At 45.0% G+C, this 70,800-nt stretch overlaps 3 protein-coding genes and 2 non-coding genes across 6 annotated transcripts; 4 read left to right on the top strand and 1 right to left on the bottom strand.

The window, feature by feature from the left end:
* Nucleotides 1–1,238: 1,238 nt before the first annotated feature.
* On the bottom strand, nt 1,239–6,827 carry LOC131923773 (uncharacterized). The gene is given in 4 exon segments (XM_059278938.1): nt 1,239–1,814; nt 1,817–6,236; nt 6,312–6,605; nt 6,607–6,827. Coding segments are annotated over 4 exon segments (5,178 nt in total). The 5' UTR covers nt 6,703–6,827; the 3' UTR covers nt 1,239–1,446.
* A 4,294-nt stretch (nt 6,828–11,121) lies between these two features.
* Nucleotides 11,122–11,228, top strand: LOC131902827 (U6 spliceosomal RNA). The gene has a single exon (XR_009377113.1). It is a non-coding gene; the product is annotated as a U6 spliceosomal RNA (small nuclear RNA).
* A 1,026-nt stretch (nt 11,229–12,254) lies between these two features.
* Nucleotides 12,255–42,936, top strand: Zfp82 (ZFP82 zinc finger protein). Of its 2 annotated transcripts, XM_059275642.1 has the most exons (6): nt 26,758–27,026; nt 27,450–27,565; nt 29,630–29,705; nt 32,332–32,458; nt 38,600–38,689; nt 41,448–42,936. In XM_059275642.1, the coding sequence occupies exons 3-6, from the start codon at nt 29,697–29,699 to the stop codon at nt 42,815–42,817; spliced, it is 1,596 nt and encodes a 531-aa protein (XP_059131625.1). In that variant the 5' UTR covers nt 26,758–27,026; nt 27,450–27,565; nt 29,630–29,696; the 3' UTR covers nt 42,818–42,936. The 2 variants fall into 2 exon arrangements, with proteins under 2 accessions (XP_059131634.1, XP_059131625.1); XM_059275651.1 differs by lacking the exons at nt 26,758–27,026; nt 27,450–27,565; nt 29,630–29,705; ... (1 more) ...; nt 38,600–38,689; nt 41,448–42,936 and adding exons at nt 12,255–12,416; nt 13,626–13,685; nt 15,711–15,837; nt 21,083–22,379.
* Nucleotides 17,510–17,643, top strand: LOC131903207 (small nucleolar RNA SNORA5). The gene has a single exon (XR_009377452.1). It is a non-coding gene; the product is annotated as a small nucleolar RNA SNORA5 (small nucleolar RNA).
* Nucleotides 42,937–52,344: 9,408 nt separating the features above from the next.
* Nucleotides 52,345–66,747, top strand: LOC131923827 (zinc finger protein 14). Its single transcript, XM_059279052.1, has 4 exons — nt 52,345–52,645; nt 59,586–60,002; nt 61,594–61,689; nt 64,854–66,747. Exons 1-4 carry the CDS (start codon nt 52,345–52,347, stop codon nt 66,215–66,217), a joined length of 2,178 nt encoding a protein of 725 aa, XP_059135035.1. The 3' UTR covers nt 66,218–66,747.
* The last annotated feature ends 4,053 nt before the right edge of the window (nt 66,748–70,800 follow it).

Genomic DNA, 70,800 nt, shown 5'->3' on the forward strand with positions numbered 1-70,800 from the left:
TAAGGGCGGCACATAACCCCCCCCTCTTGTAAGAATAGAATGTCGAGTCCCCTTCTGTTCTGGAGCACTACTTCAGAGAGGGAGGTCAGGGATTTTTCTAAGGCGCTTATTGATTCCTCTAGGTCCCGAATGTCCTGATTCATGGCCGCTTGGAGCTGTCTGAATTGTTGGGTTTCCATTAGGGCAGTGGTGCCTGTCCCTACCCCTGCTGCTATTCCTCCCATAGTCAGCCCCCCCAATAATAGGGCCAGAGTGAGAGGCGCCGGCTCTCTCTTATACCGATAGGGTCTCATCTCAAAGTGTGGGTAAATCTCCTCTGGTGTATGGTAAACAATCTTTGGATACAACTCGATGAGCACACAAAAATCAGAGGTAGCATCGAGGGCTGAGGCTGAAACGCAGGGGGTGAGCCCAGTATTACATGCCCAATAGGTACCATTAGGGCCGGTGACATAACCAGAGACAGCGCTTATGGATAGGGTGCGGTTACACAGGTGTTGGTGGGTGCGGGGGACGCTCCCTAGACATAGTCCTTGTCCTGACACCTCTGAGATTGTGAGCTTATGTTGGGCTGTCCCTAGACATTGGCTCGAAGGGGGACTGTGAGTGTTAGTATACATTTAAGGCCTGGTAAGCCCCTGCTAGCAGACCCAAGAGCCGGTCTCCGGTTCCTGGCCGGGGCGGTTTGGTAGTGGCCGGAGTTATACCTGGGCTGGTAATCGAACCGGGTCGAGGGGTAATCTTCGGGGGTGCTGGAACAGGTAAGGAGGGGCGCTTCTGGTCAGAGAGAACCTGATTGGGGCCTATATGGGCGGAGGCCTCCTCAATCTTAAGTTTGATAGTGAATCTTACGCCCCGATCATATCCGGTTTCATATAACCTGAGCCCCCAAGTGTGCCCCCGTTGCCAGTTTATATCAGCCTTCCCCGGGCCAGTGAAAGTTATATTTAGGGGGAGTGAGAGCCCCGGCTCGAATCGGCTAACCTCGGTGGACCCAGCTGAGCAAGACCCCCCGCCTGTAGCCTTCCTGAAACCTCTATTGGTCTGGATCAGGTCCCAGCTGGAGCTAGGACTCCAATATGCTGCGCCAGTGGTCTCTCAGCCCCATTGGGCGCAGAAGAAATCTCCTTCCCCCCCGCATTTCTTGGCGAGGGCCCAGCCCCTCCCATCCCCCCGGACAGACATAAAAGTCCGACTGGGCGAATCTACATCTTGCTTGAGGGTGATGGCATCCCGGATCCGGCCAATGCACCCCCCCCCCCGGGTGGGTGGAGGAGTTTAAGGCATCAAGCTTAATGCCCTCAACCCCCCAGAGTCCCGAACTCAATGCCAACTGACAGAAGTCAGGGGTTAGGGGGGGCCACCATGTAAAGGGGGTATGAAGGGCGGTCGTCTGCCAGACCGTTTCCCCAGTTTGTGAGATGACCTGCCAAGTGAGTTTCTTGACTAGGTGCGGGCTCTCTGCCGCCCTAGTCCCCTGGGGGTAGACAGAGAGCAAGAAGAGGGGGAGGAAGAGGAGCCGCGGACCAACCTTATTTTTAGGGGGTTCTGTGTGCGGTACACTGTCCATGTTGATTCTCTGGATCCTGCTGGGTCGGTCTCCCTGGCAGCCTTCACATGAGAGGCGTGGATCCATGCAGCAATCCCGTCGACCTTGAGTGCAGTGGGGGTGGTCAGCAAGACAGTGTAGGGCCCCTTCCACCGTGACTCTAGATTCTTAGTCTGGTGGCGCCGGACCCAAACGGAGTCCCCAACCTGGAAAGGGTGGGGGACCACCGGCTTGTCCAGCTGCTCTCGGTAGGCTTTAGCCAGGGTTTCCAGATCTCCTTCTGCACCAGCTGGAGGGCCTGTAGATGTGCCTCTAAAGTGGGGCTGGTGGCAAAAGATGAGATATCAGGATGGAGAAATTTCACGACTGGAGGTGGGGCCCCATATAGAATTTCAAAAGGGGTTAGGCCGTGCGGCCCAGGAGTATTCCGGGTTCGGTAAAGAGCCAAGGGAAGTAGGAGCACCCAATCTCTAGTGCCAGTTGCAAGCGTTAATTTGGTTAAAGTCTCCTTAATTGTCCTATTAGCTCGCTCTACCTGTCCTGAACTCTGGGGGCGGTATGCGCAATGGAGTTTCCAATTAACCCCCAATAATTTGGCCACTTTCTGACTTACCAGAGAGACGAAGGCAGGCCCGTTGTCCGACCCCAATATATGAGGCATCCCATACCTGGGGAAGATCTCTTCCAACAGTTTCTTTGTTACCACGTTAGCCGTTTCATTCTTGGTTGGAAATGCCTCAATCCATCCTGAAAAGGTGTCCACGAAGACCAGGAGGTACCGGTACCCGTAGAGTCCGGGTTTTATTTCTGTAAAGTCTATTTCCCAATGTACACCAGGACGATGGCCTCTTTGGCGGGCCCCTTTGTTTAGATGAATTTTTCCTGCGTTGACCTGGGCACAGGCTGGGCAGGTAGAAGTTACCTGCTGAAGCACCCGGTCCTGGTTCAGTAGTACTGTCCCGGTGTTTTCTCTGTCTAATAGGGCCTTTATTTTGTTTCTGCTCAAATGGGTCAACGCATGGAGGAATCTCAGCATATATCGGGTATGGGAGGTTGGCATGACCACCCGGTCCCCTAATATATAGGCTTGCCTCCGTTGTTCCCAGCCCGCCCCCATTTTCTTTGCTAGCTCATGGTCTTCTGGGCTATAGGGCATGGGGTCTCTCTCAGACTGTGGTTCTTGGATAGCCATCAACTGGCTGCTCTCTACTGGCTGGGAAGCTACTGTTCGGGCAGTCAGGTCCGCCAATTGATTCCCTCTGGCCGCCGCGGAGTCGTTCTTCTGATGCCCTGGGCAGTGGATAATACTGAGTTGGAGCGGAAGGAACAGGGCCTTTAAGAGGTCTAGGATCTCTTTTTTGTTCTTGATCTCCTTACCCGCAGATGTCAGCAGACCCCTCCGTCTGTAGATTTCCCCGTGGACATGTGCAGTGGCGAAGGCGTATCTGCTGTCAGTATAAACTGTGAGCTTCTTACCTTCTGCCATCCGGAGGGCTTGCGTAAGCGCAATCAGTTCTGCACGTTGGGCCGATGTCCCAGGCGGGAGCGACGATGCCCATATCACTTCTGATTCGGTGGTAACAGCTGCCCCGGCTCTGCGTTCCCCCTCTTCCAGAAAACTGCTCCCATCTGTGTACCAGACAACGTCGGGGTCCTTAAGCGGCTGATCTGTCAGGTCAGGGCGGGTGCCATGTACTTCGGCTAGAATCTGGAGGCAGTCATGTTCCTTGGAGGGGCTAGGTAGCGGTAGCAAGGTGGCAGGGTTAAGGGAGACTATCGGTCCAAATTTTATCCGGTCTGAGTCCAGTAGTAAGGCCTGGTAGTAAGTCATTCTGGCGTTGGAAAGCCATCTGTCCGGAGGTTGGCGGACCACGGCCTCCACTGCATGGGAAGCCAGCACAGTCAACGGCTGTCCCAAAGTTAGTTTCCCAGCATCCTTGAGTAATATGGCAATGGCTGCCACCATGCGGAGGCATGGAGGCCATCCTGTAGCCACCGAGTCCAACTTCTTGGACAAGTACGCCACAGGTCTCCTCCAAGGTCCCAGTCTTTGCACCAGCACCCCTTTAGCAAAGCCCGAGTTCTCATCTATAAACAGTTCAAAGGGTTTGGTAAGATCTGGCAGACCCAGAGCCGGGGCCTCAAGTAAGGCCTTCTTGATCTGTTGGAATGCTTTCTGATGCTCCTCTTCCCATTGGAACATGGCCCCTGGTTTAGTGAGGGGGTATAATGGGGCTGCCAGTTCGGCAAAGCCAGGAATCCAAAGGTGGCAGTACCCAGCCGTACCCAGGAACTCTCGAACTTGGCGGGGGTTCTGAGGAGGGGGGATGGAGATTATCGTCTCCTTCCTTGCTTCTGTTAGCCACCTTTGCCCCCCGCTCAGGGTGTAGCCCAGGTAGGTAACCTTGTCTCGGCATATTTGAGCCTTCTTGGCCGAGGCTCTATATCCCTTCTGTCCAAGTCTGGCCAGTAAGGCCCGAGTGCCCTCCAGGCACTCGGTTCGACTCCTGGCTGCCAGGAGTAGGTCATCCACGTACTGGAGCAGGGTCAGGGTTGGGTGCTCGACCCGGAACCCGGCCAAATCTGCATGTAGGGCCTCATCAAAGAGGGTTGGGCTATTTTTGAAGCCCTGAGGGAGCCGGGTCCAGGTTAGTTGTCCCGAGAGCCCTTGTTCTGGGTCCCTCCATTCAAAGGCGAACAGTAGTTGACTTTGAGGGTGTAGTCTCAAACAAAATAAGGCATCTTTCAGGTCTAGTACCGTGTACCAGACGTGGGTCGGTGGGAGGGTGCTCAGAAGGTTATAGGGGTTAGGCACCGTGGGGTGTATGTCCTCTACCCGCTTATTGACCTCTCTCAAATCCTGGACTGGCCTGTAGTCCCCTGTCCCCGGTTTCCTAACAGGCAAGAGAGGGGTGTTCCATGGGGACTGACAGGGCTTCAGCACCCCTTGGTCCAGGAGCCTCCGGATATGGGGTTTGATTCCCTCATGAGCTTCCCGTGACATTGGGTATTGTCTAATTGAAACGGGAGTCGCGGAGGCCTTTAATGAGATCATCAGCGGTGGCTGATCGCGTGCCAACCCCAGGCCCCCAGTCTCTGCCCAGGCACGAGGAAACTCTCTCAACCAGTTCTGTAGCTCCTCAGGTGATTTCTCCGGGGGTTCTGACTCAAACAAACGGTATTCTTCCTCTAAATTGAGGGCAAGGATTTGTAGAGGGTCTCCTTTAGGACCCGTGACCCTCGGTCCCTTCTCATCAAAATAGATTTGCGCTTTTAATTTGGTTAGTAGGTCCCGTCCTAACAGCGGATGGGGGCATTCAGGTATGTGCAGAAAGGAGTGAGTTACTTGCCCTGAAGCCAGTTGGACTTTTCTCTCGATAGTCCAATAATATCTCTTGTTTCCAGTTGCCCCCTGCACCAGTGCAGAATGCCGGCTAAGAGGCACTCCGGCATGAGTTAGGACTGAATGTTCGGCACCAGTATCAACCAGGAAGGTCACGGGCTGCCCCCCGATCTTGAGGGTTATCCTAGGCTCAGGGGGGGGCTCCTGGCCTCGACCCCCCTAGTCCTCCAGACTAAGGAGGTCCACGGTCTTGGGCTTGGGCCGGCGGGGTCCTTGTGGCTTCTTGGGGCATTCTCGGGCCCAGTGTCCCTTCTCCTTGCAGTAAGCACATTGATCTTTATCTAGGGGTGGCCTCCTTCGTTCTCCCGACCTGTCTCCCTCTCTCCGCTGTCCCTGAGATACAACGGCGGCCAGAACTTTCTTTATCTCCCTATGCTGTTTCCTATCCCTTTCCTCTTGTTTCTGCCATCTCTTTTCCTCACGCTCTTCAGGAGTTTCTCTCTTATTGAATACTTTCTCTGCTTCCTTCACTAGGTCTGGCAACCCTAACGCCTGTAAACCTTCCAACCGCTGCAATTTGGCTCTGATGTCTGAACTAGACTGATAGATAAATGATAGGATAATACCTGGAGCCTGACCTGGATCTTCCGGATCATACGGAGTATACATCCTATAAGCTTCCTTCAATCTTTCTAGAAATGCAGCGGGTGTCTCTTCCTTTCCCTGTATCACATTCCTTACCTGAGCCAAATTGGTAGGCCTTCTAGCGGCCGCTCGGAGACCCGCTAAGAGCAACTGGCGATAGAGACGTAGATGCTCCCTCCCTTCAGGCGTATTGAAATCCCAGTTAGGGCGAGTCAAGGGAAAAGCCGCATCGATGACATTCGGGAGTTGGGATGGCCTCCCGTCATCGCCCGGAACCTGCTTCCGGGCCTCCAGGAAAACTCTCTGCTTTTCCTCTACTGTTAAGAGGGTCTGCAGGAGCTGCTGACAATCGTCCCAAGTCGGCCTGTGAGTCACCAGGATGGATTCAATCAGGTTAGTCAATGCCACAGGATCCCTGGAAAAAGGGGGGTTATGTTGTTTCCAGTTGTAAAGGTCTGAAGCAGAGAAAGGCCAATATTGGAGTTGTTGGTTCGGCCCTTCTCTGAGTGGGAAAGCTTGGGACTCAGTAGGGGGTCCCTCCTGGCGGCCGCGGAGGCGGCCGGCAATGGGGGACGACACCTCATCTTCCTTGTCTTCATCTGAGGTCCTGCTGGTTGAGGAAACCTTAGCATCTGCCAACGGCCAGATCGCGGCCGCTAATGCGGCCGCCGCTCCGCCGGGTCGCCAAACGGGTCCAGCCTGATAGGGAGGGGGCTCCTCTGCCAGGAGATCTATGAGAGGGGAGTTAGGGTCCGGGGAGAGGACAGGGGGCTTGGGAGTCTCCTTGTGAGGGAGCACAGGGTAAAGGGAAGAGTCCGGGTTGAGGGGTGCAGAGGGCCCAGAGACTGGAGGGGGCTGTGGAAGGAAAGGCTTGACCCATGGAAATGGATTTTCGACCAGAGATCTCCAGATGGCGATGTATGGGACCTGGTCGGGGTGTCCATAAGGATTAGGGGCAAAAACCTTGCCCTCCACCTGTGAAATAAGAGAGAGGTTAAAGGATCCTTCTCGCGGCCAGCCAACATTCATCATGACCCATTCGGCCTCGCAGAGGGTGATCCATTTTTTTCTTTTTGACAATGACACCTTCATTGTTTCCTCGGGCCTTAACATCGGACCAGTGGTCCGTGGTTAGGCTCAGTGGGGTGGTGACGGTCTGTCCCATGGTGGTCTCTAGATAAAGAAGTGTTAGACAAGTAACGATAAACAAAAAGACAAGACAGACGACAGAAATTCGCGCTGCGCGGCTTCGGCGTAAAACCGAAAGCAGAAACTCAGACGGGGATGTGGAGGAACCTCAATCTCCGTCCCCTGCCAATACCACGTATCCTTCTGACACGGGAGAGGCCCCGAAAAACCGTGCCCCAGAGGGGACTTCAGTGACCCGTGGAACGTCTTCCAGGGTTTCGGTGGGCGAAGTCCGAGCTCGTCAGCTCCTTCAGCCCCCACCGACTCAGACCTGAATTAGGGCGCCCGACGAAAACGGAAGACAAGTAGACAGACTGGGACAAGACAGATAGTGGCCGGCCAACTTACCTCCTGACAGTGGGTCGGTGGTCCCGAGGCAGAGGGTCTCTAATCCCAGACGAGCCCCCAAATGAAAGACCCCCTGAAGGCAGTCTTCCCTCAGGAGAGACCCTCGCCCAAGGATCACACCGAGACCACGAATCAGATGCAAACAGCAAGAGGCTTTATTCGGGAACACGGGTACCCGGGGCGACACAGTCTCTCAAGAAGCTCAAGGGACTGGCGCGCCCACGGGCTGGAGCAGAGGGTTTTTATAGGGTCGGGCAGCCGAAGCTCGGGTACAGAAGCAAGAAGCCTGGTTACAGGGTTTTGATTGGATGATTCAAATGAGGCCAGGTTCAAACCCAGGTCAGCTCGTGGTTTCTCCCCGAGCTCGCCACGCCTAGCTTTTGTCTAGGGTACAGGGTGTTTTTCTGACCTTTTAGTTCCTCGCTCTGGGGCCAGGTGGCTAACCACAAATGTTCTGTTTATTCCATGTCCGTTAACTGAACTCCTCAGTGCCTCTCAGGCTTTATTCAAAAACAGCTGAGCTAAGCTATGTTAGGCGGGGAGGCTGGGGGTCTTTCATCACAACCATCTGTAATGAGATCTGGTGCCCTCTTCTGGCATGCAGGCAGAACACTGTATACATAATACATAAATAAATAAATCTTTAAAAAAGAAAAGGATTGTTCCACAGCAACTTCTCTGACAACATGTCTGCCTGCATGTCGCCACACTCCCCACCATGATGAGAATGGACTTACCCTCTGAAACTGTAAGCAAGCCCCAGTTAAATGTTTTCTTTTATGAGTTGCCATGGTCACGGTGTCTCTTGAAAGCAATAGAAAACTGACTAAGAAACCCTGTCTCAAAAAAAAAATGTATAAATAGAATATGTTCCTCTAGTATAAAAGCTGTGAAGTCCCAAACATAGGCACATGCCTATAAATCCTGCATTCAGGAGGCTGAGGCAGAATGGTGAAAAGTTCAAGTCACAGAGGCTAGAGGGATGGCTCAGTGGTCAAGAGCAAGTACTTCTCTTGTCCAGGACAGTAGTTCTGTCCCCAGTACCCACGTCAGGCGGCTCACAACTACCTGTGACTCCAGTTCCCAGGTATCTAGTACCCATTCCTGGCCTCTGTGGCTATTTACACTCACACATGCATATATCTAAATATGGACACACACATATATACAGGTAACTAAAAAGAAAATCAACCTTCAATTTTTTTCATTATTTTAATTGAATGTTATGAGTGTTTTTCTGCATGCATGTGTATAGTATGTGTGCAGTGTTTGAGGAGGCCATAAGAGGGCATCATATCCTCCTGGGATTTGGGAATTGAACCAGGGTCCTCTGGATGAACAGCCAGTGCTCTTAACTGATGAGCCATCTCTCCAGCCTATAAAAATAAGATAAATATTTTTTAAAAATGTTTGGGCTGAGTGTTGGTGTCACATGCCTTTAATCCCAGCACTCAGGAGATAGAGGCATGTGGATATATATGAGTTTGAGGCCAGCCTGGTCTGTGGATCAAGTTCCAGGAGAGTCAGGACTATTTAGAGAGACCCTGTTTTAACCACCCCATCCCAGAAAATAGAAAAATAAGCTCCTTTAATTCCAGCATTCAGGAAACAGAGACAGGTAGATCTCTCTAAATTTGAGGCCTACCTGGTCTACAGGGGATTTCTAGGCTAGCTAAAGTAAAGTGAGATAGTATTGTGGGAGGCCCAAAACAGCTTGACCACACAGTTGCTATGACAGGCTTAGGGACCCAGACACTGCTGCCATGACAGACTTACTTAACAGTATCTTAAACAAAAATATAATAAAAGAAGAAACAACCCCCTCAGCAAAGACACTGCCAGAGACTCATTTTGTTCTCTTCAAATAATTGTTGCCTAGGGTCATCCTGCCCACTGGCAGAATTACGCTTCTCTTAAGCTGAGAATGGGGTGGGGGCCTTATGGCAGCCCGGGACTTAACAATGGCTGTTGCCCTGTGTTGTCCCCTGGAGCTGCCAGTTAGTGGAATCTTCTCTGATACAGAAGTGGGCCTAATGGCTGGCTGTAAGTCAGGTTGTCTCTGTTTGCTGGGTAATGGAGCCTAATGGCTAGTCAATACTGCTGAACAAATATTTACAGAAGCATTATCCTAGTGTCTTAGTTACCGTTCTATGGCTGTGAAGAGACACCATGACCAAGGCAACCCTTATAAAAGAAAGTTTTTAGTTGGGGGCTTGCTCACAGTTTCAGAGGGTGAGTCCATTGTCATCATGGTGGGGAGCATGGTGGCAGGCAGGAAGGTGTGGCTTTAAATCCTGATCCACGGGTGGGGGTGGTGGGGTTGGGTGGTGGGGGTGGGAGGTAGGGGTAGTGGTGGGTGTGGGGTGTGGGTGGGGGTGGGAGACTGAGACTGACTGGGCCTGGTATGGGCTTTTGAAACCTCAAAGCCCACCCCCAGTGACACACCTCCTCCACCAAGGCCACACCTTGTTGTATTCTGGGTGAGTGTGTGGATCCGTGTAGATTCACATTCATGTGGATCCGTGAAAAGAAGTACAGAGGCACCTCAAGGATGAACTTTTAGCCTTTTCCAGCTGCAGGGTGGATTTGCCTCTTCAGACTGACACCCTTGCTGAGCAAAAGGCCCCTTTATTGTTATACACATCACACATTTAACAAGTCAATTCCATATACCATAGTCTTTGATCTAAGTCTGCAGACAGACAATGCCAAATGCAAATTCTCAGTAATAATACCACAGTTTTCTGGGCTGTTGTTACTAAGTTTGCACAGGCTTTGATCCCCTAGGAAAACGCTCAGCTAAGACTTCAAACAGAAGGCACAGAGACGGGGTAACAATCACAAAAGGCAGATCAAAGCCAGGTGCTAACACTCCAGAGTCAAACCGGCTAGAGCTTTGTGGGAATTCTCCCTCCTTACCTTTCCCAAGCCGGTCCACTAACTGGTGGAACTCCAATATATGAGGCTACGGGAGCCATTCTCTTTCAAACCACCACACCTAGCAATCCCAAATGTCACTTATCTCTAACAGACCTGGTTACTGTAATACTTATCTTTGGGATATTTTGGAGGCAGTGCTTCCTTAGCTCAGTTCTATTTCGTGTGACTTCGTTGTTGTGCCCTGGGCGCGAGACCCCCAAAGAGACCACCAGAGACACAAACTCACCGAAATGCAAAAGTAAGGTTTATTGAAGTAGGTCAAGCTGCGCTGCAGGGACCTCGTCAAACCACCCAATGCAGTAGAGGCTGGAGCAGGTGCCCACCCCTCTGCAAGCTCAGGTTTTAAAGGCAAAAAACATAAAGTTACATCATTTAGAGGCGCTAGTACTGGTACAATTCTGATTGGCTCAAGTTTTAGGGGCTTTTCAGAATTTCTGTGTTATCTTACTTTGTAGTTTTAACCGGTTGTTTGTCAAACTTTATAGACTACCTCCGGCATTGGGGCATTCTGTGGTTAGTCAATTGTTACCAGATAGTGCTTCAAACATCCTGACTTTGTACTTTGACCATCTCCAGCATTGGGGTATTCTATGGTTAATCAGTTGCTACCAGATGGCTCTTCAAACATCCTGACTTTGTTGACCATCTCCAGCATTGGGGCATTCTATGGTTAATCAGTTACTACCAGATGGCTCTTCAAACATCCTGACTTTGTCCTGGGACCTATGTCAACAGCTCTGAGAATTTTGAAACTCAGGCCTGTTTCAAGCTGGGGTGAGGGGCTTGCTTGAAATGGGGTTGCTTTGGTTTTCCCTTCATGTCTCCCAGTAAGTTTATTAGTAAATAGTTTATAACATCCATTTCTTTCTTCAGATTCCTTCTCCATCAGTAGGACTACTGTGGCTGATTTGGGAAGCACTGGACGAAGAATGCTCTCAGCTGACCATTGTGGTTAATAGAGAAGTGTGTTAAGCTGTGTTATTCCTATTTTCTGAAGAGAAAAACTTGATTACACAGAGATTTAGAGTTTTAACTTTAATGTCATTTAAACCATCTATTTCAGATCAACTGATTTGTAGACAAGATATATTTATTAGTTATGAAAATAGTGCTTGCTTTAGCAGCACATATACTAAAATTGGAACGATACAGAGAAGATTAGCATGACCCCTGCGCAAGGATGACACCAAAATTCGTGAAGCGCTCCATATTTAAAAAGAGAAAGAAAAGAACTTCTAACAAAGATACTTTCTCCAAGCGTTTCATTGTTCTTGCTTTTAACCTAACTATCCCTATGTAGACAAGGATGACCTTGAGCTTCTGATCCTGCTGCATCACCTGAGTGCTAGGATTACAGCATATGGAGATCCAAGCCTGGTTCCTGATATTCACCCTTTCAACCTAGAGGACCTGCTTTGGGTCTCACAACATCTAAGTCTTCAGCACTAAAGAATACCAAGCCAAATTTATTCCCAGAACAAGCCATATGTCCGCCCAGGAAATTTGCTCCTGCACACTTCTTGGGCCACTAGCACCCCAGAGGTGACCACGCCAAGGCTTAGCTCTCTGAGGAATTGAGATCACTTTTGAATAGTCCATCCGTCTTTTTTTGTTTTTTTCTTCTATTGCGCTAACTACATTTCCCAGAAACCTCAGCGGCGCGAATACTCTTGTTATGCAAATCACACTCCGCCCCTACCGCTCCCCCGCCCTTTTCCTGATGCTGTCCATGACTTCAGATAATACAGAAGGACTGGGAAATAAAAAAAATTTCTAGCTTTTTGGAGTTGGTCTTTGAGGCAATGATGGATAATTATTCAGGGTTCTATGAATCCTCCAGGTTGCGTTTTGGCCACGCCTCAGCCGAACGTGCATAGAAATCCCGCTCTTCGGGAGCCATCTTGTCCGTGGCGGTGTCTCCGACTACGTTTCCCAGAAGCCTCCTCGGCTTCTCGCGGGAAAGTCATGCGCCGGCGGGACTTCAGAGCTTAGTTGGCAATTGCTGAGGTGCAGTGAAGGGTGCAGGGTTTGGGAAGCTTGGAAGGCCGGAGTTGGGGAACCCGAGAGGAGGGCGGGGCAAGCAGCGAGCCCGGGCTTTGTGCGGCAGAGGAGTTGAGGTCGGAATTGCGCGGTTAGTTTGTGAGCAGTGATGGCGCGGTGCTAAGGGGCTGCGTTTGTGATGAGCATCTGTTTCTGATAACACCGTGGTGGGCACCATCCCTTGGTGAGTGAGAGCGGGCGAGCTGGGGACCACGTGCGGTATTGTGTGGATATTGTGTGGATGTGGGGAGCTTGTGACTGGTTGAGTGTTCTGTCCCTGTGGTGGCGTGCGATCTGTGATGTTGTGACTATGTGCAGCACAGTACAGGCAGAAAACCTTTGAATCCTGTGCTCGTGGTAAAAGTACGGTTGTGTTTGTTACCTTCTGAGTCCCCGAGAGTGGAGTTCTCTTGGCTTCGCGTAGGCTGGTTGCCTATAGTTGAATGTCGCTACTGTGGGTCTGTGGGGTGTGGGTGTGTGAAGTTTCGGATGTATATCTCTGCGTGCGTTGTATTTTAGCTTTTCCTCGTTTTAGAACTTCACGTGAGTGCTAGCACGCTCTCCTTTGTGTTTTATTATGTTTATTTGTACACCTGTGTGGAACTCATCCCTGTTAAGTAGGATAGCGGCTTACCAAGTTGTTTTGCCGTTTGGTATTCCGGGATCTGAAGTATACTGCACGTATTCATCTCGTCATTAATAGTAGACATTTGAGTATTTCTCATTTTTAATCCTATAAACATACTGCCGTGACTGTTTTAATTTTTTAATTTATTTTTTGGAGACTGTATAACCCTGGCTGGCCTGGAACTTGCTATGTAGACCAGGCTGGCCTCAAACTCACAGATCCACCTGCCTCTGCCTCCCGAGTACCACCACTACCCCAGACTTATTATAATTCCTTTTACAATAGGATATAGGAACTTCAGTTTCTACTAGTGCAAGTACTGAGTCATGTATTCCACTTTACTAACTGATGCAAAATATACCAGAGCGAGTGCACATATAGCAGAGAAGTGCTCCATATCCTTAATAACAAATGAATGAATGAATGAATGAATAAATAAATAAATAAATAGGTTTAAAATGTGATTTAAGAAAAAGATTTATTTTTAAGCCTGGTGCTCTGGAGGCCGAGGCAGGTGGATCTCTGTGAGTTTAAGACCAGTTTACATAGTGAGTTCCAGCACAGCCAGAGCTGTGTAGAGAGACCTTGTCTCACAAAACCAGAGGGTGAGGGGGGCAGGTTGAGGTAGAGAGATCAGTCTCTATGTGGGCCTGACTGGCCTCAAACCTGTGGCAGTTTTACTGCCTCAGTCTCATGAGTACTGAGATTTCAGGCACGTGCCATCATGCTTTAGTTTATAAAAGAATTGTGTATCTTCGTGGAGATGCTTATGTGCACATGAGCCATCTTGCCCAAAGCCCTCCTGTTCCATTCCAGAGCCTGACTTTCTGAAGTTGGGGATGTTGAGATCTTTGTAGCCCCTCGATGTGTGGGGTGAGTTCATGGGGAGTGACTGTTTGGGACTGTGTCAAGTGCGGTCTCACTGTTGTCTTTGCCTCTCCTAGTTCTGCTCTGTTACTGAAGAACTGCGCAGAGGAGCTGCACATAGCAAAGCCATGGCTCAGGTGAGGTGTGTTTTTTGTATTCAAATTGAGTCATTCTTGTCTCTAGTACAAATAAATGTCCGATTTCTTCATCCTGATGATGTTTTGGGTGGTGTTAAACAGGAAACCTTTCAATTTATGAGCAGAGCCTGCACAGTCTCACCTTGCCCTAGAGCAGCGGTTCTCAGCCTTTCTGATGCTTCCCCCTTTAACACAGTTCCTCACATTGTGCTGACCCCCAACCATGAAGTTATTTTTGCTGCTACTTCATAACTGTAATTTTGCTACTGTTATGAATCAAAATTAAATATTTTTGTTTTCTGATGCTCTTAGGTGACCCCTGTGAGAGGGTCATTCGACGATTTCCCCCCAAAGGGGTTGCAACCCACAGGTTGAGAACTACAGGAGAGGGTCTCTAATAGACTAATTGAAAAAACTTTGGGGGTTCAACTTTTTTAAAGGCCAGGCTCACAACCAAAACATGGTGGTGCACGTCTTTGATTCCAGCACTCGGGAGGCAGAAGCAGGAAGAGTTCAAGGCTGGCCTGGTCTACATAGTGAGTTCCAGGCTAGCCAGGGATACCCAGTGAGATCCTGTCCCAAACAAAAAAGAATAAAGAAAAAATAAGTGTGATAGTTTTGCTCAGTTTCAGTCTTAGAACCTGGCATGTCTCCCGGTTGATAAGCCTTTTGGGTTTGGAAGTATGACTGCTAGATGGTCAAAACTCCGACATTCTGATGAGCATCCATGAAAACTTAACTGTCTGTAATATCACTAGTTTTTTTGGAGGGGGGCATCTCGAGAGCTTTTTATTATTATTTTTTAATCTTATGCATATGGGTGTTTTACCTGTAACTGTACCCATGCACCACATGTATACAGTACCTTTAGAGGCCTGAAGAGGGTGTCAGATCCCCTGGGACTGTATTTACAGATGGTGTGAGCCCCAGTGTTGGTGATGGGAATGGAACCAGGGTCCTCCCCTCCCCCCCTTTTTAAATGTGTCTCACTCTGTAGACCAGGCTGGCCTCAAACTCACGGAGGTCTGCCTGCCGAGCGCTGGGATGAAATGAATGCGCCACCATGCCCAGCATTCCCCTTCCCACTGTTCCTTTGGCTACTCTAATTGACTTATTGAGGATGGGTGAGTGAACCTGGCTTGGCGCACAGGCTGTGACTCCCAAGTTCAATAGCATCATTGCCACACATCAGTCAGTGAGTTCTTCCCTTTTTGGTTTTGGTTTTGGTTTTTTTGAGACACATCAGTTTCTTTTGGACGTAGAGACGCCCTCCCCATCCCTTTGTGCCCTCGTTCCCATCTGATCTAGATCCTCTCTAGCCTGCCAGCACGTTCCTGAAACTTACTCTTTCCCTTGGATTTTCCTCTACTATTATCCCGTCGACTTTGAACTGTTTCCGGCATCCCATGGCTCTTTCTGGCTTACTCCCACATCCTCCAGTAGTTTCCTAGGAACTTGTACTGGAGTCCTTCTACGTCTGGGAATGTACACTCAGAGCAGAAAATAGTTTCGTTACAGAATCGTAGGTCAGAATTTATTTTTCTCCACTGGGTTAGTGAAGAATTGTTCTGTTCCTTGTGTTCAGAAGTGTTAGGAATTCCATTATCCTCTGGTTCTCGCTGCATTTATATAACCCGCTGTATCTGGAGGCTTCTAATGTCCTGTCTTTCTCTTCTATCCTAAATTATACTCTTGGCTCTTTGAGACTAGAGGACCACATGGTGAGAATACCATGAGGCTTTGTATAAATCATTTCCTTTAATACAGACATCCTCCCAGCTGGATTCTGTGCCTTCCCAGCCTCATGGGGATAATGGAAGAATTCATTAAGCCCAGATGGCTTTGTCTGAAGGAAACAGTGACATGGAAGCACAGTGGTTTGCTCACAGGCCTTCCCTAGGATTCCAGACATTCATACTCACTACTTTTAGCATGTTCTAACTTATTCCTCTTCTGTTACTTTTCCTGCACAGAAACACTTTATTTTATTATTATTAATTGAGCAATATGTGGTTATTGTTTCAGGTGTCAGTGCTGTTCCGAGATGTGTACATAGACTTTTCTCAGGAAGAGTGGGAATGCCTGACTGAGGAGCAGAGAGATTTGTACAGAGATGTGATGTTGGAGAATTATAGTAACCTGCTTTCAATGGGTAAGGATATTCATACTGATTTGCCCATTGGTAGGTCTGTTTCCTCCCTTCCTCCAAGTATGAGATGCTCACCCGCTTTTGAAGAAACCATTGAGAGCTGGGCATGGTGGTGCACACCTTTAATCCTAGCTCTCTGGAGGCAGAGGCAGGTGGATCTTTGTGAGTTCAAGGCCAGCCAGGGCTACAGTCCTGTCTTAAAAACCCCAAAAGGGAAAGAAGGAAAAAGCTGCATGGAGTTCCGGAGGCATTTTGAGTCTCCCTCCTGTTTCAGAGGTGTCCTTCGCCCCTCTGTCACCCTTCCTGTATGTGTACTTTGGATCCAGTTCCTGCCAAGCTTCTTGAGAGGTCTTAGATGTGGGGCTCAAGGGGGACACTTGGATGGATTGTGTGTAGCAAGTGAGATGTTTATTAGAAGCGTTATTACACATGGACAGACAGACAACAGTGTGGCTGAGGGACACTCCAGGCCCCAGCATCACAGACAGCATAAGGGGAACTAAAGATCTGGGTTGCTCTTACAGACCTCTGAGGAAGAGGGAAGGGTTCAGCAAGAGCCTGAAGACAGGGCCTCTAATTTCCCATCAGGCAGTGGTGGAAGGGAAGTGTGGCTACCAGTAGGTCCTTTGGTGTGTTCAAGCCTGCAAACGCACTTCTCCAGACGAGAAGTCCAAGTCCTGGAAGCTGTTTGCTTTGTTCACAGATCTTGCCCTCCGTAGGTGCCTGTCAGTATCTGTGAGGCCAGAGAGGAGTCTGCAGGTGCCATGCCTGAGCGGCAGTCTGGTCCGATTTCCAGCGCTTCTCTTTGCATATCTTCTGTCTAAATACTGGAATATGCATCTTCCTGCGTTGTCAAAGATCAGACAGCCCTTTCTTCCCTCCTTCACTCCCTCCTGGGGATTAGCCCGGGGCCTGTGCCACTCACTTAGGTTTCTGTAGCTGTGAAGAGACACCATGACCATGGCAACTCTTATAAAGGAAAACATTTAATTGAGGTGCAGCTTACAGTCCTGAGGTTTAGTCCATTATCATCATGGCAGGGAGCATGGCAGCTGGGTGTGCAGACAGATGTGGTGCTAGAGCTGAGAGTCCTACATTTTGATCAGCAGGCAACAGGAAGTGAACTGAAGCACTGGGCATGGCTTGAGCATGTATGAGACCTCAAAGCCCACCTCTGTAGTGCCACACTTCCTCCAATAAAGCCAAAGCCACACCTCCTAATAGTGCCACTCCCTATGAGATTATGGGGCCAATTACATTCAAACTACCACAACCACTGACCTGCAGTTCTGTCAGACTTGTTTTGTTAACTAGGTTCTTTGTTTGTTTTGTTTTTATTCTGAAGTTCCACGCCCTCCTTGATTCATCTGTATACATACATATAATATATATTTTATATATATATATATATATTAATTTTTAATTTTTTTTTTTTGGGGGGGGGTTTGTCAAGACAGGGTTACTCTGTGTAACAGCCCTCACTTGTCATGGAACTCGCTCTGTGGACCAGGCACACCTTGAACTCACAAAGATCCACCTGCCTCTGCCTCCCAAGTGCTGGGATTAAAGGCATGTGCCACCACCTCCTGGCTCATCCATACTTTTAAATATTATTTACTGTTTCTCTTAATGTGTACAGTTCTCAGGTAGGAACTACAGAAGTTAAAAAATAAACTGCAGCCATGTCAAATTCAGTGCTGTCCTACCATGGCAAGCACTGGCCCAGAGGCTGCCGTAGAAACTGTCATTTTGGGGCCCTGTTCTCGGCCCTGTGCCTGGGGTCAGGGATGAATGTGGTCACAGACAACAAGCCTCTAGACCTCAAGTCTGAGAGGTGAGGTGTGAGGCTGTAGATGGCAGTGGCTTTCACAACTAATCTCTGAGGTCTGCTCCACCTCCCCCAAAATAGTGAAATTTAGGTCTAGGTGTGATGTGTATGTGTGTAAATGCACATACACTTAAAAATGATTTTCTATAGCTTTTTCAAATGTCCTTAGTATTACTTATCCTTCCGCTGTAGTTCAAATTTTCTTTGTGGACTGCCAATCAGCTCCCAAATAAAGACACAGAGACTTATTATTAATTATGAAAGCTTGGCCTTAGCTTAGGCTTGTCCCACTAGCTCTTTTAACTTAATTTAACCTGTTTCTATTTATCTACGCTTTGCCTCGGGGGGTTTTGCCTTACTTTTATCTGTATGTCCTACTTTCCTGCTTCCTCTGGCTGATTGGCCCTGGCATCACCCCACCACCACCACCCACCCAACCCTGCCCCTGCCTCTAAGTTCCTCCTCCTCCTTACCCTCCCTGCCCAGAAGTCCCATCTATACCTCCTCCCTCACTATTGGCCATTCAGCTTTTTATTATACCAATCAGGTGCCTTAGGCAGGCAAGGTGAAATAGCAACAAACCTTTACATAATTAAGCAAATCCAACACATCTCTAGATAGTTAAACAAATGCAACACATCTTTGCATAGTTAAACAAATATTCTGCAACATAAACAAATGTAACACATCTTTGCATATTTGGACAAATATTCCGACGCATCCTCCCTTTCTCTCCTGTGTCGTCTATCTTCCCCAATTAAAGGACAACCCCCCACACACCACTGAAGGCGTAGGCGGAGTTTTCCTGTCCCAACAGTCTGCTCCAAAATAATATCTCAGAGGCTTAATATAAATTATAAATGCTCGGTTGATAGCGTAGGCTTGTAACTAGCTAACTCTTACACTTAAATTAAGCCATATTTCTTATTGACCTTCTGCCATGTGGCCCATGGCTTGTTACCTCATTTTCTACACAGCCTGGTCCCTCAGCACCTGGCTGGGTCTCCCCTGACTCCACCTTTCTTCCTCCCAGAGACCTGTGCCGTCGGGTTTGCCAGTGCATTTTTTTTTTTTTTTTTTTTTTTTTTTTTTTTTGGTTTTTAGAGACAGGGTTTCTCTGTGTAGCTTTGCGCCTCTCCTGGAACTCACTTGGTAGCCCAGGCTGGCCTCGAACTTACAGAGATCCGCCTGGCTCTGCCTCCCCAGGGCTGGGATTAAAGGCGTGCGCCACCACCGCCCAGCTTGCCAGTGCATGTTATGTCTGTGCCCCATCCTGGTGCTGTTAGCTCTTGCCTAGGTTACCCAGGCCTGAGACGCTGTTTCCACAGACAAATAGTGGTTCAAACAGATGTTTCTGTCATTTTGCTCATGTTTATAGGGAGGTTTTTTTAGGTGTCACACCTTCATTTGTATTCTCTCACTTATTTGATCACTGACATGACTGAGAAAAGAATTATATATATATGTATATACATATATATGTGTGTGTGTATGTGTGTGTGTGTGTGTGTGTATATATATATATATATATATATATATATGTATATTTTTTTCAAGGTAAGGTCTCTGTACGTAGTTCTGTCTGTCCTGTTACTCTGTGTAGATCAGTAGCCTAGAGCTCACAGAATGTGTGTGTGTGTTGAGGGGGTTTGTCTGCATGTATGTTTGCCATGTGCATATAGTGCCCATGGAGGCCAGAAGAGGGTATCTGATCCTTGGAAGTGGAGTTATTCCTGACTTAGTTAAGAATTTTATTCCACAATAGTATTAATTACCTACTACATACCACATAGTTCACATAGGCTTTCCTATGCAATCATCCTATCATCTCTTATTTTCTCATTTTGTTTTATTGAGACAGAGTTTTGTTTTATAACCCAGGCTGGCTTAAAACTCACAGTGTAGCTCAGACTTGCTTGAACTCACAACAACTCTTTTCTCAGCCTCAGGAGTCCTGAGATTACAAACATGAGCCACCACACCTGGCTTTCTCGTCTATTTTATTTATTGATTTAAAAAAAATTTAAAGTATTGATTTGTATGACTGTTTTGCTTCCCATGTATGTGCACGATGTACATGCCTGGTGCCCACAGAGGTCAGAAGAGGGCACTGGATCCTCTAGAACTGGACAGTTGTGAACCACCTCGTGTGTACTGGGAATGGAACCCGGGTCCTCTGCAAGAGCAACAAGTGCTCTTAACTGCTGAGCCATCTCTCTGACCCCTTTATTGATTTTTTTTTTTTTTTTAATTTCTCGACACAGGGTTTCTCTGTGTAGACCAGGCTATCCTTGAACTCAGAGATTTGTGCTGGGGGATATTCTATCACACTGAACCCAGAGTTTGCATTTGGGTTAATTAAATAAAATTAACTATGGGTCAGGGGGCTGAGTTAGCAACTAGTTGACAGAAAGTAATCATAGAGCATCAGAGGGCTTCTGGAAGAGATAGGGATGCACCAGGAGTAGTGGGGAAGGATGTGGAGTGGTGTGGGTGTTTGTTTGGCTGAGCGGAAGGACGCTCCTTTTCGGAGATGCCACAAGGAAAGGAGGTCAGCTAGTTGTTACTCAGCCTCTCTGAGCTAGCAGGTTTTCACCCCAGCCTTCGACTCTCAAGTCTTATTTATAAGTAGAAAGATAGGGACTTAGTTAAAGCTACCTTTAGTGGCAGCAACAGAGCTGGTGCCTATGGGAACAGAATTCCCGCCAGGCTGTGGCATGAGCAGCTGGGCCACTGCCAGAGAAGCAGGCTGGTAACTTCCTAGTCACAATTGCTGGCTGGAATATCAGTAGATTAAGGTGCAGCCACAGTGCTGAAATTAAAACAACAGGTTTTTCTGCTTCTGCCTCCCCAGTGCTGGAACCAAAGATGTCCCACCACCACATTCAACTTCAATATTTTTATTTAATCTTTTAATTGTGTGTGTGTGTGTGTGTGTGTGTGTGTGTGTGTGTGTGTGTGTGTGTGTGGTTTAACCTACCTGTATGTATGTGTACCATGTGCATGCCTCTTTTTACCCTAGAACTAGGGTTACAAGAAGTTGTAACTATCATGCGGGCACTGGCAACAGAACCTGGATCCTCTGTAAGAACCACAAGTGTTCTTAACCACTGAGCCGTATTTCCAGCCTCAGATTTTTTATTTATTTATTTATTTTTATTTTTTATTTTTTTTTTTATTCTTAATACAGATTCTCATAAAATCCAACTGGCTTCAAACTCAGGATGACTTTGAACTCCTGACCCTTCCTGTCTTCATTTCCTGAATGCTGAGGTTATCAATGTATGCCATCTCACCCAGCTGACTGACATCTAGTTTCAAAAAATCACTTAGTTCTCCTGTGCTTGTATTATTCTAATTTAATTTCCGTGTCTCCCAAATAATAAAAATGTGAGTGATCACTTGTGTATTTTCTTTTAGTCCTGGAATCAAGATGTGAGGCCCAGAAATTGTTTTTGAAGAAGGAACTTTATGAAATAGAGTCAGCACAGTGGGAGATAATAAGGAAACTCACAAGACAGGACCTTCAGTGCTCTAGTCCCCGAGGTGCCTGGGAATGGAATGGCCAGTGTTCAAGACAGCCTGGATCTCAGGAGAGACAATTCAGTGAACTGATAATCAATCGTGAAGACACGCCCACTCACAATCAGTATCCATCCTTCAGGCTACAGCAAATTATTAAGAATAAAGAGAAATATTGTGCAAGTAAAGAAAATAGGAAACACTATAAACATGGCTCACAGTTTACTACCCATCAAATTATTCGTACCACTGAGAAGCCATATGAATGTAAGGACTGTGGCAAGACCTTTAGACACCCCTCAGGACTTACTCATCATCACAAAATTCACACTGGAAAGAAACCCTTTGAATGTAAGGAATGTGGAAAAACGTTTATTTGTGGTTCAGACCTAACACGACATCACAGAATTCACACAGGTGAGAAACCCTATGAATGTAAGGACTGTGGAAAAGCCTTTAGCAGTGGTTCAAATTTTACTCGCCATCAGAGAATTCACACTGGTGAGAAGCCTTATGAATGCAAAGAATGTGGGAAGGCTTTTAGTAGTGGTTCAAATTTTACTCAACATCAGAGAATTCACACTGGAGAGAAACCGTATGAATGTAAGGAATGTGGCAATGCCTTTAGTCAGAGTTCACAGCTCATTAAACATCAAAGAATACATACTGGTGAAAAACCCTATGAATGTAAGGAATGTGAAAAGGCTTTCCGGTCTGGCTCTGACCTCACTAGACATCAGAGAATTCATACTGGAGAGAAACCCTATGAATGTAAGATTTGTGGGAAAGCCTATTCTCAGAGCTCACAGCTCATCAGTCATCACAGGATTCATGCTGGTAAGAAAGCCTATAAATATGAGGACTGTGGAAAGAACTTTAACTATGACGCGCAACTTATTCAGCATCAAAACTTATATTGGTGATAAACAAAAACATACAAGATGTATGTGAAGACTCAAAACAATCAGAGAATCTACCTTTAAAATCCCTCTAGACTGAAGAATGTAGAAACAGTTTACTTGTTGATGACAGCTTGTTCATCTGAAGAGAATTCATATTGGAGAGATAACCTATGAATATAGTATATTCTGGAAGCCTTTTAGTAACTGTTCTTATTTTTATTGACCCAGATTGTTCAGTCTGCACATAATTGAAAACAATACTTTGATCTTAAACATCAGAATTCATGTAGGAATGTAATCTTATAGTTTTCCTTGTTTCCTTAGGTTTTTTTTAAAATATAATTGTTACATTAACATTTTAATCCATTTTCACTTTACATGGCTATAAAGTTTTTCTGTTAACATAGTTTCAAAATACCTTAATTTTTAAAGTTAATGAAAGTGCCATTTTTAACTTTAAAGGTGGTTTTTTCCTTTGGCTTTTTATAGAGCACGCTCTTGTAAACATGCTCATGAACAACCTTCAGCATGGCAAATAGGAGCTGCATGACCAAACACCTTAGAACAGCAGCTTGAAGGGTTTGTCACTATGGTTGGAACACAGCCCCACATCAGCAGTTGCCCGAGGTCCTCTTCAGAGACCTCCCCCCAGGCCAGACTGTGAGTCCTGGCATCACAAGGACTTCAGAGGGAGCCAGAGTTGGATTTATTACAAATAGAAATGAATGCTCTAAGAGAGAAAGGGGAAAATGGGCCTGATAGGAGGAATGTGGGTGTCTAGGGGAGAGTCACAGGTTCTTACAGTGAGTACTTATGGGATCTTGATGGCTTTCAAGTTACAGCCGAAAAGATTAAGAAAGCAACTCTTTTCTAACATTGCCCCCAAAGTGTCATTTGTAACAAGGTTAAGAGTTAAAGAATTTTATAGACGGCGTGATTGTCCACACCTTTAATCCCAGCAACTCAGGAGGCTGAAGCAGGTAGATCTCTGAGTTCGAGGCCAGCCTGGTCTACAGAGTGAGTTCCAGGACAGCCAGGACTGTTACACAGAGAAACCCTGTCTCAAAAAAAAACAAAAGAAAAAACAAAGTTAAAAGAATTTTTCTCAGTAAATGAAGTTGTCTGGTGGTTTACAAGGAGAATCACTTAGATACAGAAGAGATCGTGCCGGGAACATAAGGTTATACGTCTTTAAAGCCCAAGTGAGCACAGCCTAATCGCTGTTGACATCCTTGATGGAGATGGCTGCTGGAAAAGTGTCAGCTGGCACAGGCAGAGCAATTTATTTGCAGAGTTTTGTTAGGTTGTTTCATTTCATGTGCCTGGGTGTTTTGCCCCACATGTGTACATGTACCAGCTATGTGCCTGGTGTCTTTGAGGTCTGAAGAAAGATTGCAGCCCCTGAAACAAGAGTTTCCAAATGGTTGTGAGCCATCGTGTGGGTGCTGAGAACAGAACCCGGTCCACTATTAGAGTAGCCAGTGCTCTCAAGCGCTGAGCCGTCCTTGTCCTGAAAATAGTTTACTTGCTGACTTTGACAAGTTGTCTTTTGGAAAACACATTTTTTATGAGCTGTTAGGTCCTTCTCAGTGGAGTCTGAAGTCTGCCTATGTGGGCATTAAAAGCATGAGGTCTCCAAGCCTTTTCTCCTGGGCCACTGAGGTTCCCTATCTTTCTATCCTGCTGTGGAGTTCAATATGGTTCATAGTTTGAGGGTACACTTTGGCAGGACAGGAATGGCAAAAGGTTTATGAAGCTGCTGGTCACGTTGAGTCTGCAGTCGGGAAGCAGAAAGATGAATGCAAGTGCTTAGCTTGCTTAGAATTTTTTTTCTAGATTTATGTGTACGAGTGTTTTGCCTGCATGTATATATACACCACATTTGCTTACGGATGATCGTGAGCCACCATGTGGGTGTTGGGAATAACCTGGGTCCTCTGTAAAAATAGCAAGTGCTCTTCAGTATTGAATCCACAGGTGTCCCTTGTCCAGTAGCCCCCAACCCCACCAACATGCTCTTTTTGAGTTCAAGGTGTGTGGAAATACCTTATTCTCTCACCCCCAGACTCCCAGAGATATGTCTTGTGAGTCTAAATCTCAAGTTGACAATCACGGTTAGTGGCCCTTCATGGTGGCACATGGGAAGCAGAGGCCAGCCTGGTCTACAGAGTAAGTTCCAGGACAGCCAGGACTACACAGAGAAACCCTGTCTTGAAAAACAAAACAAAACAAAAAAACAAAAAACTTAGCAATCACAGGACTCTGACCTTGACAGTGTTTCATTGTGCAACTGAAAATCACTTTAAGTGCCTTGTCAGGCCTGCCGACAGTCAGCTGGGTAGCTGGGTAGAGGCATGTGGATTGAAGAGACAATGAAGAAGACAGAAAAGAGTCGAGAGGTCTCCCAGTCAATGCCAGACAGCCCCAAGTTTATTTTACAGCCAGCTTATATACAGTTTTGAAGGACAGAGGTAGAACAATGCACAGCACAGGCATTCAGTCACTATCTATCCTGCCTTGAGTCAAGGAGCAGGCAGTTTCTTTTTCTATCTCAATGTACCTCCGGCTGGCATCAGCAGCCTACATCTAGCTAGATAGTGTGTTCCTTCCTGTGGGTTAATCAGGACTTTCTCACAGCCCTTCAAGGAGACTCTGCAGGCTAATCAGTACTTTCTCACAGACTTGGAGCAAACAAGCTTGAACTCTATTGACTCAGAATAGACTTCAGGTTCAAACTGGGAAACTGAGTCAGTTGTGGGCTCGGACAGTGCCTCCTAGTGGACTTCGTTGTTGGGTTCAGGGACTTTGTCGTGATACATGCTGAAATACATGCCCCCATTGGGCATTCTCTCTAGGCATTTCTTTGTGGTGGTTTTATGTGTATGAATGTCTTCATGTATGTGTGTGCACCACTGACTGGTGGCCCGGGAGGTAAGAAGAAGGCATTGAGTCCTCTGGAGCTGTAGCTATGGATGGTTATGAGCCACCACATAGTGCTGAGAACTGAACTTAGATTTTCTGTAAGAGCAACCAGTGTTCTTAACCAATGAGCCATCTCTTCAATTCAGTTAGTTATTTGTTTGTTTGTTTTGAGACAAGGTGTTTCTACATAACTCCAGCTATACTAGAACTTACTATATAGACCAGGCTGGCCTCAAACTCACGAAATCTGCCTACCTCTGCCTTAGCATTGTGAGCACAGGGATTAAAGGCATGTGCCACCATCCTGGTCCCACATTTTATTTTTCAGTTTTAGTTTGTGTGTGCAACAGTCTTGCTATGGAGGTCACAGGGGAGTTGGATCTCTCCTTCCACCATCTAGTTCCCGGGGAATGAACAGCAAGCTCCACTGAGCCATCTCGTGGCTTAAATGCCCTTAATATTAATATTAACTGTAGAAATAAAAGACTGTTTTCCTTATGGAAGATTTAAATATAAATAAGACAGAAACACCTTTTTGTTTTCCCAAAGAGTAGTTATAATCAGTTGTTTACTTAGATGGCAAGGTTTTTGTTTGAGATCAGGAGGTTTTCTTTTTCTTTTTTTTAAATTACATCTATTTCATGCATGTATGTATGTGCTACAGCACATTACATGTGTGGAGGCCTGAGAGTAACTTGTAGGAGTTGTTTCTCTTCCAGTATGTGAGTCCTGGGGATTGAACTCAGGTCTTCAGGCTTGGCAGCAAGTACTTTTAATCTCATGCCCCATGATGTCACCTGGCTGGTTTTACCCTAGGGCTCCATTGACTTCCTGTCTCTGCCTCCAGAGTAGCTGTGACTACAGGTGTCAGTCATGCTCATTCTGAGCTGTTGGGCAGGTGGGTTGAGACAGGGTCTCCCTATGTACCTCTGGCAGGTCTCAAACTCAGTACTCCTGCCCAGACTTAAGAGTGCTGAGGTTACAGGCCGATGCTCAGCTAGGACCCTTTGGGGTGTTTTGGTTTTTATTGTTTGCTTTTGTTCGTTTTTTTGAGACGGGTTTTTCTGTGTAACAATTCTAGCTGTCTTGGAACTTGCTCTGCAAACCAGGCTGGCCTCGAACTCAGAGATTGCCTGCCTCTGTCTCCCAAATTGTGGGATTAAAGGTGTGTGCAACCACCACCCGGTGGCCCTCTTGTTTTAGAACTCTGTTTTTTAGTGGGTACTGTCAATAGGAATGCTTATGCCACCTACCCCAATATTTCATTAGGATTAAGTTAGTTAAGATTCATGGCACTTAGGGTTGTGCCTGAGATAATGAATAATGGGCTGCTAGTCACTGCTTTCTAGTCATTGCAGTCACTTTCTGCAGATCATAGTATTAAGGAATACAGTTAAAGATGATGAATCAAAAATTTAATCATTACTTTTACTTTATGTATTTGAGAACAGGTCTTATCCTTTAGCCTTGGCTGGCTTGGAATTCACTATGTAGCTCATTTGCAGTCATCTCCATAACAAGCCCATCATTATATCAAATAACGCAATTTTCCAGAGGAAAACCAGCCTTTTCCTCAGATACTTAAGGAAAGCTGAGGTCCCCGCTTCTCCCCTAGTCCCGTGTCCCCCAACAAAGCTCTTGGTGAGTGCCAAGCGGTTCCCAGTCCGCTCCGGCAGCGCCTGCGCACTGGTGCGTGCGGCTGTCCCTCCCAGCAGCCCCCGCGCGCGGCCCTTTAAGCCCTCCCGGGTCGGTGACGGTCTTTAGTCTGGGCGCTATCGCAGCTGGCGTCACCTGGGCGTGGGGCGGGGCCACTGAGCGGCGCTAGCTCGGTGTCCGGGTCCTGGTTCCCTGGGCGTAGTGAAGGCTCCACAGGGAGCGGGGTAAGGGGGTGCAGGGAGGGACCGGGGCCCGCGACCGGGGCTGCGTGGGGACGACCAAGGCGAGCTGTGCCTGCTGGGCGTGGCAGGGTGGCACGGCGGCTGAGTGCGGCCAGGAGACCACAACGTGATGGCATTTGTGTGAGTGAATGGGATGCAGGGCGGCTGGTGTGAGCTCGATTGCCAAGGCCGTGGAGTGTGTGCTTCTGGCCTCAGGGTCGGCTGCAGTGTAACCACGTCAGTCCCAAAGATGAATGGTCCCCAGCCATTCACCTGAGCGCCACACAAAAGACTCCCAGCAAACAAAGCAAAGAGCTCCGGATCTTGGGGAAAGAATGGTAGAGCTGGCTCCTTGGGGATACCCCCCAGCATACCACACAAGCAAGGACACAGTCACACACTGGGCAGGCTGTGTGGCGTCCAACTAGAAAGCTATTGTAAACTGGCGATGCCAGCCCTGGCCTTTCTTAGTCACCAGGAAAGGACAACAGTGCTCACCTTCTGTGTGTGAGTGAAGGATGGTAGTGACAGGACTGGTTGTGCTCTGTGTTTTGATTTAACCAGGCTGAACAAGGCTCCAAGGAAAGTTGGGATGTGAAGATTCTCTCCTACCCCGATCCTGCCGAAGTCTTGAAGCCTCACAGGAACAGAAGCAGGAAATTGCTGTTGCCTGTTACAAGGTAAGGGTAAGGGAAGCGAATGTTACCTCTTTGATCTGTGAGATGCATTTTTATTTTTCAGTAGATAAGAACATTTGTTATTTTTAAATGTCTATTTCTTGGAAACAGTGCCTAACCCCTTACATCATATGTCTGTATGCACATATCCACTTTTCAATGCTTAGTACTTAAAACCTCTCTCAAAGGAGACTAAGGTTTATTTTATGACTGTGCTATTTTATTTATTTAGGTTTTTCAAGACAAGGTTTCTCTGTGTAGCCCTGGCTGTCCTGGAACTTAAGTCTGTAGACCAGGCTGGCCTCTAAGAGATCCGCCTGCCTCTGCCTACTGAGTGCTGGAATTAAAAGAGTCATAGTCCAGAAGTCAGAGAAACATCACCCTTTACAATAGCCACAAATAATATAAAATACCTTGAGATAACACTAACTAAACAAGTGAAGGACCTTTTTGATAAGAACTTTAAATCTCTAAAGAAAGAAATTGAAGAAGATATCAGAAAATAGAAGGATCTCCCATGCTCATGGATAGGTGGATTAACATAGTAAAAATGGCAATTTTACCAAAAACAATCTATAGATTCAATGCAATCCCCATCAAAATCCCAACACAATTCTTCACAGACTTGGAAAAAAAAATAGTCAACTTCATATGGAAAAATAAAAGACCCAAGATAGCTAAAAGAATCTTGTATAATAAAGCAACCTCTGGAGGCATCACCATACCTGACCTCAAGCTCTACTATAGAGCTATACTAATAAAAACAGCTTGGTACTGGCATAAAAATCGACATACAGACCAATGGAATCGAATTGAAGACCCTGACATTAATCCACACACATATGAACACCTGATTTTTGACAAAGAAGCCAAAACTATACAATGGAAAAAAGATTCACTCTTAAGATGCCTCTGAGTCTTCATTCCACAGACCCGCGTGAACCCACACCCATGACGAGACACACACTAACATGTGGGGGTTATTCTCTTTGTACCATGTAAGCTCTAGAAATCAAACTTAGGTCATCCTCAGTCTTGGTGGCAAGTATCTTTACCAGCTGAGCCATCCTGTCAGCATACTTTGATGTACATCTTTGATGACCATGTTTTATATATAATTGTGTTTTTTAGTCCTCAGAGCAGAATTTCTGAGTCAAAGGTTTTGCATGGATTAAATGCTACTTATACATAGTTTTAAATTCTATCTTTGGCATACTGGCTAGAATGTCCATTTACTTGTTTTTTTTTGTTTTTTTTTTGTTTTTTTTTTTGTTTTTTTTTTTGTTTTTTTAAGACAGGGTTTCTCTGTGTTGTTTTTGTGCCTGTCCTGGATCTCACTCTGTAGCCCAGGCTGGCCTCGAACTCACAGAGATCCGCCTGGCTCTGCGTCCGCCTGGCTCTGCCTCTGCCTGGCTCTGCCTCCTGAATGCTGGGATTAAAGGTGTGTACCACCACCGCCCCAGCTTCCTCATATTCTTGATAATGTGAGCACTGATACTCTTAAAGTGAGATTTTTATATCCTGGTAGTTTGATATCATTTCTGTTTTCTAGTGAATTATGAGTGCCAAATTGGATCAGGGAATTCTTGGTTTCATAAGTTAGGGCTAGGACTGAGTGAGAGCCAGCTTTGTGGTGAGAATAGGTGTTCCATATGTATCTTTGCTACTTCCCAACTTTCAGTTTGTACAAACCTGACTTAATTTCTTTTATTGTGGGGTTTCTGATCTAGTGCATGAATAGAATATTATACTAAGTAGCAATCCTGAAGATACAATGTAATGTTTAAAACATTCATCAAAAATAAGGGATGATGGTGCATCCCTGTAATCTCTGCAGGAGGACTGAGCACTTTGGAAGTAGGCTCGGCTGTGGGCAGGCTGAGCAACAGTTTCCCAGTGTCATGGCTGCTGGACTTGGTACCTAGGAATTTCTTGTGTCTAGTGAATCCAGGTGCACTTTTGAAACTTTGAAGGAGACTGGGTAAGATGTTGTAGTCCTAGATTGTAGAGATCATTTGGGGACTTTTGAGGCCAATCTCATCTCATGGACTTGTTTTCTTCTGCTAGCTCTGGCCTCAGTGGACTCTGCTTCTTCTGAGAAATACGTTTCAAGGAAAACTTGAATTTCTAAACCATGGCCCGTGTAAGTTAACTGGTTTTTTTTTTGTTTGTTTGTTTTTTTCTGGAAACACTATCATGTTGAGGTCCTGTGAACACTTCTCCTTTGAAAATTCTTTTTATGTATATGAGTGTTTATATATGCACCATGGATATGAAATGTGTGTGTGTGTGTGTGTGTGTGTGTGTGTGTGTGTGTGTACCACATGAGTGCTAGGGTCCAAGGAGGCCAGAAGAAGGCGTCAGATCCCCTGGAATTGCAGTTACAGTTATAAGCTACCATGTAGGTGTTGGGAACCTAACCCAGGTCCTCTGTGAGAATAGTGAGTGCTCTTAATGGCTGAGCCACTTTCAGCCACACAGGAACATTTCTGTATTGTGAGACTTACTGTCAGAACCCCGTCTGGGACCTTCCTCTTGGTTGTTTCAAATCCACTCAGTGAAGAACACAGGCATTGTCTTTTCCAGCCATCATTCATGTGCTCACTGAACAAATCATTATCTTTAAGCTGATGAGAGAGGATAGGATCATTTAACTACTCATAGGAAGACTCTTGGGCTTTTCTAGACTTTAGTTTTCTAAGTATATAAAATCTGCTATTGGCCGGGCCATGGTGGCCTTTAATCCTAGCACTTGAGAGGCAGAGGCAGGCAGATCTCTGTGAGTTCAAGGCCAGCCTGGTCTACAGAGCAAGATCCAGGACAGTCAGGGCTGTTACACAGAGAAACCTTGTCTGGAAGAGCAAAAACAAAAAAACTTTCTATTGTTCCTGGGCATTGGTAGCACATCCTTTAGTCCCAGCACTCAGGAGGCAAGGGCAGGTGGATCTCTTGAATTTGGGGCTAGCCTGGTCTACAGAGGAGAGCTAGGGATACACAGAGAAACCCTGTCTTGAAAAACCAACCAACCAACAAACAAATAAATGTGCTATTGTTTGGCTTCAGCTAAGATATGGTGAGATCTTGTAGATTTAGGGTTGGGTAGGGAAGTGTCTGAAACTTGCTTTCAGAGAGGTTTAGGATCTTCACTAGGAATCCCTGTCATGAGCAGGGCTACATTTGCAGTAACAGGTTATGCTATGGTTACCACATATGACCTCCATTTCTCAGCTTGTGTGTGGTCGCTTGAGTCTGAACTCAGGGCCTCGTGCTTGTTTAGTTACCCACTGAGCCGTTTCCCAATCCCTGATTTTTCTGGAAGACAGTACTGGCGCTAGGGACAATGACACCTTTAACCCCGGCCTCAGGAGATTGAGACAGTGGGATGGCTGCTAGTCCCAGGTAATCCAGACTACAAATTCTGTCTCTAAAACAGAACCAAAAAAAACGGAGTCAGTGAAGCAGCTCAGTGGGCCAAAGGTCCTCGCTGCAGGGTGACATTGACCTAGTGACCTGAGATCGACTCCGGTGACCCACAAGGTGGGAGGCAGAACTGACTCCACAAAGTTGTCCTCTCACCTCCACATGTGTGCATGCAAAGAGACACGCACACACACACACACACACACACACACACACAGAGTTACTGGTGTGTAGCCCAGGCTGGCCTTACATTCATGGTCCTCCTGCTCACTCGTTACGGTACTGTTGTCTCTTCCCCTAGTCTCTCACTCTTGACTCCCCGCCTGCAGGGTGTTCATCACATGACCAAAAAGAAGCACAGGGAGGAACGGGCTCATTTATTTATTTGTTCATTTATTTATTTAATTCATCTTGCAGCTTCTTGTCCATCGTGAGGGAAGTCAGGACAGGCACTCAAGGCAGGAACCTGAGGCAGGAGTGAAGCGGAGACCAGGGAGGAACACTGCTCACTAGCTTACTCTTCCTGGCTCGCTCAGCTGTGTTTTGTTTTGTTTTGTTTTGTTTTTTGTTTTTTTCAAGACAGGGCTTCTCTGTGTAGCCCTGGCTGTCTTGGAACTTCCTCTATAGACCAGGCTGGCCTTGAACTCACAGAGATCCTCCTGCCTCTGCCTCCTGAGTGCTGGGATTAAAGGCTGTCTTTCTTATACAACAACCCAGGACCACCTGACCAGAGGTGCACCACCCACAGTGGGTGCCCCCACATTAATCAAGAAAACATTCTGCAGACGTGCTCACAGGCCAGTGTGATGGAGGCAGTTTCTTAGTTGAGGTTCTCTTCCCAGATGACTCTAGCTTGTGTCAAAGTGACAGAACCAACCAGCACACTCTCATTGATTAGCTCTATTGTTTTTGCTTTTCCAGCATGTTTGGATGATTGGAGTATGTCAGAGTATGTAGCAGCCGAAAGTGATGGTTCATACAGAGAGAGGATGGAAGTTGGGGGCGGAGCAAGGGGAGTGGGAAAATAGCAGCAGGACCCTCCTAGAGCATGTATGCACCTTGCTGTAGGACCCTCATTTCCCTCTGATAACGTCCTAGCTCAAGCCTGTTTGCTATAACGGCCCGCTTCTGAGCTGTGGTGGATCACGCTTTTAATACCAACGCTTGGGAGGCAGAGGCAGGTGGATCTCTATGAGGCCAGTCTGGGCTACACAGTGAGTGCATTCCATAGGGAAAATTTGTCTCAAAACAAGCAAATGCCCACTTCTCTCAGTATCTCTTCCATATTTTCTCTTTGGGCTTTAAATGCTTTTTGTCTGTTTAGTTGTATCATCTGGTCTGTCGTTCAGGTATCAGTGACGTTCAGTGATGTGTCCATAGCCTTCTCTCGGGAAGAGTGGGAGTACCTGGACCTGTCTCAGAGGGGTTTGTACAAAGACGTGATGATGGAGAACTACCACAATGGGGCCTCACTAGGTAAGCTATCTCTTCAGCCATTTGGATGGTATTCTCTAACATCCATTCTCTCTGGGAATTTCCCAGAAACCGTTCGGTTTTCTTTTGCATTCATTTACTTGTTTACTTATGTAGTGTGTATGTTGTGGGGGAGGGGCATGCACATGCTGTAGTACGCATGTGGAGGTCAGAGGACAGCATTTGAAAATGGGCTCTTCTTCCACTGTCTCTGGGAATGAACTTAGGTTGGCAGCAGTGCCCTCACCCTGTGCCCTCCCACCTGCCTTACGTTGTTTTTAAGGAGATGGTTTGAACATTTATTCAGGAGTAAGTACTTTCATTAAATATATTCACTTTTCCCATACTTAAGGGACCTTTGGGCCCTTTATAGTGACAGAACTTTTTAAAATGTTTACTTATTTGTTTGAGATGTGGTCATATTTTATAGGCCAGGTTGGTTGGCAGCTCTCCATCTTCCTCCTGCCTCAGCCTCTTGAGCCGTGGGATTGCAGATATGAGCTACTTTAGTGACTAGACTTAAATGTAGCCTTATCAATATCAAAGAAGACGTTTTGCAGCCGGGCGGTGGTGGCGCACGCCTTTAATCCCAGCACTCGGGAGGCAGAGCCAGGCGGATCTCTGTGAGTTCGAGGCCAGCCTGGGCTACCAAGTAAGTTCCAGGAAAAAGGTGCAAAGCTGCACAGAGAAACCCTGTCTCGGAAAAAAAAAAAAAAAAAAAAAAAAGAAGAAGACGTTTTGCCTTTTAAATGACTATTTATTTTTTATTTATGCACATGAGGAGGGGGCCATGCTTGTGCAGTGACATGTGGATTCTCCCTTCCAACATGTGGGTCCTGGGGACTGAACTTGGGTCGTCAGGCTTGAGGGCAAATGCCTTTACCCGCTGAACCATCCCACTGGCCATTACTTTGTTTTTGAACTCCACATTGCTTTATACGTTTTATTGTTGGTATACCTATAAGGAAAATAGCTATGCCTTGTTTCTTAGTTTTTCTCTAGCAGAAGAACATATATAGTTTATATAGTGGTGTGTGAAGTCACCAGGAGTTATTTCCAGCTCAAGGCAACCCATTTCATTACCTTTGTTAGTGAACTATCAGTTTTACCAACTTTCTTAGGCGAAAGTTTCTCGGTCCCGCCTGGCTCTGTGGTCCAGACAAATCTCTCCCACTTGTGGTCCACAACTGCTTATAAAATAATTACACAGAAGCTATATTAATTACAAACTGTGTGGCCCGTGGCTCAGGCTTTTTGCTAGCTAGCTCTTATAACTTAACTCAACCCGTTTTTTGGCTTACCGGTATTTTCACATTTTCCTTCTTGGGTGGCTGGATCGAGTCTTTCCCGACTCTACCCTTCTTCATCTCCATCTTCAGTTTGAGTGTACCACCTAACCTTATCCTCCCTTGCCATTGGCCAAGCAGCTTTATTTATCAACCAATGAGAGCAACACATCTCCACAGTGTACAGAAAGACATCCCTCAGCACTTCTCCTTTTCTGTCTAATCAAAAAGGAAGGTTTTAATTTTAACATAGTAAAATTACATATAACAAAACAGTCATCAAGCAAGAATTACAGTTGTAATTATCTAGTCTATTTGTATTTGGCAAAATTAAAGAAAATACTTTATCCTATTTTTGTGACTCTAAAGGTTTATATCTAATTTATCTTTTATCATGACTAAGGAAAACTATAATTATGACTATCTAGTCTTCAACTCCATCCAAGACCCCAGAAGGATATATTACCTAAGTGCATTGTAAGCATATATTACAGGAATTGCATTGTAAGCAACTTCCAAAATTCTAGAAATGACAGAGACATCTGGCTGCCTGGACAGTCACCCCAGCCTCCTCTGCAATGTTGGAGCATCCATCCTCAGCCTACAGGCCTAGAGTCTCTGGCATACTTTTTAGTGAAGCAGGAAATTCGAAGGATTGTTTCATCTATTGGCAGAGTTCATCAGTTGCTTCTCCCTGTGTCCTGCAGAATATCTGGCAGTCTCCTCTGTGAAGCAGGAACCTTAAGGACCATCTCGCTCTATTTTGGCAAAGTTCAGTGGTCATTTTCCCATGGTTCTGCATATCCAGGCTATACAACATACCATCAAGCAGTCCAGGCAAGAGCAGTTTCTTGTCCAAATGGCTAACTTTTGCCACAAAGAAAGTAAACTCCACAAGGAGTTTCTTCAATGCCCATCATCTTTTCTGAAGTAGATTGGTGCTGCCAGCAGCAGACATGTCTCAATGTCCAGAAAGTCTAAGTTCTTAAATATTTTAAATACCATATTCTGGATGTCTTTGAAGTGTTTAAAGATTGCCTACCTAATTGAAATATACCTTTGTATATCTAAAAAACTTGGGCTGGAGAGATGGCTCAGAGGTTAAGAGCACTGACTGCACTTCCAAAGGTTCTGAGTTCAATTCCCAGCAACCACATGGTGGCTCACAACCATCTGTAATGAGATCTGGCGCCCTCTTCTGTATACATAATAAATAAATAAATTTTAAAAAAAAACTTAACTAACATGATTATAAATCTGACTATTAACTCGTATTTTTTAACTGTACATTACATTTTATTTTTTTATTTTTTTAAAATATTTATTTATTTATTATGTATACAGAAGAGGGTGCCAGATCTCATTACAGATGGTTATGAGCTACCATGTGGGTGCTGGGAATTGAACTCAGACTTCTGGAAGAGCAGTCGGTGCTCTTAACCTCTCAGCCATCTCTCCAGCCCTACATTTTAAATGAGTTATATAAACATACCTTAAACAAGAGTAAAAATATATATATATAATATAACAAAATTAACTTTAAATTTGTATCAATGAACTAAAATCTTTAGCAATGTAAAATATTTCAAACGAGTTGTTGCTTTTTAAAAGTGGATTCAATAATCTACCCTTTTATCCTATCGTATCTATATCCCATTTTCTTCTTTAGAAAAAGATTGCATTTATAATCAACCCACTCTAAATAAAAATAACATTCATAAACAACATATTGAGAATTTGGGCATAGCTTCTCCTACTACTTCCTGCTGATTGGGGCACTGGCAATCTTATGGGGATCCTGAGAAAATTAAGAATTATAGTTAAATCTTGGCTGTAGTAGTCTGTGAGGCTGGATTGTCTTAGCCAGTTGCTTTGAAACTGTTTTGGATGTTGGATCATCTAAGCCATGGTTGTCATTGGAGACCTTTCAGGAGGTCTTGGTTGATCAAACCATATTAGCCTGGAAGCAATCCACAGGTTCTCATCTTCTGTGGAAACAAAAGCAGAACCTCTTTTCCAAAGCAATGTATCCTTAGACACAAATTTTGAAGTCAAGATGCCTTTAAAATATACATATTGGCTTAACTTAGTAGCCCCTACAATCAAATCCCAAAAAACAATATAATAATATGCAGTATCCAGATTCTTTGTGTAATTTCCATCCTTACATGGCTTAACTATTATTTTTACTGTCTTTTTAAAGACCTTATTTTTTAAAACATCTTTGTAACTACCTATACTCATTTTCCTCTCTCTCTCTTCTAAGCCTACACACATTTTCACACACTGTAAACTGTTTAGAGGTTTATTCCATCTGAAACTGTTTTATTGTGTACCGATAATCCTTTTCTGACCAGGAGAGATTTTAAACTGCTAAAGCTACTATTAAACTACTAAGCTATGTGGCAGCTTTGGCTGTTGACTCTGCCCTGTTTGGCTTCCCAACATAGCAGAGGTACATTTACAGTGAGCTCTAGGAGCCATGCACTGCCAACTCTGCTGGGTGGGGTGGAGACTCCAGCCACGTGTCGCTCTGGCCTCATTCGGTGGCTGCAAAGCCACAGGCAAGTGGCTTTTTCTTGAATTTGTGCCCCAAAGTTGGGCACCAGATGTTGTGCCAGATGTCCTAAATGGTCTCATAATAAAAACCCAGAGCCAGATATTGGGGTAAACGCCGAAAGGTCAGAGGAAACAAGCCACAGCCACTTCTCACCTCGCCAACTCCTCAGCTGATCCTGTCTCTACAAATCCCCAGACTGAATGTCTCTGAGTCCTCAGCCGGAAGGCTCTTGAGTTCCTGTCTCCTCACGCCTTATCTGCCTTTTTCTGCCCAGCCATTTCACCTCCTATCTCAACCCTCCTAGAGCTGGGATTCATGGCCTGTGTGCTTCCCAAATACTGGGGTTAAAGGTTTGTGCCACCATTGCCTGGCTCTGTTTCTCTCCTAGACTGGATCAATCTCGTATAGCCCAGTGTGGCCTTGAACTCACAGAGCTCCAGATGGATCTCTGCCTGCTGAGTGCTAGGATTAAAGGTGTGTGCCACCACTGCCTGGCCTGTATGTTTAATCTAGTGGCTGGCTCTGTCCTCTGACCTTCAGACAAATTTTGTTAGAGTAAAACAAAATATCACCACAAACTTTTATCGCTAAAATTTAAAAATCTAAGAATATCGTAAGAAAGGTAGTAAGTGAGATTGGGGATGATGGTTCAACTGGACAAGTGTACATCGAGAATAAGTACCCAAGTTCAGATCCTCAGAACCTGTGTGAAAGATCGTGATGGTCTTACATTTCTGTAATCCTGGGTCTTGGGTCAGGGCAGAGATAGGTAGGTCCCTGAAGCTCATTGGCCAGTCAGCCTAGCCAAATCAGTGATATTTGAGTTTAATGAAGGACCTTATTTCAAAAAATAAGTTAGAAGGCCAAAAAGATTGCTCAGTGGTTAGAACCAGTAGAAACATAAACCCAACAACCTGAGTTTAGTTCCTGGATTCTATGTAACAAAATGGGATGTAGTGGTATGAGTCTGTGTTCCCTCCTTTGGTGAGATGGGAGGTGGAGACAGGAGGATCACCCAGAAGCTTGTCAACCAGCCTAGAGTATGCAGCGTAGCAGAGACAAGAGAGAGCCTGTCTCGTCAAGTGAAAGGAGAGAACTGATTCCTGAAAGTTGTGCTCTGAGCACACACACAGCTTGTCATTGCCATGCCTGCACTTACACATGTGTCACACACACACACACACACACACACACACACACACACAGCTTGTCATTGCCATGCCTGCACTTACACATGTGTCTCACACACACACACACACACACCCCTTGTCATTACCATGCCTGCACTTACACATGTGTCACACACACACACACACACACACACACACACACACACAGATAAGATGGAGAGCCATTGAAGAAAGACAATTGATGCCAATCTCTGGTCTCCACATGCACATGATAAACATGCATACACACCTGCACATATGCATATATCCACACCAACCAGTGTATATACCACACCATACCCACATAACACAACAAACATATACAAACACCCACGCAGAGAGACAAAAAGAAATACAGTAAGTGTCTCGGGAAACTAAGTTTTCCTCTCAGTAAAGTAAGAATATTAATAGCTAATGAAATACATATAGTTCAGCTAGGTAGTGCTTAGATAGTTCCATAAAATAGACATTTTTATTATTATTTATTTTTTGTTTTTTTGAGACAGAGTTTCTCTGTGTAACAGCCCTGGCTTTACTGGAACTTGCTTTATAGACCAGGCTGGCTTTGAACTTAGAGATCTACCTGCCTCTGCCTTTTGAGTGCTGGGATTAAAGGTGCACCACCATGCCCGCTATTATTATTATTATTGTTATTATTATTGAAATAGCATCTCTGCCTCAACCACCCAAGTGCAGGGATTACAGACGTGAGTCCCCACACTCAGCTGTAACAGACAATTTTTTAATGATTTATTTTTCTGTATGTGTATGTGCTTGGGTGTTTTGGAATGTGCATGTAAATTCAGTACCTGAGGAGGCCAGTAGAGGGTGGCAGATTCCCCTGGAGCTGAAGGTACAGGCTGATGTGAGTTGTGGGTGCTGGGAACTGAACTCAGGCCCTCTGCAAGAGCAGTATGTGCTCTTGACCCCTGGGCCATCTTCCCAGCCCTTGTAGTAGACACTCTTACTATTGCTGTTTTACAGATAGAGAGAATGAAGCGTAGAAGTAGCCGGCCTCCTGCCACACAAGAGTTCTCTCCCCTTCCTCTGATCTGTAACAGACTTCACTAAAATGAACCAAAGAAAACTTCATTTCCTCATTGCCTCATGTTTCTTTTCTTCTAAATAGGCTACTTCATTTCTAAACCAGATGTGATTTCCTTGCTGGAGCAAGGGAAGGAGCCCTGGAAGGTTGTGAGGAGGAGAAGACGAAACCCAGGTAAGTGAAGCTCTGTCAGGCTGGGGACACACCCAACCAGCTGAAAAAGAGGCGCACCAGCTGGATGGACTTTGAGCTGAGCACCGGGATAGGGGCTGTCAGTACAGTGGTAAACAGACATGTCCCTCAGGATCTGCCTTGTAATTAGAGAAGCCCAGTTGGTATAAAAAAGTAGAAAATAGAATGGCAGGAAGTAATAGAGAACTGTGAAGAGTCAGCAGAGGGAAGAGTGCGGGGTCCTAGGAAAGCTTTGCCATGTTTGTAGAGGAGCCTGCTGCCTTGCTCGAGGCAAGTGATCTACTTTATAGCTACATCATCAGCCCAGGGAAGCTTTTAACACTATGGCCACCTTTCCTCACAACATTTATTTATTTTTTAAATGTATATGAGTGTTTCACCTGCATGTATGTGTCTGCCTGATGCTCAAAGGAGTCAGGAGAGGGTGTCAGGTTCTGTCTTAACTACTTTTCTATGGCTGTGCGGACACAGTCACCAAGGCAACTTAGAGAAGAGTTGATTGGTACAGACAGTTTCAAAGGGTGAGTCCACGATCATCACGGTTGGGAGCATAGCAGTCTATAGATTTGTTGGGGTGATGGAGAGACGATGCCATATTTCTAATGTTGTTTTTCTCAGTGAAATAAGACCATAAGGATAATATTCTGTGCAAACAGCACTCCTATTCTGGTAACCCAAAATCTGAGAGTCCAAAAGGGTCTGGAAATAATACAATCTGACCTATGAGGAACTGTACTTTCATAATCAATTTTAGTCACTTCCTGAAGAAGCCTTTGATGAATATTAACATAGGTTGAGTAACCCTTACTCAAAATGCTTGCGAGAAGACGTGTTCAGATTTCAGACCTGGGTGTGTGTATTAGATTAGGATTACGTGTGGATTAGGGTCTTATCTGCGTGTTTGGCTGTGCACCACACACATGTGTGCCTGGTACCCATGGGGGCCAGAAGAGGACATTGGATCTCCTGGAACTGGAGTGCAGGTGTTTGTGAGCCACCACGTGAGTGCTGGCAATGGAACTCGGGTCCTCTTCAGGACAGCAGATGTTCCTAACTGCTGAGCCATCTCTCCAGCCCCTCCGTGCCAATGTAAACGATGACCGATAAAATGGAGGGGCTTTAGGTGGGGGCTGCAGACCTGAGGGAGACAAATGGAAGAGAAAGGTGGTTTTAGGAAGGGTTGGGGGGCCTCTGCTGCTACTTGGTCAGTTCACGACCAAAGCTGCTGAAGGAAAGGCTAACGTTATGGTGCTGTCTCTGCAGGGCCTGTGTTAGCGGGTTAGGGAAGCTCCAGGAAGGCCTCCGTTGCAGCTGTTGAGACACAAACGCTCCAGTGTAAAATCATCTGTGAGCCAAGGCAGCATGTTCAGGGCAGTGTGTTCTCTGTAAGCCACCTTTATTGAAGTAGCATGTCATGAGCCACTTTAGAAGTTCTTAGTTCTCAGCTAAATTTAGATGAACTCTTTCTAAAGCTTTTGTGTGCTTTGAAAAGCATTTTTTTCTTGCAGTATAGCAAGCCTGATCACATTCTCTATTTGTTCTATGGAAATTGATCTGTTTTAGCCAGGCATGGTGGTGCAGGCCTCTAATCCTACTTACCAGGTTGAGGCAGGAGGATGAGAAGTTTGAGGCCAGCTGCAGCTACATGAGACTCTGTCTCAAAAAAGCCAAACCAGGCCGGGCACATGCCTTTAATCCCAGCACTCGGGAGGCAGAGCCAGGCGGATCTCTGTGAGTTCGAGGCCAGCCTGGGCTACCAAGTGAGTTCCAGGAAAGGCGCAAAGCTACACAGAGAAACCCTGTCTCGAAAAACCAAAACCAAAAAAAAAAAAAAAAAAAAGCCAAATGAAAAGATAGAGGATTTCCTAGAGCAGTGGTTCTCAACCTTCTTAATGCTGGGACCCTTTAATACAGTTCCTTTTGATGTGACCCCCAACCATAAAATTATTTTCATTGCTACTTCATAACTATAATTTTACTACTGTTCTGGATCAAATGTGAATATCTGATATGCAGGATATCTGATATGTGACCCCTCCCTACAGCAAGCTAGCTAGCAGACTGGCCATATTGACGCGCTCTGGGTTTGGTTGAAAGACCCAATCCTCAATGAATAAGATGGATGGTAAATTGAGGATGATCCCGGACATCAACCTTAGGCCTCCACATGCCCCCCATGTGTACCTATACATGTGCAAAACATGTATCTACATACAAGTACACATCACACATACAAACACAAAAACACATGAAAAATGGGGAAAAAAATTATAGTCTTATTCAGGTAGTTTTGGTAGTATTTAAACAGTATTGGGATTTTTTGTTTGTTTGTTTTTGTTTTTTGAGACAGGTTCTCACTATGTAGCCCTGGCTGTCCTAGAATTCACTATGTAGAACAGGCTGGTCTCAAACTCACAGTTTCACCTCTCTCTTCCTCCCGAGTGTTGGGATTAAAGATGTCTGCCACTACACCCAGCTTTAAACAGTGTTTATAATAAGCCACCCAGCAATTCTGATCCATACCTCAGTTCATGAACCAGTGATAAATAATGTTTAATTAATTACCACTCCCTTTCCTTATATGAACTCTCATTTTCCTATTATTCCCTTTTGCCCCCCAAATTATGTGACACTAATTTGAGTTTGATTGAATGTTACCTTCTTTGTCTTCTATTTTTACTGTAGAAAGTTTACTTCTTGAGAAAAAGAAAATAGCGTGTGTCTGCTTTCTTTCTTGCAGATTTGGAAACTAAGGATGAGACCAATCAGTTATCCTCAGAAAACGGCATTTATGAAATGAATTTATCCCAATGGAAGATAATGGAAAAAATTGGGAACAGTAGTCTGAAGGGCCTTATTTTAAAAAGTGAATGGGAGTCCAAAAGAAAACATGAAAGCCAAGAGGGATCTCAGGAGGGATATCTCAGACAAATGAAAATCACATCTGAAAAAATGTCCTCTTACCAAAAGCGCACATCTGCTACTCCACGTCAGAGAATCCATTTTGTGGAGAAACCCTATGAATGTAATGAATGTGGGAAGGCATTTAGAGTCCGCCAACAGCTTACTTTTCATCATAGAATTCATACTGGCGAGAAACCCTATGAATGTAAGGAATGTGGGATGGCTTTTAGGCAGACTGCACACCTTACCAGACATCAGAGACTTCATTCTGGTGAAAAACTGTATGAGTGTAAGGAGTGTGGGGAAGCATTCATATATGGCCCAGACCTGAGAGCACATCAAAGAATTCATCCCGGTGAGAAGCCCTACGCATGTAAAGAATGTGGGAAAGCCTTCAGGGTACGGGGACAACTTACTCTCCATCAGAGGATCCACACTGGTGAGAAGCCCTATGTGTGTAAAGAATGTGGGAAGGCCTTCAGGCAGTATGCACACCTTACTCGACATCAGAAACTTAATATCGCTGACAGACTCTATGAGTGTAAAGAGTGTGGGAAAGACTTTTTGTGTGGCTCTGGCCTTAGAGTACATTACAAACTTCATACTGGTGAGAAGCCTTATGAATGTAAGGACTGTGGGAAGGCCTTTAGAGTTCGACAACAACTAACACTGCATCAGAGAATTCATACTGGTGAGAAGCCCTATGAATGTAACGAATGTGGGAAGACCTTTAGTCGGGGCTATCATCTTATTCTCCATCACAGAATACACACGGGTGAAAAGCCTTATGAATGCAAGGACTGCTGGAAGGCGTTCAGTCGGTACTCACAGCTTGTTTCACATCAGAGTATTCATATCGGTGTCAAGCCCTACGACTGTAAAGAGTGTGGGAAAGCCTTCAGACTACTCTCACAGCTCACACAGCATCAGAGTATCCATGCTGGCCAGAAGCCCTACACATGTAAGGAGTGCGGGAAGTCTTTTAGGTTGCGGCAGAAACTTACTCTACACCAGAGCATTCACACTGGTGAAAAGCCCTTTGAGTGTAAGGAATGTAGGAAGGTCTTTCGACTTAATTCATCTCTTATCCAACATCTGAGAATTCATTCTGGTGAGAAACCCTATGAGTGTAAAGAATGTAAGAAGGCCTTTAGACAGCACTCACACCTCACCCATCATCTGAAGATTCATAGTGTCAAAGTGTAACAAAGTCTGAACAGTCTTACAGAACATTCTCTGAATGTTCCAACTGATCTCTTTTGCTTTTACATGTAACTGATCTGGCATAGGAGGTTTTATACCATTAAAGGAATGTGTTAATTTAATGTGTTTCATTGTGTTCCAGTCTGTTCACAACTGTAATGATTCAACATACTTACTCTACAGTCAGTCCTACATATAAACAAACGTGTGGGAAAATAACTCCTCAATTCTATCACTTCAGTTATATTAAAACAATCAGTTGCTCTGGGCTGTAGATTTTTTCATTTGTAAAGTGGTGATCTAGAACTGGCAAAAATGGCCACAAGGTCTTCAAAACTTCATCAAGTTGTGCAGTCCTCATCCTTTTCTTGGAATATGGGCAGATGCCAGTTTGCCCAGGAGAACATAGTGGAAGCATGTCTGTACTGCAGTCGGGGCCCAGGCTCTACTGCTAGGGTTGCTCCATCTCAGAATATTCTCTCAAGCTCAACTGTCAAATTTGAAAATCTGGCTGAAGAGACCATGTGAAGAGGCCCTGAGACCACACAGGCAGAGACCTTTGCTGAAGCCAGGCTTCTGGATCTGACCATATGATACTAGACATTGGGTAGGAATGGTTTTGGATCTTCCAGACCAGCCACCAACTGAATGCCACTAAGTGACCTCAGTTGGCACCATACAGAAGAATCAACTGGCCACATACTCATAAAATAATACAATGGTCATTATTTAAAGCCACTAAATTTGTTACAGTGACTTACTATTACTCTTCTGAGAATAAAGACTGCAAGTGTGATGAACATAGAATGCCTTCCAACATTTATCCCTCATTGAACTTTAGAGATCTGATTCTTGTTAAGTGTTTGGTTTTGTTGTTTTATGCAATCTTACTATGTGACCCAGACTAGACCCTTGAACTTCAAGTCCTTCTACCTCAGGTGTGCATCATCACTTCCAGTGTGTATATGTGCGTGTATTTGTGTTTGTTTTGTGGTGGTGTGGTATTGAGGACTGAACTCAGGGCCTCTCACTGAATATCTCCCTTGTCCACTCATTAGAATATTCATAGTGTGAAATTCTTTGGAATTTGCTAGTATTAATAGTCTATATTCTGTATTCCTGGTCAATGTTTAATAAAGACAACATAAAAAGAAACTAATAATCTATAATATAATCCCCATTTTAAAAAAATCACTGTATTGTAGCATTTTTTAATGTACCAAGTTATCCTATGTTTTAGCTAGTGAGAATCCCCTAATACTGACTGACACCTGTGTCCTTTGGTTATGACCACTGTCATGACCATTGAAGAGCGTTTTCCTCTGCCTTGTTTTTCTGCCTCTTATCAAATGAATTGATCAGCTGTGGATCATGGTAGGGCACTGTTGATAAATGAAGAATGAAATATTTATCCTCTCATAACAACCAAATACCAATGAAAAATTCTTTATTAGAAAATTCTAGTTGGCCGGGCAGTGGTGGCACGTGCCTTTAATCCCAGCACTTGGGAAGCAGAGCCAGGCGGATCTCTGTGAGTTTGAGGCCAGCCTGGGCTACCAAGTGAGTTCCAGGAAAGGCACAAAGCTACACAGAGAAACCCTGTCTCGGAAAAAAAAGAAAAAAGAAAAAAGAAAAGAAAATTCTAGTCAGTGGTCAAAGAAGTGATGGAATTTGAAGTTACATTTATTTTGTATTGGCAATAGGGAGTTAATACAGAAGGTATTACCTTCTGTCCTAGTTTTTTTCCTCATCCGCTCCCCCATCCTCCTTTTTTCCGGGGGTGGGGACAGCACACACAAGGTATCATATATTCCAGACCTGCCTCAGACTTGACCATGTAGCTGAGGATGTCCTTGAACTCCTGGTCTGACCCTCTCGCTTCTACCTGCCAAGTGCTGGGGTTACAGACGTGCACCGTCACAGGGGTTTATTTACCCAAAATGTCTAAAAGTGTTTTGCAGAGTGCTAGTGCTTCATGGCACATAAAGAAGATGCTGTCATCAAACAAGCCATGGGTACTGTGTTTGCTTGGATCACACTGATTATCAAAAGAACAAAAGAAAGGTTTTCATTTTATCTAGATCAGTGTATCTCAGGCTGCATTACAGAATTCCCTTTTCATCACCTGTTACAGATGTGGCTCCACTTTGTAGGCCAAGCTGCAACCAAAACTCAAGGACAGGGACCTCAGCATAGTGGGAGGTGTTTGTTACTGTATGACCAAAAAAAAAAAAAAAAAAAAAAAAGACCCACAAAAAACAATTATTGCTGGGCATGGTGGCATACATTAATCCCAGTACTCAGGAGGCAGAGGCAAATAAATGGATCTCTTTGAGGCTAGCCTGGTTTACAGAGTAAGTTCCAGGACAGCCAGGGCTACACACACACATACACACACACACACACACACAAAGCTGCTTGCTCCTTTGGAGCTAAAAATTATTATTTTCAGGCACTGGGGTACAGCTCAGCAGTAAAGGGCTGGCAAGTGTCTATAAGGCCATGAGTCCCACCCCAATTCTGCAAAACAACCCCAAACAAACCAAAAATGATTTTCAATCAGAAAACTCACTTGCCCTGTCTATATGCTCATCTATTTAAACTTGTATTTTTTCTTTTTTAATTGTGTGTGTATGCATGTTTTGTATGTGTGAGAGGATCTCTATGCATGTGGAGGCTCTTCCACCTTGTTCAGTGAGACAGGGTGTCTCAATCAAACCCAGGGCTCACTGGTGTGGCTATGCCAGTAAGCCAACTTGCTCTAGGGATCTTCTGTTTGCCTTCCAAGCCTGGAATTACAGGTGGTTCTAGGGATCTGAACTCCAGGTCTCAAGCCTGTGTGGCAAGTACTTAACCACTGAGCCATCCCCACAGCCCTAAACCATTTATTGATCATTGTTATATATAATCACTGCCTGAAAAATGCCTTATATAATATCAGTATGTTTCTTGCTCTCTGTAAGTTTTCTAGAGTGTTTAACAAAAAGCAAGATTTTTTTTTTTTTTTTGAGGCAGGTTTCTCAGAGTAATAGCTCTGGCTGGCTGTCCTGGAACTTGCTCTGTAGACCAGTCTGGCCTCAAACTCACAGAGATCTGCTTGCCTCTGCCTCCTGAGTGCTGGGATTAAAGGCATGTGCCACTACTGCTCAGCCAAACAAGGTAATTTTTATCAGAGTTTATATTCTTTCTCAGTCTCACTGGATGCTGCCATCAAAGTGGGAAGCATCATTCTACAGCCAGTTTACAATATCTTCAACCAGTAAAATTGCTGCACCTATCCCCATTCCCGGAATGTGTGGAGTGGTGGTGTTTTGAGACAGGGTCTATGTCAAGCTGGCCTTGAAGTGCTGATACTCCTGCCCTACTTCCTGGACCTAATATGTGTTCAGATATTTTCTTGATTAATAATGTGTTGAATATCTTTAAATATCTACTCCAAGACTAAGCAATGCAACTTGCTAGTTCATGTCTTGCCCATGTTTCTGGTTTTTTTTTTTTTTTTTTTTTTTGTCTCATTCTGTTTTTGAGGTGGGTCCCGCTATAACCAAGGCTAGTTTCAAATTACTGGTAATCCTCTTGCCTCAGCTCTCAGGTGCTGGGATACAGACAGGAGCTACCACTCCCAGATTCATGTTCCTTTATAAAAGAAGTTCATGAGACCAGGCATGGTGCCTCTGCCTTTAATCCCAGCACTTGGGAGGCAAAGGCAGGTAGGTGGATGTCTGAGTTCAAGGCCAGCCTGATCTACAAAGTGAGTTCTAGGACATCCAGAGCTACATAGAGAAACCCTTTCTCATAAATTTAATAAAAAAAGAAAGATTATACTCTTTTTAAAAGATTTATTTTATGTGTATGAATGCTTGCCTACATATATGTGCACCACATACATCCCTGGTACCAGTGGAGGCTTTAGGCTCTCTGGAACTGAAGTTGTAGAGTTGTGAGCCACCATACGTGTCCCCTCTGTGAGTGCACTAAGTGCTCTTAACCATCAAGCATCCCTCCAGCCTCAGAATTGTCTGTTCCTAAAACAAACAAACAAAACAAACTTCCAAGGCTGGGAATGGTGATGCCTGCCTGTAATGCCAGCACTCTGGAAAGAAGCAAGAGGATCAGGAATTAAAGGCTGACTTTGGATACACAGGAAGTGTGAGGTGAGCCAAGACTGTCTAGGACCCTGTCTCAATGACCCTGTCTCAATGCCCCGTACCAAGTTTCAGTTAGAATTTATCTAAGTTATAGACATTTCTGCTAGGTTGTAACTCACATCTGTACTTGTGACTGTAATTAATTAATTAATTAAAAATATACATTTAAAATTTAAACATAGGTACAGTTACAGCTTTCATTATGAAAAATATTTCAAGAGGTCAGCATTTTCTCTTAAAGACTTATTTACTTTGTATACAGTATGTATGACCAGAAGAGAGCACCAGATCTCATTACAGATGGTTGTGAGCCACCATGTGGTTGCTGGGAATTGAACTCAGGACCTCTGGAATGGCAGTCAGTGCTCTTAACCTCTGAGCCATCTCTCCAGCCCTGAGGTCAGCATTCTTTTTAATATATCTCTTCTACTGGGGACTGGTTTCCTAGGTAATCAGCTTTGTCAACTGCAAATAAATAAAATGGTATGCAGTTTTTCTTGGATATTGATTTTTAAAATTTATTACAATAAAAAGAACCTCCAAAACAAGACTTGGTATTTGTAGTGCTAGGAGGCATCCAGTCATGCTCTCAATTTCAAGGAAATACCCATGTGCTGTTCGTGATTGAGCAAATGGATTTCCTTTGGGTTTGTTTCACACCATTCCTAAAGAACCCTTTTATTAGAAGTGCCAACTCAATATTGTCAGTGCTACCTGGCACCTTGATGTGTTTTTTCTCCTTGATTGCTTTAATGTGCTACTTTGTACTACGGTGGTTAAAACAGTATGGTATTGGTGCAGAAATAAATAAGTAGACCATTGGAACAGTATAATGGGAAAGGCCTGTAGATCTGTGGGCAATGGTTTATGATGTTCTTCTGCAGTATGTCTGGGAAGTGATGGTCTCTTTTTCTTTTCTCTGTATGAATGCTTACATGCATATACATGTGTATTTATGTGTGTGCATCACATGCATGCCTGGTATGTACTTGGCTACAGATCTCCTGAAACTGGAGTTGCAGATAGTTGTGAGCCTCCATGTGCATGCTGGAAATCGTACCTGGGTCTTCAGCACCTTCCCTCCCTCTTTTGAGGCGCAGTCTCACCATGTAACTTTTAACTGTCCTGGAACTCACTATGTAGAACAGGCTATCCTGGACTGGAACCCACTGATCCACCTGCCTCTGCCTACAGAGTACTGGTATTAAAGGCCTGGTCTTTTCAGTAAGCAGCACTGGGGAGGATAAGTCACATGTCTGTATAGATAAAAAGTTATTGGTCTTTTTAATAACAGCAGCAGGTCACTCAGAGGTCTATAAGGATAAGTTATCTTGATCCTTTCCTTACACCACCGACAGCACAATCCCCATTAATTTGGTGATAGAGACACAACAGAAAGACACATACATGGACTTGGCGGTGGCATACGGGGTTGCACTCACGCTTTACACTCGTTAGACAAGTGTTCTGCCACTGAGCTACATTGCTAGCCCTTTATCTTTCATTTTGAGACAAGGTATCATAAGCCAGGCTGGCTATGATGACTGCATCTGAAATTAACTAAAACTCAAGCTGTTGGGTACCTCTGTGAGGGATTTTCTTTTCTTAGTTAAATACTTTGAAGTACAAAGATCTACTTTTAATTAGGGATCTCTTGAGATGGAAGGATCTACTTTAATCTGGGCCACAGCTTTTGGTGGCAGCATATATATATAAAGGCCATGGGAGAGGGAAATTTTCCTTGTTGTTTGAATCTTAGGGTTTTTTTTAATTAAAAAACAAAAAACAAAAAACAAAACAAAAAAAAAAAAAACAAAAACAAAAAACCAGAGCCAGATATTGTGAAGGTAATACAGATCCCACCTTAGGGTAGGGCCACCATCTTAGATCACCTGCTGTACTCAGTTCCAGGAAGGACCACAGGAATGTGCATGACAATTCAAACAGATACAGGGCAGTATGCTCCTGCAGACATTCTGTCTGCAGTTTATGACCCTTGAAGATATCCAGATAATCCTGCTGAGCAGCCCAGATAATCCTGCTCAGCAAGTTGTTGTTCTCCACCAAAAGTCCAACCCAATAGTTTCAAATGTGGTTTTGCATCCAAAATCTAGACCAATAATTTCAAAAAATCACCTTGCCCCATATCCCTTCTGCCCAATCCCAAATTGCCAAAGCATGTAATTCCCAGCTTGTGGTTTTTCCCTGTAAAAATTCTCTACACCTGGGCTCACGGCCGCTGTCACATTTCCCTCCATTTGCCTGGTGCTGGCCCAGGTTGAACCTGACAATAAAAGGACCCTTATGTGCTTGCATCAGGAACCGGCTCCTTTGGTGGTCCCTGGGGGTTTCTCGAAACAGGTATAACAGTATCAGGGTGAAAGTTGAAAGGTCAGAGAAGCAGAGCAGCCAGGCACTAGTTCTTACCTCTACAAAACCCTCAGCCTACAGAGAGTGAGTTCTTGTTTCCTCACACCTTATACACCTTTCTCTGCCCAGACATCACTTCCTGGGATTAAAGGCATGTGTGCTTCCCAGTAATGGGATTAAAGGTGTGTGTCTTTGAACCACTGCCTAGCTCTGTTTCCAGTGTAGCCTTTGAACTCACAGAGATCCAGAGGAATCTCTGCCTCCTGAGTGATAGGATTAAGGGTGTGTGCCACCACTGCCTGACTTCTATGTCTAATCTGGTGGCTGGCTCTGTCCTGATCCTCAGGCAAGTTTATTAGGGTACACAATGTATCACCACACTTCCTTGCTTGCTTGCTCTGCTTCTTGCTGGCAAGTCCATTTCTTCACTGCATTAGGGCCTACTTCAGGATTCCGGCACATGCTGAAGACCAACCGAGACATTCAGTTTCACAGATTAGATTCTTGGACTTTTTGTTGGTAGATAGCCATTGTTTCATTAGCTGGACCACACCCTGGACCACATTCTAAGAAATCATATACTGTTGTGGTAACACCCGTGCTACCGCCACCGTTTACCATGTCTGATCGAGGGGCTGTGGATTAAAAAATAGAGACAAGAAACAGCAAGTCATTTGCCACAGCAGAATGCCGAATGCCCTTTATTGAAGGAGGGAGGAAATCTTAAATACTGGCTTACAGCAAATGGAGGAACCCCGGAGGGCAGAAGTTTGCTACCCAGTGTTCTACATTCTTGCATCTAAGCTGTTTACACCAAATGCAGGATACACGAAGAACCTCCAGTGAGCATGGCAGGGAATCAGCATAGGGAGGACATCTGGTCAAGGTCAGCAAGCAGGCAACAGTTTACTCAATATTGGTAGGCCAGGGCCCACAATATTTGTTATTTACAGTTTTATAAATCAATAAAAATTAATCAAGAACAATTAATAAATCACATATATTCATTTTATCAGTTCTGTTTCTCTACAGAACCTTGACTAGTACACTGACCTTGAATTCACTCTGTAGCCCACACAGGTCTGGTGTTAGGTCTCAAACTCAAACAAAAAGCTAACTGAGGTGCCATTAACATATCAAAGCAGATGCTGGCTGCCAGCTTCTCTCAGCATCCCCAGTACCTGTTACAGAGACAGTCCTGGCTGGCATACCCCACCCCACATCCTAAACTCTCCAGCTCATCTTCCCTTCCCCTAGTTTCTCTGATTCCTATATGACCGAGCCATTTTGGCTACATAGTCTTTTTATTTTTTTTACCTCTTGGCCGCTGCTCTTGGCTCCCGTTCTCCTGGCCTCTTGGCTTCTGGCTCTCCCCTCTTCCCCCCCCCCCTCCTCACATGGCCCAGTTCGGTCTTCCAGTCATGTTCACTCTGGACTCCTCCAGAGGTCTCTGCCTGTGCTCTCCCTCATATCCACAATGAAAACCTCAACCCCTTAGGAGCAGTCATGTCTGTAATCATTGGAGCCTACAAAATGGCTTGGTAAGGGGTGCAAGAAGAGGTTCATACGAGGGCCTGAGGACTGCCCACCTTATATGGGGACGGGTGAGAAGAGAAAGAAGGAATCCAAGATCATAAGAAGCTGGCCATCCCTAGAAAGGATAGAATTTCATCCTTTGCCGTGGGGACTGTGAGTGACTGGGCTAAGTGTTTTCTATCCAGGGTAATGGCTTTATAAATTGGATCGATAGCTAATCCCAGATAAGTAACTTGAGGAGTGGACAGTTGGACCTTAGAGGAGGAGAAAGCTGGACAGAAAATTTAATAAGGTAGTGGTGTCTGCCTAGCTAATTTCCAGGGACGGACTACAAATGAGAAGATCATCTACCTATCGTATAAGCTTGGATTTAGGAAGAGACAAAGAGAATAAGTCAGGCCAGAGTCTGGCCAAATAAATGTGGGCTGTCCTGGAACCCTTGGGGCAGGACTGTCCAAGTGAGTTAGGTAGAAATGTGAGCATCCAGGTCAGTCCAAGTAAAAGTAAAGATATTTTGTGACCCGAGGATGGTGGGATGTGCCCTTCACATGAACCTCTTCTTGCACCCATTACCAACCCATTTCGTAAGCTCCAATACTTACAAACGTTCTCCTTTTATTTCTTCTTTTTTTTTCATTCATCTTAAATTTGTAGTCTTCCTGCCTCAGCTTCCAGAAGCTGGAATTTGTGCCATGAGGTCTGGAACAAATACAAAGATTTTTTTTTTTTTTTTTTTTTTTTTTTTTAAGAAAAATTATCTTTCTAGTCTCAAAGGCTTTGGCTTCATCCCCAGTTTGCAAACAAAACCTAACAGCAATGTCAACCAACAGAACAACACACTCAATGGCTAGAAGGGGCCGTGGGGCGAAGGAAAAGCGGGAGGAAGGGAGAAAACGAGAACTCGGAGGAGCCTGAACGACCTTTCCATGGAGACGGTGCTGCGCCTTGGAGGATGTTTTAACTGACTGCCCTGATGCATGCCTACAGCCCCCGCTGGGGGTGTGCATACCGAGTACCTACTGTGTGCTTATCTCACATACTGAGCAAGTGATGATGGGAGCGCGACTACTTAGCCCCGGGAGTTCAACAACACAAACCCCAGCCCGGAGAGCGGGGATTGCTCAGTGGGGTGGAGGTTGGGGAGTGTCCTAGCCCTTCCAGCTAGTCCAAGATCATACCCAGAGACCTCCACCTCCTCAGGACCCCGACCACGCTTGCGTACTCCGCGGCCTGCGAACCAGTCCCTCCCACGTTGGACTCCATTTCCCACAGGCCTCCGCGCGGCATCCTTCCGGCTGCCTAGCGCCGGGCAGCTGCGAGAGGTGAGTCGGTCTCCTGTACTGAGGAAATGGGCGCGGGGGCGGCGCGGATTTGGCTTTCCGTTGGTTTGAGAGGCTTGGAGTCGGTGACGCTGAGTGGACACCGGCCGCCCCGCCGCGTCCTCCGTCTTCCCGCTGCAGGGCCCAGAGGCCCAGCATGGCTCCGAGTCACGCGTGCCAACCCCAGAGAAGGCCCCCCGAACAAAAAGACAGCGCACAGCGGCAGGGCCGAGCGCCTTTGTCCGCGCGCCCGCTAAGGCTGCCCGGCGTGGCCGGCGCCTCCCAGGCGTGGCCGTCGCCTCCCAGGCCTGCCGCTTTCCATTTCCAGTGGGTTATGCCTGTGGAAGTGGTGGGAGTGACCGGCCCCGGGGGTGTGTCCCAGGCCACCAAGCCCCGCACCTTCCCGATTCGGTTCGCGCATCTTCAGGAAGGCGAGGGAATAAATGGAGAAAACGATGGTTGTTGCACACACAGAAACCCGACATTACTGTTGTATGTGTGGGAAAAAAAGAATTACCAAGTTACTTTCTTCTTCCTCTTTTTCCTATGGATTGTAATCCTTATTTTCCCAAGCATGGGGACGTTGACTACTCTTTACTGTGACAGAGTTAAAAATCAACTTGCCCTGAAAAGGAGGGGCGGGGTTTGGCGTTAATTAGGCCAGGGCGAAGAGTCAGATTAATGCAGATTAATAGAACCCAACACTCATAGACTATTGCTCTGTCGTTAAATGCAGGCCCGTCCCTTCTTGGTGAGGTTACAGGTTACCTTTTTTTAAAATTGTATTTAACTTACTTATGTGTATGTGTGTATTTATGTGAGTACAGGTGTCAGCGGAGGACGGAAGAAGGCGTCCTGTTCCCAGGAACTGGAATTATAGATGTTTGTGAGCCTCCATGGGGGTGCCGGGAATCGAACTTGGAGCCAGTGCTCTTAGCCTTTGAGCCACATCTCCAGCCTCACAGGTGTCTTTTTAAAATCAGTTTTTAATTTTCACTTTTATGTGTTTGGGTGTTTTGACTGCTTTTATGTCTGTGCCACTGTGTGTGACTGGTGTCTGAGGAAGGGTTCACATCCCCCGGAACGTTTTGTGAGCAGCCATGTGGGTGCTGGGAACCCACCAGGGTCCTCTGCACAAGCAGTCGGCGCCCTTATCTGCCGATCCATCTCTGCATTCCAGGCTACAGCTTTCTTACTCTTGAGGCTTGCTTTGGTAGTTTGTTTTTAATTATTGAGGAAGATTCATTTGCTAAATCACCCTCCTTACCTAAGAATAGCACTTTGGTCTTTCTTTCTTCCTTTCTTTCTTTCTTTCTTTCTTTCTTTCTTTCTTTCTTTCTTCCTTCCTTCCTTCCTTCCTTCCTTCCTTCCTTCCTTCCTCTTTCTTTCTTTCTTTCTTTCTTTCTTTCTTTCTTTCTTTCTTTCTTTCTTTCTTTCTTTTTCTTTTTCTTTCTCCTCCTCCTCCTCCTCCTCCTCCTCCTCCTCCTCCTCCTCCTCCTCTTCTTTTTTAAACAGAGTCTTAATTTGCAAGCAAACTGATCAGGAATTCACCATGTAACCCAAGCTGACCTTGAATTTGTGGGTGATCCTCCTGCCTCAGCCTCCAGGCTGCAACGCATGCCACTATGCCCAGCCAGGGTAGCATTTAATCGTAAATCAATCTCTGTCTCTTCTAATCCCATCTCAGTAACAGCAGCTGTTCCAAACTCCTAAATTACCAATCCTCTTTAAAGTCTGGGGGCTGGAATCATACCTCACAGGTAGAGAGCTGTTCTAGCATAGACCAAGTAGGGATTTATGACCAGCACTTTGTGGGGGCAGGGCGTGGCTTACAGAAGAGCCTTTTCCCCTCCATCCATCCTCAATGTGTCCGTCAAGACTTTGTAATAGGATACAGGCTTTTCTCAGTCTGGAGCTTTAACACCCAAAGAGACCTCTTAACCTGGTGTTATGGTTTCTGCCTAGGTGACTAATGGGGGTAGACTCTTCACACATTCTTCCTTTCCAGTGGTTATTCACACAAGGAATGGGAAAGTGTTGAAAGTGTTACATTTCTCTCGGGAGCTGCGGTTTTCCGTTGTGTTTGGATGGTCTGCAAGTAAACCTAAAGAGAAGCTAGCTAGCTTTAGCTTAGTTTATGATTTGGAGAGGAAATCGCAGGCCTCCAGCTGCAGGAGCCACCACAGCCAGCACTGCACGAGGTGTCATGGATCTCAGCTGCCCTGAGTTCAAAGCAGGAAAGACACAAAACGGTTTGCTTGGTAACAGGGGCTTTCACTGTAGCACCGCTCCCCCTTTCCAGTGCTGGGGTTCCAGTTCAGGGCCTTGTGTGTTGGAGGCAAACACTCCACACCCGAGTTATCTCCCAAGAGTCCTCATCTTTTGAGGCTTATGAGGAGAGGTCTGTGAACAAGGGAGATTGTTTACAGTTTTCAAAGTGAGCTCATTATAGGCCACTGACTTACGTCTTAGGGGAGGCTGGGATGTAGGGACATTAGTGTGGGTTATGAGGCGAAATTGCCAGGGTTCTAAGCTGAAACCTGCCATGGTTTCCTGGTTTGATGTATCCCTCTATGCTGTATGTAGTTCCACGGGAAGGACGAGGCCTACAGTATAGGACCGCTTGGAGTAAATGAATTAACCGAGGGCTCGGGATGTGGTATAGAGTTGACCTACCATGTCCAAAGCCTGAGATGCCATCCTCAGTGTGACAGCGACAGCCTTCCCCTCAGAAACAAACAAGAAAAAAACTGTAAAACCCATAGGTAGTACTTGGCACTGTAGTTGAGGGTTCAGTACCCCTGCTAACTGTTATAATACATTCTGGTTTTCCTCATCTCCTACATCCAAAAATCATGAGTAGTTTGCCACATTTACTTTATCTGTCCATGTACTCCCAGTTGTAGATTATTGATGATCAACAACTGCCTGTCAGCTGGGCATGGTGGTACAATGTTTTTAAATTTATTTTATGTACATAAGTGTTTTGCCTTTACCACATGCATGGCTGGTGCCTAAGGAAGTCTGAAGAAAGTGTCAGATCTCCTGGGACTAGAGTTAGAGATGTTACAAGCAACCGTACAGATGCTGGGAACTGAACCTGGGTCCTCTGCAAGAGCAAGTGCTCTTCTTACATTTATTTATTTGTGTGTATGTGTTCTCTTTGTGTGTGTGTTTATCTTTGTGTTTATGATGAGGTGTTAGACCTAAGTCAGAATCCTTTAGAAGTATCTGTGCTCCCACACTATGTGCTGGTTTCCTCAGAGCTTTCTGTAGAAATCTCTGGTTTGGGGTGGGTTTTGGGATGGGTGTAAGTATGGTAATGAGGAATGATTTGGAAGCAAGAATGACAGGGGTCGGGGGAGAGGGGCGCTGCTCTTACTAACATAAATTATTTGGTAAGTTTTAGGCACATCTGGATTCATGAGTTCTTTTTATTCTAGCTTTGCTTGTCTGAACCCCACAGTTTTCCATAGAAAAATACCGAAAAGCCAACCAGTTCCTGCAGTTCTGACACTATGACCCTGGCCCAGGTAGGTTACTGTTTTTTCTCCTTGCCCTCAGATGTATGACTCTACTGTGCCTCCCAGGTGCTGGGACTCCAATGTGTACAGCAGGCTTGGTACCTGTTTCCTCTGAACACTCAGTTTCTAGATGGTTGTGTACATAATCGATCCTTTTCCTGAGCCCTCGGATCTGGCGTGCTCCATGCAACACCCACCCCAGCTCTCATTGCAGAGAGGTTGGAGACACAACCCATTGCTGTAAATGCTTCCTCCAAGGCTGTGTCCCCACCTGCACATTGTTCCTGTCAGAGCCACAGCGAGCCTAAAATGCTGTGAGGAAGACCCAGATGAGCTCTGCAGAATGTTCTCCAACGTTATCTAGTAGAGCAGCTTTTGGGTTTAATAATTAAAATATTTTTTCGATGTATTATCTTTGTGTGTATGTAGGTGCATGTGCCATGGTGCACATGTGGAGGTCAGAGGACATCGATTTTCTCTTGAACTTTATGTGGGTTCCAGGGTCTATCAAACTCAGCTTTACCTACCGAGCCATCTTGCCAATCCTGATTTTTAGTATTTAGATTCCAGGGGAAATTTTTTCTCTTAGTATAGTGATTTTTTGTTGTTATTGTTGTTTTGAGACAGAGTTTTTCTGTATACCCCTGGCTGTCCTGGAACTTGCTCCGTAGACCAGGCTGGCCTTGAACTCAGAGATCCACCTGCCTCTGCCTCCCGAGTGCTGGAATTAAAGGCATGTGCAACTACCACCCAGCTTGATTTTTTTTTAAAAATTTTGTTTTATACAGAAAATATTTGTATTCCAATATACAGTATGGCATTTTGTTTTATTATCATTTTTAAAACTGTGTTCATCTGTACACCTGTGTGTGCATGTGTGTAGAGGCCAGAGGCTGACGCTGGATATCTTCCTCAATTTGATTTCCACCTTAGTTTTGAGACAGAGTCTCCCTGACATGGAGTCCACCCATTCAGTAGACTGGCTGGCCAGCAAGCCCCAGGGACCCTTCTGTCTCCATTCCCCAGTGATGGGTTTATGGGCCTGTAATTACAGGCGTGTGCCTGGCTTCTCACATGGCTGCTGGGAATCCAGACTCAGGTCCTCATGCTTCTGTGGCAAGTCCTCTACTGACCGAGCTCTCTCTCTAGTCCCCAAAATGGCATTTAACAAACTTCTAGTGAGGTTTGTGTGAAAATTATCAGTGTATAGCTGAACAAATGTTCATAAATGGAGTATATCTTTACTTCCAAATCAGGAAAGGAATATACTAGCACTTCAGCTGTCCCTTCGGTCACCTACCGTCCAGATAGCCCAGATGAAGACACTGTCCTTCCTTCAAACACCACAGAGTAATTTTACCTATATTTGAACTTACTTTTTCTTTTTTTCCTCCCTTGGTTTTTTTTTTGTCTCGTTTCTTCTCCCCTCTCTTTCCCTCTCCTCTGTTCTCTTTGACAGGGTCTTACTGTGTAGCTCAAGCTGGCCTTGAACTTGAAATTTTCCTGTGTCCAGTTCAGACACCAGCTCTGTCCAGCTTTAATTTTTAACTTTGAGCTTTAAGTGGAATTATGTAGTTCAATACATTTTAAAAGAATGTCCAGGGAGAGTCTGATTATATTCCAAGTAGATTTGCTAGCCCATCAGAACTGTCTTTGGCTGTTTTAAAGTATATGTATCATTAATGTGAATGTATGGAAAGACAGCTGACATCAACCCCTGACTTGCATGTGTGTTAAGATCTTACAATGTCCAAGGCTTTCCAATTGGATAGGTTAGGTTGGGATGTTATTGAGGGTTTATGTAATAAGATCTAAAAATCCATGTGAGGCTGGGCATGGAGGGCGACACCTTTAATCCCAACACTCAGGAGACAGAAGCAGGAGAACTTCTGTGAGTCTGAGGCTAGTTTGGTCTACATAATGAGTTCCAGGCCAGGCGGGGCTACATAGTGAGACCTGTCTCGAAAATCAAAATTAAATAATTAATGTGTTGTCTTGTCATCTTTGTTAGGGCCCGTGGCCTAGCCAGGTGTGCATTGCCTCACTGGTCTAGAAGCCTTCCTTCCCAGCTAGTTCCACTATCTGCTGGGTTACCTCTGCACCTCCTAGTCTTATACCTCCCTAGTAGCCCACAAGATAGTCATATGAGCTGTCCACATTTTCCTATGGGAACCAGGGAACACCTAATCCTCTTCCAAAGCCTTTCCGAAGGCCCTTGTTCTCTCCCCTCCTGAGTGTGACTTTTTATGATGTGCCATGTCTTCTCTCTCGTTGTGAGTACATATGACCGACAGATTGCTGTGGGTCTCGGCTGTACTGTGTTAGCCATTGTTTTAGAGTGGAAGAGTGTTCCTTCAGCACTACAGTTAAGAGAGTGATAAGAATGGGAACACACACAGAAGGACCAAGACCCATCTCTGCATTGGGCATGGTGAGCATCCCTACAATCCTAGTGCTTGGAAAGTTGAAGAGGCCAGCCTGGGCTCTGTAGTGAGACCCTGTCTCAAAAAGAAAAGGTGAGTTTCTTCTAGAGAGAAGAAGCCTGTGACAAAGCCCCTCATGATTGTTTATGGGATGCACTTGATTTGAGCAAGATTTCTCAACTTTGCTACCATTGACATTTTGAGCCAGAAAATCTTCAATGGTAGGGAATTTCCTGTGCACTATAGGCTGTGTGACAGTAACTCTGGCCTCTACCATTAGGTCCCTGTAACACTGGCACACCTTACCCCCTTGTTGTGACAACCAAATTGTCTCCAGACATGGCCTTTTAGGGAACAAAATTGCTCTTTGTTGAAAAATGCTAGTCCTGTCAGTCATGATGGGAATACACCTGTCATCTCACCCTTTGGGAGGTGAGGCAGGAGGATCATGATAATCGTTCTTGCCTACATAGAGGATTTAAGGCTGGCCTAAGTTCAACCCCAGGAACTCACATGGTGGAAAGAGAGAACTGATTCTCTGACAAATACACATAAAATAAATAAATACATAGATATAAAAGGAAAGAAACCACTAGTCTAGGGTGCTGTCTTCACAGTATTTTCATGACTTAGTGTCCTCTAACTCAAAGATGGAGAAGACGTTGAGTGAGACCTGCTAAACAGGACGAGAGTGACTGTGATTCGTAAGTGTTAGATACTCTCAACAAGAGCTAGGGGAGCTTTTGGGATTGTGCCAAGTTCAAAGATTGATCTGTCTATCTATCTATCTATCTATCTATCTATCTATCTATCTATCTATCTATCTATCTATGTATCGTCAGGGTCTTATTATGTAGCCTTGGCTGGCTGGCTTTGAACTCACTATTTAGACCAGACTGACCTTGAAGTCATGGAGCTCCACCTGTTTCTGTCTTCCAAGTGCTGGGATTAAAGGCGTACACCACCATCACTAGTGCTCAAATATCTAAACGGTAAAAAGATATTAAATCTATCTAATGTAGTCAAGATGAGGACAAGTATTTACCAAAAATTGAAAACTTAGATTGTAACAGGGAACATACTTAAAATAGAATCTGACTTTGTAATGAACTTGGATCAGTCTGTCTCAGATACTTTGTAGTGTATTTGGAATGAATTTTTTCTTTTTGGAAGATTTTTGTCATGTTTTCTAGCCAGTGAAACTGAATGCATTATTTCTGTAGAATTTATAATGGGAGCACATAGTACACTATATAGTTGGGCTCACTTGTGGGTTTTGTTGTATTCATTTCCAGAATGAATGAAAAATCGAATCTTGGGCTGACAAGATGGCTTAGAAGTAGAGATGATGGTCTGAGTTCAATCCCTGGGACCCACATGGTAGAAGGAACTGGCTCTTATGGGTTGTCCTCTGACCTCCACACATGTGCTGTGGTATGCTCGTGCATGAGCATGTGTCAACACACACACTCTAAATAAAAATGAAATAAACATTTATTTTAGAACTTTAGTTTTATGTGCATGTACAGGAAGGACTGTGTGGGAACATCATCACTCTGCTGCCGAGACACTGATTCTCTCTCTTGCTGTGTCTGTTCCTGTCGTGGTTGGTGGTCAGCTCCATGCTGTTGGCGTGCTGGGTGCTTCCCACTTTGCACGTGGTCCTCCTTCAGTCTCCACTCTCTCCTTAGAAAGAGAAAAAAGAAAGTTCCCATGCACTACCCCGAGTTTGTTTTCTCAGGGTTCAGTGACGTTCAGGGATGTGGCTGTGGCTTTCTCACAGGAAGAATGGGAATTCCTGGACTCTGCTCAGAAGAGTCTGTACCGGGACGTGATGTGGGAGAATTACAGCAACTTCATCTCGCTGGGTGAGCGGATCTGTCCTGAGGATTAGCTTTCCATACTGTAGAAATACGCTTCATTTTTACTTTCTGTTTGATAGGTTAGAAATAGGTCCTTCCATTTAGCGTCTAATCATTCTTGGCCGGGGTACTCTTCTCGTTTTCTCAGACTCTGATTTCTTCCTTTGTGGCCAGGTTTCCCTGGTGTCTGGATTTGATATGGCAGAAGTATTTTCTAAGAAAGTAGATGTCATACCTCATTTGAGCCCAGAATTATTGTAGACACCCCTTGCTCTGCTCTAGTTCCAAAGGCAGTGCATGTGGGATGGACACAAACTTAAAACTTGGGGAACATGCTCTGTTCTGGGTACCAGACCTCCAATGTTCTACCTGCTTCACGTTTGAAAGTTAAAATCTGGGCTGGGGCTGTACTCAATGGTAGAGCACATGCCTAGGGTGTGTGAGGTTCTGGGTTTGACCCCAGTACCTCAAATGTAGTTAGAAATCTAAAGCCGGGCGGTGGTGGCGCACGCCTTTAATCCCAGCACTCGGGAGGCAGAGCCAGGTGGATCTCTGTGAGTTCGAGGCCAGCCTGGGCTACCAAGTGAGTTCCAGGAAAGGCGCAAAGCTACACAGAGAAACCTTGTCTCGAAAAAACCAAAAAAAAAAAAAAAAAAAAGAAAGAAAGAAAGAAATCTAAGCTTTTCGTATTTTCAGTGATAGACTGAAACGGTCTGACTGTTTCTGGAAGCTTCTTACCCTCTCAGCCCAGTGAGAGGCATGTGTGTTCTGTGTACTTAGTGCTTAGACGCTGTTCTGGGTGTAATCATCCTCATTTCTGGGGAGAATGCTCAGGCATGAGAGGTTGCGGCTGTGGAAACAGCTTGGTGAGTGAAGCACTGAGTTCAAGTCCTCAGAGTGCATGTAACATCGCCCGTGTGTGTGGTCCTGGCATCCCTGTGGTGAGGGAGGAGGTAGAGAAGGACAATCCCTGAAGCACTCAGGCAGGCTTGCCCGAAGAGCACAGCGGTGAACAAGAGACCCCGTTTCCAACAGTGGAAAGCCAGGACCAATGTCTAAGGTTCTCTGACCACGTGTGTGCTGTGGCATGCGTATGTACACACACACACACACACACACACACACACACACACACACACACACGTTATTTACTGAGGTGGCCCAGGAAACAGGCAGGATGTGAGGCAACCTGTCCAGAGCTATAGTCACCACACAGTGCGGCCTCTCTGCAGAGCCAGACTAAATTAGGTGAAGTATGTCCTTAGTCATCAGGCGTTTGTTTATTCTTTGTGGTCTCTAGGTTTCCCTGTAATGGTTATCCTGGAGCTCTGTCACATGAATTTAATGCTTTGGTTATGAAGTGCTGTTTTGGAGACAGGCTTGGTGGTGATCCCTGTACTCAAGAGGCTGAGACAGGAAGATAGCCACTTGAATGCTGGGTTGGACTATGTAGTGAGCTCCAGGCTGGTTGGGCTTCAGAGCGAGACCCTGTCTCAAAACAGCACCACCTGACTCACAACTAATTAAAAATGTAATGAAATCTGAAAGTAAGGATTTTCAGGTTTATAATTTGATGTGACATTTTTCTATTAAGCAGGACCTTCCATTTCTAAGAGAGATATGATTACCTTACTGGATGAAGACGGGAAGGAGCCTGAGATAATTGTGAAGGAAGGGAGAAGACACTGTCCTGGTGAGTGGGGGTGAGCTGGCATGGAGGCACTGTTCGCCACTGAGCCTAAATTCCTGTCTTTTAACTCTGAAGTAGCAAAACTGCTTTGTTTTTGTTTTGTTTTGTTTTTCGAGACAGAGTTTCTCTGTGTAGCCCTGGCTGTCCTGGAACTCACTCTATAGACCAGGCTGGCCTCAAACTCACAGAGATCTGCCTACCTCTGCCTCCTGGGTGCTGGGATTAGAGGTGTGCGCCCCTACTGCCCGGCTGCAAAACTGCTACCTGTTGAGCTTGGTTACCTTGTTTCTTATCCTCCTTATTTCCATCCTACTTCGAAGGAAGCCATTATCAGTAGAAGGGGAAAAATGATTATAAATACAGGAACAGAAATCAGAAAAATAAAACAAGAAACGAGATTGATAAAGCCAAAATTGAAATAAATGTTGTTAAAAACTTGAACAGAGTTAGTGAACACTTAGTGAACTAACTGGGAAAAAAGAACATAAATTACTACCAGGAATGGAAGAAGGGATTTCCCAATCTCATCTGGAGCTGAGAAAAGAATCCATGAATACCTTTGCACCAATAAATTTGATGGTTGATGTGAGGTGGAAAAATTCCTTGAAAAGATTACAAAAATAACTCATGTCTATTAAAGTATGGGATTCATTGTGAAAAATCTTTTGTAAAGAAAATGCTCGGGTTTTTCACTGGTGGGAAATTCTATTAAAAATTTAAGGGAGAAATAGCATTATTGTATGAATTTCTCCAGAAAATAAAGGTAACCTCTTGGCTTACTTCATAAGTCCTATGTAACTCATAATTGACATTTACTAAAACAGATTATAAACCTTTATTGTTTGCATAGAAATTTCTCAATACAATACTAGTAAGTCAAACTCACATGTAGCTGTGTGGTTGCTACACGAGTGTGTGGGTTCCCGCGGTCCGGTCCATGGAATGAAGACACAGAGGCATCTTAAGAATGAATTTAGCCTATCATGGCTGCAGGGGGGTCCAGCCTGGAAGGACTGAAGCCCTTTTCCCTTCACCTAGGGCATATTTATTTACTCCTTTTTACAGTGTAGATAGTTAATTTCCATACCTTCAAAGCAAACCAAAAGGAGCTCCCAGAGACCAAATGTCAGGTGCAAATTACTTGATTTCTCAGGTACCATGGTTTTCTGGGTTTCCTGGACCAAGTTTTGCATAGGCCTTTGATCCTTGAGAGAGTCTCTGATCCTTGACTCTCAGACAAGATTCACATAGGGCGATAAGAGAAACAAAAGGTAAGAGGAACAAAAGGTGTGGTTAAACAAAGGAAGGATTAGGGCTAGGTGCTGCTCTCCGGAGCCAGGCCAGGAGCTCAGCAGGAATGCAGCCACACTCACCAAATATTTAAAAATGACCATCAAGTGGACTTCATTCCTGTAACTATTGAAGCTCAGTTAGATAGTATCATTTCACCATATTAAACAAACAAACAAAAAAGAGAGGCTATATGGTTAACTATTAACGTAAAGATAACACATGGCAAAACTCAACATCCATTCCTGATCTGAAAAAAGAAAGAAACAAACCTATTAGTGAGTAGGGCATGGTGATGCATGCCTGAAATCTTAACACTCCTCACTAAGACAGGCTGCATTTCACCCACCTTAGTGGTAGCTTGCCTATCTTAAGGCTTCTTTTCTTTTGTGTGTGTGTGTTGGAGTGTGTGTTGGGGAGGAGAGAATGTTCCTGTGTGAGGATGTGCATGTGTTTGGGTGCATGTTCACATGTGTGTGTGTGCATGTGCGGTACCTTCCTCAATGGCATCTTCACTTTATTTTTTTGAGACACAGCCTTGAACTGAACCTGGAACTCACTTATTGGCTAGACTGACTGGCTAGCACATCCCCAGGGTTCCTCTGTCTCTGCCTGTCTGGTGCTGGGATGGCAGATGCACACCGCCGCCCCAGGCTTTTTACATGGGTGCTGGGGATATAAGCTCAGGTCTGCATACTTCAGAACAAGTACTTTACTGACTGAGTTGTTGCCGCATCCCTTCCTTCCTTCCTTCCTTCCTTCGTCCCTCCCTCCCTTCCTCCCTCCCTCCCTCCCTCCCTCCCTCCTTCCTTCCTTCCTTCCTTCCTTCCTTCCTTCCTTCTTTCCTTCCTTCCTTCCCTCCCTCCCTCCCTTCTTCCCTCCCTCCCTCTCTGCCTCCTTCCTTCTTTCCTTCCTTGCTTTTTCTTGGAGACAAAGTCTCTCAAATGGTCCAGGCTAGACTTGAACTCACTAGGTATCCAAGGATGACTTTAAACTTCTGATCCTCTTACTTCCACCTCCTGAGTGCTGGGATTATAGTCAAGCACCACCACACCCAGTTTGGTCTTTCCTTTTTTTTTTTTTTTTTTTTTTTGTCTTTTTGAGATGGGATCCTATGTACTTCAGAACAAGTACTTTACTGACTGAGTTGTTGCCGCATCTCTTCCTTCCTTCCTTCCTTGCTTTTCTGGAGACAGGGTCTCTCTCACTGTATAGCCCTGGCTGGCCCAGAATTCACAGACCCACCTGCCTCTGTCTCCTGAGTACTGAATTGAATGCACTACCATACCTGTCTGCTCAGGCTGGATTCTAACTCTCGTGGTCAAGTGATCCTTCTCCCTTAGCCTCTCTGGAAGTTGGGAATATAAGCACACATTACACTCTTCAATTGAGTTTTCTTTTTGTAGTTTTAGAGATGATCTGTGCAGCCCAGTCTGGCCTTAAACAAGTAGCATCCTCCTGCGTTAGCCTCCTGAGTGCTGGGATTGCAGATGTAAGTCTGTTTGGCTTTATTTTACATGTGCTGTCTTAGCACCCGAAACAGGACTTCTGCTTAATTTTTATGCATTTTAATATTCATGAAGTGGCTTTGGCCACACTGAGCACCTTTACTCCGTGACATAGTAACTATAGTGTTGTTCATGTTTTACTGATAAAATTGTACACAATTGCATGTCAATGCCTGCTGTTCTTCCCAAGAACTTTTGGTGAATGATTTTGAATAGGATGTGGGTTTTGGGGTGCACATGGGTTGTATTTTTTCAGAAATACCTGTTTACAGGAAGTATAGTAGGCATTACTTTAGGTCCTTCTATTTGTCTATGGAAGTTTTCTTCCTTCTGGAACAGGGATGCAACATGTTTCTTGTTTTCTTTCAGATTTGGAGTCCAGATTCAAGACCAATACTTTATCTGCAGACAAGGACATTGATGAAGTATATTCATTACAATGGGAGTTGATGGGGAAAATGAAAAGCCACAGTCCTCAAGGTTCTGTTCTTAAAGATGATTGGGAATATGAAAGCAAGATCGAGCGACAAAAGGAACCCCAGGAAGGTTATTTTGGGCAGTTGAAAATTACTTCTGAAAAAAGCACATACAAAAAGCACAGTTTCCTTGCTGAGTATCAGAAAGTTCAGAATGGAGAGAAGTTCTATGAATGTAAAGAGTGTAGGAAGACCTTTATCCGCCGCTCAACGCTAAGTCAACACTTGAGAATCCATACTGGTGAGAAACCTTATAAATGCAAGGAATGTGGGCAACCCTTCAGACAGCGTGCACACCTTATCCGACACCACAAACTTCACACTGGTGAGAAGCCCTATGAGTGTAAGGAATGTGGGAAGGCCTTTACAGTGCTCCAGGAACTCACTCAGCATCGGCGACTCCACACTGGTGAAAAGCCGTATGAATGCAAGGAGTGTGGAAAGGCCTTTCGGGTACACCAGCAGCTGGCACGACACCAGAGGATCCACACTGGGGAGAAACCCTACGAGTGCAAGGACTGTGGGAAGACCTTCAGACAGTGCACACACCTCACCCGACACCAAAGACTTCACACTTCTGAGAAGCTGTACGAGTGTAAGGAGTGTGGAAAAGCCTTCGTGTGTGGCCCTGACCTTCGAGTACATCAGAAAATCCACTTCGGTGAGAAGCCCTATGCATGTAAGGACTGTGGCAAGTCCTTCAGAATATGCCAACAGCTGACGGTCCATCAGAGTATCCATACTGGGGAGAAACCCTATGAATGTAAGGAATGTGGGAAGGCCTTCAGATTGAGGCAACAACTTGTTCGCCATCAGAGAATCCATACCCGTGAGAAGCCCTATGAATGTCTAGAGTGTTGGAAGACCTTCAGTAGTTACTCCCAACTGATTTCACATCAGAGCATTCATGTGGGTGAGAGACCCTATGAGTGTGAAGAATGTGGGAAAGCCTTCAGACTGTACTCACAGCTCACTCAGCATCAGAGCATCCACACAGGTGAGAAACCTTATGAATGCAAGGACTGTGGGAAACCTTTCCGACTGCTCTCACAGCTCACTCAACACCAGAGCATCCACACAGGGGAGAAGCCTTATGAATGCAAGGACTGTGGGAAGGCTTTTAGACTTTATTCATTTCTTTCTCAGCACCAGAGGATCCACACTGGAGAGAAGCCCTACAAATGTAAGGAGTGTAAGAAGGCCTTCAGACAGCACTCACACCTCACCCAGCATCAGAAGATCCACATTGGAACATAAGCAAAACCTCAGTTCTATGTCATGGTGCAAAATGTCAGGAAATCCATTTTTGAGAATAATTTATTTCATGCTTATATAAGTAAGCATAAGAAATACTATGTTGCTTTAAAAGTTCTCCATTCTCACTTAAATGTTACCTATCTTCAGCAAATTCCTATGAAAGAATAATTTGATGAATGTAGGAAAATCTTTAGCCTTATCAGTTGTCATCTCCATCTAACTACTCTCTTCCCATTGTGATACTGGACAGGACACTAAATATTAATGCCTTGTTTTGTTCACTGTCAAAATGGTGATAATAGTACTTACACATGTTATTTATTGTTATGTAACAAATTACTAGAAAAATAGTAGTTTAAATAATATACACTTATTATCTAAAAATTTCTATAGATTGAGAGTCCAGGCAAGCCTTAGTTGGGTCTTCCAGGTTTCAGCTAAGGCTTAACTAGAGAAAGATCCACATTGAAGAGAACAAGTTAGACACCTACAACACTTGAATTCTTTGAGAGCTGACACATTGAAGTTCCTGGCCACTGCTGGTTTTGGTTCTGTTTTTTTTGTTTGTTTGTTTTGTTTTGTTTTTTTTTTTTTAGATAGGGTTTCTCTGTGTAGCCCTGGCTGTTCTGGAGCTCACTCTGTAGACTAGACTTCCCCGAACTCACAGAGATCCACCTGCATCTTTCTCCGAGTACTGGAATCAAAGACCTGTGTCACCACTGCCCAGCATAGCTGTTTTAGGGAGATCGTGGAATCCAAGAAAGATGGCTGCTAGCAGGATGGGAGTCAGCTAGCAAGACTGAAATTGCAATCTGTATAATCTAATCATAAAAGAAACATCCCATCATTTTACCACCTTCACTGGTTAAAAATAAGTTCTTAGGCTCAAGAAGATTACATGGAATTGAATACTACAAGGCAGGGGCCAGGGATACCAGTTTAGAGCCCACCTGCTATACGGCATAATAGAATTGATTTAAGAATGCAGTAGTTAACACTTGACAGACTACCAGTCATGGTAGCATGTGCCCTATAAATAAAGCATATGATTGTTATCAGTATTGTCGGTTGGTATAGAAGGAAGATGATCCTATGGAAGAATAAATGTAGAAATGCTTCCTTTCACATCTCTGCAGTTATAAACCTCAGTGTCTTCTAAGTCAGATCTAGGAGATTATAGTAATTGGAAGGTTTTTGTCACTTGAGCTGCATCAAAAACTTCATGATAAAAGAGACTGAATTTCATGAATGTTGGTTGTTAAAACTTAACTGTTAAAGAATCAGAGGAAATGACTTCTTCAAATCTAAAAAAAAAAGCAGATCATTTAGAGTCCTTTCTCTGTTCAAATTTTAAAAAAAGCAGATCATTTAGAATCCCTTCTCTGATCAAATTCAAGATAAATCACGCAATCTCTCTCTCTCTCTCTCTCTGTCTCTCTCTCTCTCTCTCTCTGTCTCTCTCTCTCTCTGTCTCTCTCTCTCTCTCTCTCTCTCTCTCTCTCTCTCTCTCTCTCTGTCTCTCTCTCTCTGTCTCTCTCTCTCTCTCTTGTTTTTTTTTCAAGACAGGGTTTCTCTATGAAACAGCCCTGCCTGTCTTGGCACTCACTCTGTAGACCAGGCTGGCCTGGAACTCAGAGATCCACCTGCCTCTGCCTCCTGAGTGCACCACCACTGCTTGGCAAATTGCTGTATTTTCAACCTGTGTTTCAAGGTAGATTTTTTGACATGATCCTGCTAATACTTTGGTGATTATCATGGTTATGGCTGCACAATCTAGTCAGCAATAGATGATGGTAGGACACCAAGTCATATTTATTTATTTATTTATTTATTTATTTATTTATTTATTTATTTCTCTTTTGAGACGGTCTTACCATGTTGCCCTGGCTTACCTGGACTCTGTGTAGACCAGGCTGGCCCAGAACTCAGAGATTTCTCTGCCTCCAAGTGCTGAGATGAAAGCATATGCCTGCCTAACATCATCTTAAATTAGCAGATGAAAGCAAAATGAACATGTATTTTTCTCTTCCGTGTGAACCACTTTTCAGTGTCAATAAGTGTTTGTCAAATTCAAGTGCTTTTTTTTCTAAGCAAATTTAACCAGTAAATGCAGAAAGAAAGAGAACTGGGGGGAGTGGAGGAGTGGGGGGGGTCACCATTTTCTAGACTCTTGTGGAATAATGGGTCCAGAAAATGATCTTCAATGAATGCTAGAATTTTTATGTGAAAGATTTTGTGACCATTTCTGAGCCCTTCATTAATTTTTATCCTCAATAAAAATGTGACTGTCAGACAGTAGCCACCTCCTAATAGATTACAGCAGGACTGCCCAGATGACAAAGTAGTTCACCTTTCAAATTCTTTTAAACAAAGAGCTCCAGGAATGGATGGGCAGAGCAGATTCAACACAGGAGCAGATTCAACAACATTTATGTCTAAAATGAAAGGGAAGAAAATCCAGCAAAAGAAAGGCAGTTGACGAAACAAGGCCTAGTGCTACCCAACTTTAATTCCCTCAGGAGGAGAGACAGGCAGATTGCTGGGTTCAAGGCCAGCCTGGTCTACAGAGTGAGTTTCAGGATCCCTTCTCAAAAAACAAAAAATGGAGATGACAAAATGAGTCTAGATTGTCAAAGCATTGCTAGTGACTAATTGTGGTTATTCGATCATGGAGGGCCGATGTTCCATTTCCACTTTTGTACATGTCTGAAATTCCAATATTTTAACAACCAAAACAAATTGGAAACTAGTTGGAAATGATGAGATGACTGCATATTTAAACTGGTTAAATGCCACACAGCTGACAACCCTTTGATATACCAAGGAAATTCTTTGTGGGCTTGACACATAAAATAGGTATTGACTATCAGGAAATGTGAAATAAATGAATCCAGTACTAACACAAGCAAAAGCATTAGGAAATAGTCACCACTTAACAAGATTTTCACATTAACGTCATGTGAAACTTGACTAAAAAGACAACACACACACTCACACACACAAACCCTAGTTAAATGTAATGTCACACCTATGATACCAGCACTTAGAAGGCTAATACAGGAGTTGTAGGAGTTTAAGGTTAGCTACATAGCAAGACCCTGGCTCAAGAAATAGTAGTGATGATGACAATAAAAACTAGACCATGTCAGGGAGACTGCTCAGTAAAGTACATGCTGCTAAAGCATGATGACTTGGGATCTCTGGCAACCATGGAAACACCAGCTGTGACTTTTTCACCTCTCTGTAACCTCAGCACAAGGCCGAGGTGGCAGTGTGTTTGTGACACTGGTGGAACCTTAAACTTGCCTCCAGGTCCAGTGAAGATTCCATGTTCAGTCTCAAAATGACAAGGCAGGCTGGGCATGGTAGCACATGGCTTTAACCCCAGTACTCCAAGGCAGAGGCAGGTGGCTCTCTGTGAATTTGAGGCCAACCTGGTCTACGTAAAGAGTTCCAGCTGGGGTTCTGTAGTGAGACCCTGTCTCAAAAAAAAGTAAAAATGAGGTGGAAAGCTGCTAATGAAGAGACCTGATGTCAACCTCTCATCTCCAGATATGCTTACACACACACACACACACACACACACACACACACACACACACGAGTGCACAGGAAAAAAATAGACAAAACTCTAAAAAACAGCATCTAGACAGGATTCATGTCTCAAAGCCATGTTCTTCCTAAATAAAATGTGTTAGAACTTACTATAAAACTTACACCTCTTAGTGTATAAAGCAAGGACATGACCACTCCAAGGTATGGTTGAAGAGAAGGTTTTTGCTGTTGATATGAGGGAGAGAACAGCCAGAGGTATCTGGAAGAGTCCAGAGCAGGGAGAGAAAGTAGTAGACTAGACGTGGCCAGTAGACTGGACCAGGCCATGAGAGGAGACAGGGAGAGAACAAAAGAGGGCCAAGAGGGCCCACGGCCAAAATGGTGGGGTTATACAGGAAGGAGAAGCTGGGGGAGGAAAGATCATGAGCTACAGTTTAGGGTAGGGGGCAGGGTGAGAAGAGCTGAGGAGCCAGGATGCCAGCATGGGCTCTGTGAGAGGGACTTGGGAAGCTGAGAGCCTGGAGGCCAGCATGCACTTTGGTGTACTAATAGGCACCACAGACAGCCATTTGTCCCCAGTTCATTTTGAACCTGACGTTTCAGCTTTTTTGCTAATAAGGGCCAACATAATCTCTTCTGTAAGTACTTGTAGGCTGAAGTTAGAGTGTAGTGTGGTCAGAGCCCAGGAAGGCTGGAATGCTGGTCAAAGGCTGGGAAGGGAGCGAGGAGTGTGCAGGCTGGGGGACACCCGCTTCACTAGCTGTCCAGGTTCCGTTTGACCACCTGGGGTAGTGAAGTGCAGGCCACTCTGGAGCAGTCTGGGCTGCAGGTTCTGAAGGGCCATCTGGTGCTGCATTGTTGCCGCAGTTTTGGGGCGGTTTTCAGCTTGAGTTGATTGGAAATCTGCTGGGACAGATATAGACTAGGGACAGAAGTTGACGTTTAGGAGCTTAGGGGAAAACCTTTGTCTTGGGTGTATACTGGAAACTTCCAGGCCCGTAGTTCTGGTAGTTGAAGGGAGGAGAGGA

The sequence above is a fragment of the Peromyscus eremicus genome, chromosome 1 (assembly GCF_949786415.1).
Source record: "Peromyscus eremicus chromosome 1, PerEre_H2_v1, whole genome shotgun sequence".
Classification (NCBI taxonomy): domain Eukaryota; kingdom Metazoa; phylum Chordata; class Mammalia; order Rodentia; family Cricetidae; genus Peromyscus; species Peromyscus eremicus.

Bases quoted from the DNA above. Each gene is read 5' to 3' on its own strand.
- LOC131923827 (XM_059279052.1), top strand. From the start codon at position 52,345: ATGGCTCCGAGTCACGCGTGCCAACCCCAGAGAAGGCCCCCCGAACAA. The intron at 52,646-59,585 runs GTTGTTGCACAC...CTCGTGCATGAG, and splicing joins AATAAATGGAGAAAACGATG to CATGTGTCAACACACACACT. The intron at 60,003-61,593 runs GTGAGCGGATCT...TCTATTAAGCAG, and splicing joins CAGCAACTTCATCTCGCTGG to GACCTTCCATTTCTAAGAGA.
- Zfp82 (XM_059275642.1), top strand. The intron at 32,459-38,599 runs GTAAGCTATCTC...TCTTCTAAATAG, and splicing joins CCACAATGGGGCCTCACTAG to GCTACTTCATTTCTAAACCA. The intron at 38,690-41,447 runs GTAAGTGAAGCT...TCTTTCTTGCAG, and splicing joins GAGGAGAAGACGAAACCCAG to ATTTGGAAACTAAGGATGAG.